This window comes from Oncorhynchus mykiss, unplaced genomic scaffold (genome assembly GCF_013265735.2).
Source record: "Oncorhynchus mykiss isolate Arlee unplaced genomic scaffold, USDA_OmykA_1.1 un_scaffold_227, whole genome shotgun sequence".
In the NCBI taxonomy this organism is placed as follows: Eukaryota; Metazoa; Chordata; class Actinopteri; order Salmoniformes; family Salmonidae; genus Oncorhynchus; species Oncorhynchus mykiss.
Window position 1 is genome coordinate 1 of NW_023493695.1, and position 71,115 is coordinate 71,115.

General features: G+C 45.8%; 1 protein-coding gene across 1 annotated transcript; it reads left to right on the plus strand.

Moving 5' to 3' along the window:
- Positions 1-27,134: 27,134 nt before the first annotated feature.
- On the plus strand, positions 27,135-53,221 carry LOC118948229 (heparan sulfate glucosamine 3-O-sulfotransferase 3B1-like). The gene is made up of 2 exons (XM_036973279.1): positions 27,135-28,187; positions 50,004-53,221. Exons 1-2 carry the CDS (start codon positions 27,601-27,603, stop codon positions 50,629-50,631), a joined length of 1,215 nt encoding a protein of 404 aa, XP_036829174.1. The 5' UTR covers positions 27,135-27,600; the 3' UTR covers positions 50,632-53,221.
- Positions 53,222-71,115: the final 17,894 nt, after the last annotated feature.

Consider the following 71,115-nt stretch of genomic DNA (forward strand, 5'->3'; position numbering starts at 1 on the left):
AGAGAGAGAGAGAGAACAGGTATTTTCTACATGTCAGAGAGAGCAGAACAGGTATTTTTACATGTCAGAGAGAGAGAGAGAGAACAGGTATTTTCTACATGTCAGAGAGAGAGAGAGAGAGAACAGGTATTTCTACATGTCAGAGAGAGAGAAGAGAACAGGTATTTTCTACATGTCAGAGAGAGAGAGAGAGAACAGGTATTTTCTACATGTCAGACGAGAGAGAGATGTGAGAGAGAACAGGTATTTTTACATACAGGGTAGAGAGAGAGAGAGAACAGGTATTTTCTACATGTCAGAGAGAGAGAGAGAGAACAGGTATTTTCTACAGGTTAGAGAGAGAGAGAACAGGTATTTTCTACATGTTAGAGAGAGAGAACAGGTATTTTCTACATGTCATGAGAGAGAGAGAGAACAGGTATTTTCTACATGTTAGAGAGAGAGAGAGAGAACAGGTATTTTCTACATTCAGCGAGAGAGAGAGAGAGAACAGGTATTTTCTACATGTAGAGAGAGAGAGAGAGAACAGGTATTTTCTACATGTTTAGAGAGAGAGAGAGAGAGAGAACAGGTATTTTCTACATGTCAGAGAGAGAGAGAGAGAGAAGAGAGAGAGAACAGGTATTTTCTACATTGTTAGAGAGAGAGAGAGAACAGGTATTTTCTACATGTTAGAGAGAGAACAGGTATTTTCTACACAGTTAGAGAGAGAACAGGTCATCTATTTTTTTTCTACATGTTAGAGAGAGAGAACAGGTATTTTCTACATGTCAGAGAGAGAGAGAACAGGTATTTTCTACATGTCAGAGAGAGAGAGAGAACAGGTATTTTCTACATGTCAGAGAGAGAGTAACAGAGAACAGGTATTTTCTACATGTTAGAGAGAGAGAACAGGTATTTTCTACATGTCAGAGAGAGAGAGAACAGGTTTAAATTTATACAGGTCAGAGAGAGAGAGAGAACAGGAGAGGTCTGTCTAGCCTCCTCACAGTCTATGAGAGAGGGTCCTATGTCACAAGCATAGGAGACATCAGTACCGCGTTAGTCTCGTAGTCTAACGGGTGGTCTGTAGTGTTCTTAACTTGGTGTAGACTGTCTGTATACAGCCTCCATCCTTCATCCATTACTTTTCCTGAACACAAGGCATTAAAGTACTGAGGAGGCAGACGTAGTGGTGCTGCTCTAGTCATGGAAGGCAGTAGCTTTCTTAACCTTGGTGTTGACTGTCTGTATCCAGCCCTCCTGCCTCCAGACAGGTCAACGTGTCCCCAGGTCCCAGGCCTCTACATTACCAGGTCCATTAAGACCTAATGGGCCAACAGGTGGTCTGGGGCAGAAACAGGGCAGCACACCACTAGCTGATAGCCAGACCTGGGTTCAAATACTATTCTAAATCATTTGAAATACTTCCTCTGTGCCTGATGGAGCTAGCCTGTTGCAATGGACCCTATAGAAAAGTCCCAACTTCTGTAAATCCCTCCCTCCTGACCCACCAGGCTGGCAAAGGTGAACGCAGCAAACAGTCATGGTATATGAAAGGTTTTGAATAGTATTTGAACCCAGGTTTGCTCCTAGTGGCTAGGTTAGCTGTCCTCAGGGTTCAGAGGCCTCTGTTGGTAAGTGATACTGAGAAATGGCTTCTCTCTGGGCCTGTATCACTGAGGATTCATCAATCTTACAATGGGTGGGGGGGTCAGTGTGTGTGTGTGTGTGTGTGTGTGTGTGTGTGTGTGAGGTGGGGGATCCTTGAGCCTTGATCTCAACCCCCCTGACCCTTGACCTCGTTCGCTCATTTGTTTTCGTTAGTCCCCCCCACTAGACAACCGGCCCCAGTGACCCCCCTAACACCCCTCGCCTCCTTACCCTTTTAGTGCGAGCATTTCTGAAAGTATCTCTGAAGGACCTGTTCCTAACTCAAATAATTTGAGGTATTTCTCAACTCTCTATGCCCCCCTCCCTTCCTCCTCCTCCCCTCTTCTCCCCCTCTTCTAGAATCTGCAGCAGCACTAAAGCAGTGAAGAGTCTCTGGACACTTCTAAATCAGCCTGGATGCATCCTCACATCCGCAGTCTTCTCTCTCTTAATCCCTCCACAGTGAAAGGTATGCCCTCTCACAGAGAAGCAGGAAGGCCACGTCAGTTCAAGTGTATCTAGCTGACTAGCACGTGAAACATGTACCAGGAGGATAGTGAATCAGACATATACCAGGAGGATAGTGACTCAGACATGTACCAGGAGGATAGTGACTCAGACATGTACCAGGAGGATAGTGAATCAGACATATACCAGGAGGATAGTGAATCAGACATGTACCAGAAGGATAGTGACTCAGACATGTACCAGGAGGATAGTGACTCAGACATGTACCAGGAGGATAGTGACTCAGACATGTACCAGGATGATAGTGAATCAGACATGTACCAGGAGGATAGTGACTCAGACATGTACCAGGAGGATAGTGAATCAGACATGTACCAGGAGGATAGTGAATCAGACATGTACCAGGAGGATAGTGACTCAGACATGTACCAGAAGGATAGTGAATCAGACATGTACCAGGAGGATAGTGACTCAGACATGTACCAGGAGGATAGTGAATCAGACATGTACCAGGATGATAGTGAATCAGACATGTACCAGGAGGATAGTGACTCAGACATGTACCAGGAGGATAGTGAATCAGACATGTACCAGGAGGATAGTGACTCAGACATGTACCAGGAGGATAGTGAATCAGACAAGTACCAGGAGGACAGTGAATCAGACAAGTACCAGGAGGATAGTGAATCAGACAAGTACCAGGAGGACAGTGAATCAGACAAGTACCAGGAGGATAGTGAATCAGAGTTGAATACTTAACTTCTTCTTCGCTGAGTTGACTCAAGGTGACGTCTGTATGTACTGTGTGTTTTATAATGAAGGCGACGTGTTGTTTCGTGTGGGTGTAACTGGTCGGATCCTAGCAACCCCACCATTTACATGTCACAGCAGCTGTTATCAAATCAAATCAAATGTATTTATATAGCCCTTCGTACATCAGCTGATATCTCAAAGTGCTGTACAGAAACCCAGCCTAAAACCCCAAACAGCAAGCAATGCAGGTGTAGAAGCACAGTGGCTAGGAAAAACTCCCTAGAAAGGCCAAAACCTAGGAAGAAACCGAGAGAGGAACCAGGCTATGTGGGGTGGCCAGTTCCCTCTTCTGGCTGTGCGGGGTGGAGATTATAACAGAACATGGCCAAGATGTTCAAATGTTCATAAATGACCAGCATGGTCGAATAATAATAAGGCAGAACAGTTGAAACTGGAGCAGCAGCACGGTCAGGTGGACTGGGGACAGCAAGGAGTCATCATGTCAGGTAGTCCTGAGGCATGGTCCTAGGGCTCAGGTCCTCCGAGAGAGAGAAAGAAAGAGAGAGAGAGAGAGAATTAGAGAGAGCACATTGAAATTCACACAGGACACCGAATAGGACAGGAGAAGTACTCCAGATATAACAAACTGACCCTAGCCCCCCGACACATAAACTACTGCAGCATAAATACTGGAGGCTGAGACAGGAGGGGTCAGGAGACACTGTGGCCCCATCCGAGGACACCCCCGGACAGGGCCAAACAGGAAGGATATAACCCCACCCACTTTGCCAAAGCACAGCCCCCACACCACTAGAGGGATATCTTATGTTATGTTGTGGTGGGATCCTAGCAACCCCACCATTTACATGTCACAGCAGCTGTTATGTTGTGTGCTTAATGAAAACAACAACAACATTATAGGAGGACATTGTCCTGCTGTTTGATGTCCCAAAGTAGTGACAGTGGTGGTAACTCCTTCCTCTCTCTCTCCCTATTGGTCCTGACAGTGGTGGTAACTCCTTCCTCTCTCTCCCTATTGGTCCTGACAGTGGTGGTAACTCCTTCCTCTCTCTCCCTATTGGTCCTGACAGTGGTGGTAACTCCTACCTCCCTCTCCCTATTGGTCCTGACAGTGGTGGTAACTCCTTCCTCTCTCTCTCCCTATTGGTCCTGACAGTGGTGGTAACTCCTTCCTCTCTCCCTATTGGTCCTGACAGTGGTGGTAACTCCTTCCTCTCTCTCTCCCTATTGGTCCTGACAGTGGTGGTAACTCCTTCCTCTCTCTCCCTATTGGTCCTGACAGTGGTGGTAACTCCTTCCTCTCTCTCTCCCTATTGGTCCTGACAGTGGTGGTAACTCCTTCCTCTCTCTCCCTATTGGTCCTGACAGTGGTGGTAACTCCTTCCTCTCTCTCTCCCTATTGGTCCTGACAGTGGTGGTAACTCCTTCCTCTCTCTCCCTATTGGTCCTGACAGTGGTGGTAACTCCTTCCTCTCTCTCCCTATTGGTCCTGACAGTGGTGTTAACTCCTTCCTCTCTCTCCCTATTGGTCCTCCTACAGATTAGTGACAGTGGTGTTTCCGCCAACCTCTCTCTGTGGAGCTGTGTAGTAATTGTGTAGTAATTGTCTCATTGCAGACCTGCAGGGAGGCTAACAAATACATTTTTACCCAAGGCTGTGACCTCTGAAGCCTAATGACCCTTAACGACCCCTCATGACCTCTAATGACACTGATATGAGGTGATACATCAACGGGTAATTTACCTACAGAGACTTTGGATGGTAGTTGTGGCTCTCAGACCATGGCATGGTTAGACATAGACCACTATATAACTTTATCTGACCATGGTTAGACATAGACCACTATATAACTTTATCTGACCATGGTTAGACATAGACCACTGTATCACTTTATCTGACCATGGTTAGACATAGACCACTATATACCTTTATCTGACCATGGTTAGACATAGACCACTATATAACTTTATCTGACCATGGTTAGACACTACCACTATATAACTTTATCTGCCCATGGTTAGACATAGACCACTATATAACTCTATCTGACCATGGTTAGACACTACCACTATATAACTTTATCTGACCATGGTTAGACATAGACCACTATATACCTTTATCTGGCCATGGTTAGACATAGACCACTATATAACTTTATCTGACCATGGTTAGACACTACCACTATATAACTTTATCTGACCATGGTTAGACACTACCACTATATAACTTTATCTGACCATGGTTAGACATAGACCACTATATAACTTTATCTGACCATGGTTAGACACTACCACTATATAACTTTATCTGACCATGGTTAGACATAGACCACTATATAACTTTATCTGACCATGGTTAGACACTACCACTATATAACTTTATCAGACCATGTTAGACATAGACCACTATATAACTTTATCTGACCATGGTTAGACACTACCACTATATAACTTTATCTGACCATGGTTAGACACTACCACTATATAACTTTATCTGACCATGGTTAGACATAGACCACTATATAACTTTATCTGACCATGGTTAGACATAGACCACTATATCACTTTATCTGACCATGGTTAGACATAGACCACTATATAACTTTATCTGACCATGGTTAGACATAGACCACTATATAACTTTATCTGACCATGGTTAGACATAGACCACTATATAACTTTATCTGACCATGGTTAGACATAGACCACTATATAACTTTATCTGACCATGGTTAGACACTACCACTATATACCTTTATCTGACCATGGTTAGACATAGACCACTATATAACTTTATCTGACCATGGTTAGACATAGACCACTATATAACTTTATCTGACCATGGTTAGACATAGACCACTATATAACTTTATCTGACCATGGTTAGACATAGACCACTATATAACTGTATCTGACTATGGTTAGACATAGACCACTATATAACTTTATCTGACCATGGTTAGACACTACCACTATATTTGTTTTGTTTGTTAATTGGTTAATTTGACCTTTTACTAAACAGAGCCATGGTGTCGAGAGAATCAACCTTAGTACAGAACCAATCAGGACAGAGAATCAACCTTAGTACAGAACCAATCAGGAAAGAGAATCAACCTTAGTACAGAGCCAATCAGGACAGAGAATCAACCTTAGTACAGAACCAATCAGGACAGAGAATCAACCTTAGTACAGAACCAATCAGGACAGAGAATCAACCTTAGTACAGAACCAATCAGGACAGAGAATCAACCTTAGTACAGAGCCAATCAGGACAGAGAATCAACCTTAGTACAGAACCAATCAGGACAGAGAATCAACCTTAGTACAGAACCAAGCAGGACAGAGAATCAACCTTAGTACAGAGCCAATCAGGACAGAGAGTCAGCCTTAGTACAGAACCAAGCAGGACAGAGAATCAACCTCAGTACAGAGCCAATCAGGACAGAGAATCAACCTTAGTACAGAACCAATCAGGACAGAGAATCAACCTTAGTACAGAACCAAGCAGGACAGAGTATCAACCTTAGTACAGAACCAATCAGGACAGAGAATCAACCTTCGTACAGAACCAATCAGGACAGAGAATCAACCTTAGTGCAGAACCAATCAGGACAGAGAATCAACCTTAGTACAGAACCATAGAGAATCATGGTTGTGCCGTGGCGGAGGTCTTTGTGGGCTATACTCAGCCTTGTCTCAGGATGGTAAGTTGGTGGTTGAAGATATCCCTCTAGTGGTGTGGGGGCTGTGCTTTGGCAAAGTGGGTGGGGTTATATCCTTCCTGTTTGGCCCTGTCCGGGGGTGTCCTCGGAGTGGGCCACAGTGTCTCCTGACCCCTCCTGTCTCAGCCTCCAGTATTTATGCTGCAGTAGTTTATGTGTCGGGGGGCTAGGGTCAGTTTGTTATATCTGGAGTACTTCTCCTGTCCTATTCGGTGTCCTGTGTGAATCTAAGTGTGCGTTCTCTAATTCTCTCCTTCTCTCTTTCTCTCTCTCGGAGGACCTGAGCCCTAGGACCATGCCCCAGGACTACCTGACATGATGACTCCTTGCTGTCCCCAGTCCACCTGGCTGTGCTGCTGCTCCAGTTTCAACTGTTCTGCCTTATTATTATTCGACCATGCTGGTCATTTATGAACATTTGAACATCTTGGCCATGTTCTGTTATAATCTCCACCCGGCACAGCCAGAAGAGGACTGGCCATCCCACATATGCTCTCTCTAATTCTCTCTTTCTTTCTCTCTCTCGGAGGACCTGAGCCCTAGGACCATGCCCCAGGAATACCTGACATGATGACTCCTTGCTGTCCCCAGTCCACCTGACTGTGCTGCTGCTCCAGTTACAACTATTCTGCCTTATTATTATTCGACCATGCTGGTCATCTATGAACATTTGAACATCTTGACCATGTTTTGTTATAATCTCCACCGGCACAGCCAGAAGAGGACTGGCCACCCCACATAGCCTGGTTCCTCTCTAGGTTTCTTCCTAGGTTTTGGCCTTTCTAGGGAGTTTTTCCTAGCCACTGTGCTTCTACACCTGCATTGCTTGCTGTTTGGGGTTTTAGGCTGGGTTTCTGTACAGCACTTTGAGATATCAGCTGATGTACGAAGGGCTATATAAATACATTTGATTTGATTTGATTTGATTTGGTTAAGGTTAGGGGAAGGTTAGGGGAAGGTTTGTCACTACAGAGTGAAGTTAGTATAGAGAATCATGGTAACAACAGAGGGTTAAGGTTAGGGGAAGGTTAGGGGAAGGTTAGGGGAAGGTCTGTCACTACAGAGTGAAGTTAGTATAGAGAATCATGGTAACAACAGAGGGTTAAGGTTAATGTTTGGGGTAGGTTCAGTCCCTCCAGAGTGTTGAGACGGTTGGGACAAGCCGTTTGGCCTGTCATTAAGAAACATCAACATCTTCATTATGGTCCTGAGTGCAGGGCAGACGTCAGACAGCTAAGAGCTCTTTCTGTTTCAGCAGAAATACATTCTACAGGTTGATGTACAGGGCAGAAATACATTCTACAGGTTGATGTACAGGGCTGTCTGAACAATCCAACAATGTTAAAATCAAATCACACTGTATTTGTCACAGGCGCCGAATACAACAGGTGTAGACCTAACAGTGACATGCTGACTATGAGCCCTTTAACCAACATTGCAGTTAAGAAACGTAACAATATGTGTTGGATGGTGTTACATGTATATGCTCCAACACTCAGACATAGACCAGCCATGACACTGATGTGGCCTGTGATGACATCTCCTCAACATCTACCTTAAGAGAGACACTATAGATGCTCATAACAGCTCACTAGTTCATGGTCAAATACAGTCCATTACCATCAAACTGGGTGTGGAGAGGATTACTGGCTTTAACTCCTTTAAGGCAGGTCTTTAAGGCAGGTCTTGAGGAGGCAGGTATTTAAGGAAGAGTCTTTAAGCCAGGTATTTTAGGCAGGTCTTTGAGGCAGGTCTTTAAGGCAGGTCTTTGAGGCAGGTCTTTGAGGCAGGTCTTTGAGGCAGGTCTTTAAGGCAGGTCTTTAAGGCAGGTCTTTGAGGCAGGTCTTTGAGGCAGGTCTTTAAGCCATGTATTTAAGGCAGGTCTTTGAGGCAGGTCTTTTAGGCAGGTCTTTTAGGCAGGTCTTTGAGGCAGGTCTTTTAGGCAGGTCTTTGAGGCAGGTCTTTGAGGCAGGTCTTTTAGGCAGGTCTTTGAGGCAGGTCTTTGAGACAGGTCTTTTAGGCAGTTTTTTAACGCAGGTCTTTAAGGCAGGTCTTTAAGGCAGCTATTAAATAAGGCAGGTCCGGCCTCCGGGTGGCGCAGTGGTTAAGGGCGCTGTACTGCAGCGCCAACTGTGCCATCAGAGTCCCTGGGTTCGCTCTGTCGTAACCGGCCGCGACCGGGAGGTCCGTGGGGCGACGCACAATTGGCCTAGCGTCGCCCGGGTTAGGGAGGGCTTGGTCGGTAGGGGTGTCCTTGTCTCATCGCGCACCAGCGACTCCTGTGGCGGGCTGGGCGCAGTGTACGCTAACCAAGGTGGCCAGGTGCACGGTGTTTCCTCCGGCGCATTGGTGCGGCTGGCTTCCGGGTTGGATGTGCGCTGTGTTAAAGAAGCAGCGGCTTGGTTGGTTGTGTATCGGAGGACGCATGACTTTCAACCTTCGTCTCTCCCGAGCCCGTACGGGAGTTGTAGCGATGAGACAAGATAGTAGCTACTACAACAATTGGATACCACGAAATTGGGGAGAAAAAGGGGTAAAAATTCAAAAAATATTTAAAAAAAAAAAATAAAAAAAATAAGGCAGGTCTTTAAGGCAGGTCTTTTAGGCAGGTATCTAAGGCAGGTATTTAATAAGGCAGGACTTTTAGGTAGGCCCTGAGCTATAGAAGTGTACGGCGTCCAGACTAATGTTGTTGTGTCTTTGAAGGGCTAGCTGAGACCATAATGATCCCTACAGCGCCAGTCCTTACAGACATAATGAAAACGTTGACCTGACATCTGAAGCAGGCAGACATTGCGCCCCAAATGGCACCCTATTCCCTATTTAGTGCACTACTTTTGACCAGGACTCACAGGGCTCTGGTCTAAAGTAGTGCACTACGTAGGGAATAGGGTGCCATTTGGGGCGCATGCAGAGTGAGGCATATTACAGGTCTAAGCTAAACTAGAGGGGTTGTTTCAACAGGGATACGGTGGCAGCAAATGATGGTTATCACAACACCTGACTACACCGCCCAGACACTAAATGCAGGGCAGGAAGATGGACTTGACTTGATACGAACTCTTTTAGTTGAGAGGAGTAGCTAACAAATTTTATCCAAGTCGCCCTTCCATGACACATCTTTTACCTGAAACAGTAACTTTCTGAAAGTCATTTGATCGGGATGGCTGCTCCGTCTGAGGAGAATCCATCTTGACAGCCAGACCCCCCCCCCCCCCCCACCCCGACACACAACCAACCCCCCCTACACACACACACACACACACACACACACACACACACACACACACACACACACACAGTCTCTCTCTCTCTGTCTCTCTCTCTCTCTCTCTGTCTCTCTGTCTCTCTCTCTGTCTCTGTCTCTCCCTCCCTTCCTCTGTCTGTCTGTCTGTCTGTCTGTCTGTCTGTCTGTCTGTCTGTCTGTCTGTCTGTCTGTCTGTCTGTCTGTCTGTCTGTCTGTCTGTCTGTCTGTCTCTCTCTGTCTGTCTGTCTCTCTCTCTCTCTCTGTCAGATTAAATGGTGGTTGAAGAGAACAAGCTGAGATACTGCCTTTACACTGAGAGGGGGTTGTATAACATGTTCAGTGGGTATTTATCTGGAAGACTGGAAGACGGCACGGTTCACTGCTAAGAGGGGAATTATAATGTTACGTGACTATATTCTTCCTAGAGGCTGCGGAGGCCTTGAGATATCCCTGTACTCTGAAAAACACAATTTACAACATGGCAGTGTGGTTGAGTAACAAGCCAACTCCTCATCGTGCCAAGATCCACACACACACACACACACACACACACACACACACCACACACACACACACACACACACACACCACACACCACACACACACACACACACACACACACACACACACACACACACACACAGTGCTGAAAGTGGGATTTACCATCCAGGAAAGCACAGTAGATTGCATCCTGACCATGGGTAACATGGTATGTAGGAAGATCAGGAGAAATCATATAGAAGGAGAAGTCCTACTGTATTGTAGGGCACATTCTCCTTTACCCTATGGGACTGAATGGGTCCCCTAACTCTAGTTCCACCCTCTAATGCATTTCGACTCTGACTCCATGTATGTTTTGGCGACATTGAACAAGCTAAAGGTATATGAATCATAATGTTTGGACAGTGCTTGGAATACCTGGGTAGAGAACAAATATTAGTGTGTATTTGTACAATGTAACAAACTGTCGTAACCCATGGTAACTATACATAGCCTGCTGTCGTAACCCATGGTAACTATAACATAGCCTGCTGTCGTAACCCATGGTAACTATACATAGCCTGCTGTCGTAAACCCATGGTAACTATACATAGCCTGCTGTCGCAACCCATGGTAACTATACATAGCCTGCTGTCGTAACCCATGGTAACTATACATAGCCTGCTGTCGTAACTCATGGTAACTATGCATAGCCTGCTGTCGTAACCCATGGTAACTATACATAGCCTGTTGTAACAACCCATGGTAACTATACATAGCCTGCTGTCGCAAACCATGGTAACTATACATAGCCTGCTGTCGTAACCCATGGTAAACTATACATAGCCTGCTGTCGTAACTCATGGTAACTATACATAGCCTGCTGTCGCAACCCATGGTAACTATACATAGCCTGCTGTCGTAACCCATGGTAACTATACATAGCCTGTTGTCACAACCCATGGTAACTATACTTAGCCTGTTGTAAAAACCCATGGTAACTATACATAGCCTGCTGTCGTAACCCATGGTAACTATACATAGCCTGCTGTCGTAACCCATGGTAACTATACATAGCCTGCTGTCACAACCCATGGTAACTATACATAGCCTGTTGTCACAACCCATGGTAACTAAACATAGCCTGCTATCGTAACACATGGTAATTATGCATAGCCTGCTGTCGTAACCCATGGTAATTATGCATAGCCTGCTATCGTAACCCATGGTAACTATACATAGCCTGCTGTCGTAACACATGGTAAACTGTACTTAGCCTGTTGTCACAACCCATGGTAACTATACATAGCCTGTTGTCACAACCCATGGTAACATACATAGCCTGTTGTAACAACCCATGGTAACTATACATAGCCTGCTGTCGTAATCCATGGTAACTATGCATAGCCTTCTGTCACAACTCATGGTAACTATGTCAAGGGTTGACGGGACTGTGTACAGTGGTGTGGTCTGACTGGTGTGTTGGTCTAGGGTTGATGGTAGACTGTGTACAGTGGTGTGGTCTGACTGGTGTGTTGGTCTAGGGTTGATGGTAGACTGTGTACAGTGGTGTGGTCTGACTGGTGTGTTGGTCTAGGGTTGATGGTAGACTGTGTACAGTGGTGTGGTCTGGCTGGTGTGTTGGTCTAGGGTTGATGGTAGACTGTGTACAGTGGTGTGGTTCTGACTGGTGTGTTGGTCTAAGGTTGATGGTAGACTGTACAGTGGTTGTGGTCTGACTGGTGTGTTGGTCTAGGGTTGATGGTAGACTGTGTACAGTGGTGTGGTCTGACTGGTGTGTTGGTCTAGGGTTGATGGTAGACTGTGTACAGTTGGTGTGGTCTGGCTGGTGTGTTGGTCTAGGGTTGATGGTAGACTGTACAGTGGTGTGGTCTGACTGGTGTGTTGGTCTAGGGTTGATGCTAGACTGTGTACAGTGGTGTGGTCTGACTGGTGTGTTGGTCTAGGGTTGATGCTAGACTGTGCTGGTTGTCCTCTCAAAGGCTTGTCTGTATATGGTAATCAACCTCTCTTCCTGTTGACATTGACAGTGGAGAATGCAGGCCTCAGCTCTGACAGAATCTAGTGGGTGACCTAACCTTACTTCCTTCTCTGTGCCCTGGCTGGAACCCCATTAGGCTGTGTCTGCAGTCTGTCATTTCCACAGAGCCTCTCTCTCTCTCTTATTTTTCCTCAGTCTGGCCTGCCTCCATTCATCCATCCATTCATCATCCATCCATCCCTCTCTCTCGCTCTATCTCTCTCGCTCTCTCTCTCGCTGTCTCTCTCTCTCGCTCTCTCTCTCTCGCTGTCTCTCTCTCTATAGATCTCTCTCTAGCTCTCTTTCTAGCTCTCTCTAGCTCTCTCTCTCTCTCTAGCTCTCCTTCTAGCTCTCTCTAGCTATCTCTCTCTCCCTCTTTCCATTCAATTTAAATTTAAGGGGCTTTATTGGCATGGGAAACACATGTTTACATTGCCAAAGCAAGTGAAATAGATAATAAACAAATGTGAAATAAACAATAGACAACTGAACAGTAAACACTCCACTTGCAAAGCTCAAAAAGAATAAAGATGTTTCAAATGTCATATTATGTCTATATACGGTGTTGTAATAATGTGCAAATAGTTCAAGTTTCAAAAAGGAAAATAAATAAACATAAATATGTGTTGTATTTACAATGGTGTTTGTTCTTCACTGGTTGCCCTTTTCTTGTGGCAACAGGTCACACATCTTGCTGCTGTGATGGCACACTGTGGTATTTCATCCTCTCTCTCTTTCTCTCTCTCTCTCTCTCTCTCTCTCTCTCCTCTCTCTCTCTCTCTCTCTCTCTCAGACATATGCCTCACCTCGTAATGACCAACATGTCCTCTCCTGTTGAAACCTGACACCAGGAGTCTGTTCAAGGGGTGCAACGTTACAGAACTATTCATATAGATCATCATCCTCCTCTGTCTGGTGCTCAGGGCCTCAACTTACCTCACCTAGTGACCAAGTGTAGCTCAGCTTAGTTCAGCAGACTGGCCCCTCCACCTTAACTATCCTCACCTAGTGACCAAGTGTAGCTCAGCTTAGTTCAGCAGACTGGCCCCTCCACCTTAACTATCCTCACCTAGTGACCAAGTGTAGCTCAGCTTAGTTTACCAGGCTGGGCCCTCCACCTCAACTATCCTCACCTAGTGACCAAGTTGTAGCTCAGTTTAGTTCAGCAGGCTGGCCCCTCCCACTTGGCTGCAACCTGATACTGGGGTCTGTTCAGACAGGGGCCAGCGTTATGTTCCAGAACGTTCTGAAAGAACAGTATTGTGTAATGCATACATGATTGTCTGTCATGTGAAAACATCTCTTTGTTAGGCTTGCTTGTGTTCTATTAAACAGGTTTTTAACCAATCAGCATCCAGGATTAGACCCACCCATTGTGTAACAAACAGATTCAAGCAAACGTTCCAGTTTCATTAGTCTCATGTCTCATAGCAGTTGTTCTTGTGCCTTGAAAGTGACTTGGACAAGGTGATGTTATAACCACAGTATATAGTTGCTGGTCTGAGGCATGTCCTGCAGGTTGTCCCTTCCTGACTGAATGTTCCCAGAGCCCGAAGTGCAGTGGTGCTGGAGATGATATGTCCCTTCTACCTCCCTTCCCCAGGACATTACCTTGTCACGAGGGGACTGTTGTGGCTGAGGAGACTGGAGGGGCCTGGGGCAGCCAGGCAGACCACACAGCCTTGTCATCTCAGCCCAGATCAAAGCAGTGCAGCCCAGGCCTGTCAGGAGAGGAGCCTGGTGGAGGTAGAGGTGAGGTTGAAGGAGAGGAGAAGAGACAAGGAAAGGAGATGGGGAGAGAGAGCCATCCTAGACTATTGTAAAGGACGATCAGCATGAGACCTGGAGAGCATGGCAATATTCTAAAGAGGCTTCCTCTCCTTGTCTCCTTTCCTTCACGTGTGCAGATCTGCATCCTGTGTTATCGGGTCATCGTGGATGAAGCAGAGCACAGTAGAAGAGGTGTGACTTAAATAGATATACACAGAACATCAGTTTGATAATATAAAGTTTCGAATTCTTCAGATTTCTGCATCGCTAGTTGTTATCCTAGATCTGTCTAATGTAGACTGGCCAGCGAGACAAAAGAGGTATGAGAGGTAAAACATCTCAGGAATGTCTGAAATTAAAGCACAAAGGACCACAAAAAATGTGGACTGTATAATGTATCTTTGAGGACCTCCGCCCAGACTGAGACTTTGGCTATTTACTATGGACCAGGGTCCCTGTATAGGGCATTACTATGGACCAGGGTCCCTGTATAGGGCATTACTATGGACCAGGATCCCTGTATAGGGCATTACTATGGACCCATGGTCCCTGTATAGGGCATTACTATGGACCAGGGTCCCTATATGGGGCATTACTATGGACTAGGGTCCCTGTATAAGGCATTACTATGGACCAGGGTCCCTGTATAGGGCATTACTATGGACCAGGGTCCCTGGATGTCTAGGGTGGCATTACTATGGACCAGGGTCCCTGGGTGTCTAGGGTGGCATTACTATGGACCAGGGTCCCTGGGTGTCTAGGGTGGCATTACTATGGATCAGGGTCCCTGGGTGTCTTATCTAGGCCTCAGCCCTTTAAACCTGTAAACACTTCATACAAGCATTGTATCACTCTCTCCAACCATACATACCTAGAACCACTTCTGACATGGTATCACTCTCTCTAACAATACATACCTAGAACCACTTCTGACATGGTATCACTCTCTCTAACAATACATACCTAGAACCACTTCTGACAAGGTATCACTCTCCAACCATACATACCTAGAACCACTTCTGACATGGTATCACTCTCTATCAATAAATACCTAGAACCACTTCTGACATGGTATCACTCTCCAACCATACATACCTAGAACCACTTCTGACATAGTATCACTCTCCAACCATACATACCTAGAACCACTTCTGACATAGTATCACTCTCTCCAACAATACATACCTAGAGCCACTTCTGACATTGTATCACTCTCCAACCATACATACCTAGAACCACTTCTGACATGGTATCACTCTCGAACCATACATACCTAGAACCACTTCTGACATGGTATCACTCTCTCCAACAATACATACCTAGAACCACTTCTGACATGGTATCCCTCTCCAACCATACATACCTAGAACCACTTCTGACATGGTATCGCTCTCTCTAACAATACATACCTAGAACCACTTCTGACATGGTATCACTCTCCAACCATACATACCTAGAACCACTTCTGACATAGTATCGCTCTCTCTAACAATACATATACCTAGAACCACTTCTGACATGGTATCACTCTCCAACAATACATACCTAGAACCACTTCTGACATGGTATCACTCTCTCTAACAATACATACCTAGAACCACTTCTGACATGGTATCACTCTCTAACCATACATAAATAGAACCACTTCTGACATGGTATCACTCTCTCTAACAATACATACCTAGAACCACTTCTGACAAGGTATCACTCTCTATCAATAAATAAATACCTAGAACCACTTCTGACATAGTATCACTCTCCAACCATACATACCTAGAACCACTTCTGACATGGTATCACTCTCTAACAATACATACCTAGAACCACTTCTGACATTGGTATCACTCTCTAACAATACATACCTAGAACCACTTCTGACAAGGTATCACTCTCCAACCATACATACCTAGAACCACTTCTGACATGGTATCACTCTCCAACCATACATACCTAAAACCACTTCTGACATGGTATCACTCTCCAACCATACATACCTAGAACCACTTCTGACAAGGTATCACTCTCCAACCATACATACCTAAAACCACTTCTGACATGGTATCACTCTCCAACCATACATACCTAGAACCACTTCTGACATGGTATCACTCTCTAACAATACATACCTAGAACCACTTCTGACAAGGTATCACTCTCCAACCATACATACCTAGAACCACTTCTGACATGGTATCACTCTCTATCAATAAATACCTAGAACCACTTCTGACATGGTATCACTCTCCAACCATACATACCTAGAACCACTTCTGACATAGTATCACTCTCCAACCATACAAACCTAGAACCACTTCTGACATAGTATCACTCTCTCTAACAATACATACCTAGAACCACTTCTGACATGGTATCACTCTCCAACCATACATACCTAGAACCACTTCTGACATGGTATCACTCTCTCTAACAATACATACCTAGAACCACTTCTGACATGGTATCACTCTCCAACCATACATACCTAGAACCACTTCTGACAAGGTATCACTCTCTATCAATAAATACCTAGAACCACTTGCGACATGGTATGACTCACCAACCATACATACCTAGAACCACTTCTGACATGGTATCACTCTCCAACAATACATACCTAGAACCACTTCTGACATGGTATCACTCTCTCTAACAATACATACCTAGAACCACTTCTGACATAGTATCACTCTCTCTAACAATACATACCTAGAACCACTTCTGACATAGTATCACTCTCTCTAACAATACATACCTAGAACCACTTCTGACATGGTATCACTCTCCAACCATACATACCTAGAACCACTTCTGACATGGTATCACTCTCTCTAACAATACATACCTAGAACCACTTCTGACATGGTATCACTGTATCAATAAATACCTAGAACCACTTCTGACATGGTATCACTCTCCAACAAAAGGAATGGTTAGTTAGTCAGTAGTACTATAAAGGTATGGTTAGTAAGTCAGTAGTACTATAAAGGTATGGATAGTTAGTCAGTAGTACTATAAAGGTATGGTTAGTTAATCAGTAGTACTATAAAGGTATGGATAGTTAGTCAGTAGTATTGAGTAATGAAGGTGTGGTTAGTTAGTCAGTAGTATTGAGTAATGAAGGCATGGTTAGTTAGTCAGTAGTACTATAAAGGTATGGATAGTTAGTCAGTAGTACTATAAAGGTATGTTTAGTTAGTCAGTAGTACTATAAAGGTATGGATAGTTAGTCAGTAGTACTATAAAGGTATGGCTAGTAAGTCAGTAGTACTATAAAGGTATGGTTAGTTAGTCAGTAGTACTATAAAGGTATGGTTAGTTAGTCAGTAGTATTGTGTAATGAAGGCATGGTTAGTTAGTCAGTAGTACTATAAAGGTATGGTTAGTTAGTCAGTAGTACTATAAAGGTGTGGTTAGTTAGTCAGTAGTACTATAAAGGTATGGTTAGTTAGTCAGTAGTACTATAAAGGTATGGTTAGTTAGTCAGTAGTACTATACATGTATGGTTAGTTAGTCAGTAGTACTATAAAGGTATGGTTAGTTAGTCAGTAGTACTATACATGTATGGTTAGTTAGTCAGTAGTACTATAAAGGTATGGTTAGTTAGTTAGTAGTACTATAAAGGTATGGTTAGGTAGTCAGTAGTACTATAAAGGTATGGTTAGTTAGTCAGTAGTACTATAAAGGTATGGTTAGGTAGTCAGTAGTACTATAAAGGTATGGATAGTTAGTCAGTAGTACTATAAAGGTATGGTTAGTTAGTCAGTAGTACTATAAAGGTATGGTTAGGTAGTCAGTAGTACTATAAATGTATGGAGAGTTAGTCAGTAGTATTGAGTAATAAAGGTATGGTTAGTTAGTCAGTAGTATTGAGCAATGTTAGTCAGTAGTTTTGAGTAATGTTAGTCAATCGTATTGAGTAATGTTAGTCAGTAGTTTTGAGTAATGTTAGTCAATCGTATTGAGTAATGTTATTCAGTTGTATTGAGTAATGTCGGTCAGTGATATTGAGTAATGTTAGTCAGTCATATTGTGTGATGTTAGTCAGTAGTATTGGGTAATGCTCTTCGGTAGTATTGAGTAATGTTAATCAGTAGTTTGGAGTAATGGTAGTCAATCGTATTGAGTTGAGTGTTAGTCAGTAGTACTATAAAGGTATGGTTAGTTAGTCAGTAGTACTATAAAGGTATGGTTAGTTAGTCAGTAGTACTATAAAGGTGTGGTTAGTTAATCAGTAGTACTATAAAGGTATGGTTAGTTAGTCAGTAGTACTATAAAGGTGTGGTTAGTTAGTCAGTAGTACTATAAATGTATGGTTAGTTAGTCAGTAGTACTATAAAGGTATGGTTAGTTAGTCAGTAGTACTATAAAGGTATGGTTAGTTAGTCAGTAGTACTATAAAGGTATGGATAGTTAGTCAGTAGTACTATTAATGTACGGTTAGTTAGTCAGTAGTACTATAAAGGTATGGTTAGTTAGTCAGTAGTATTGAGTAATGAAGGCATGGTTAGTTAGTCAGTAGTACTATAAAGGTATGGATAGTTAGTCAGTAGTACTATAAAGGTATGGATAGTTAGTCAGTAGTACTATAAAGGTATGGTTAGGTAGTCAGTAGTACTATAAAGGTATGGATAGTTAGTCAGTAGTATTGAGTAATGAAGGTGTGGTTAGTTAGTCAGTAGTACTATAAAGGTATGGTTAGTAAGTCAGTAGTACTATACAGGTATGATTACTAGTCAGCAGTACTATAAAGGTATGGATAGTTAGTCAGTAGTTTTGAGTAATGTTAGTCAGTAGTATTGAGTAATGCTATTCAGTAGTATTTAGTAATGTTAGTCAGTAGTATTGAGTAATGTTAGTCAGTAGTATTGAGTAATGTTAGTCAGTAGTATTGAGTGATGTTAGTCAGCAGTATTGAGTAATGTTAATCAGTAGTATTGAGTAATGGTAGTCAGCAGTATTGAGTAATGCTATTCAGTAGTATTTAGTAATGTTAGTCAGTAGTATTGAGTAATGTTAGTCAGTAGTATTGAGTAATGTTAGTCAGTAGTATTGAGTGATGTTAGTCAGCAGTATTGAGTAATGTTTGTCAGTAGTATTGAGTGATGTTAGTCAGTAGTATTGAGTAATATTTGTCTGTAGTATTGCGTAATGTTAGTCAGAAGTATTGAGCAATGTTAGTCAGCAGTATTGAGTAATGTTAGTCAGCAGTATTGAGTAATGTTAGTCAGCCGTATTGAGTAATGTTAGTCAGTAGTATTGAGTAATGTTAGTCAGCAGTATTGAGTAATGTTATTCAGCAGTGTTGAGTAATGTTAGTCAGCAGTATTGAGTATGTTAGTCAGCAGTGTTGAGTGATGTTAGTCAGAAGTATTGAGTAATGTTTGTCAGTAGTATTGAGTAATGTTAATCAGTAGTATTGAGTCATGTAATTCAGTAGTATTGAGTCATGTTAATCAGTAGTATTGAGTCATGTTAATCAGCAGTATTGAGTAATGTTAGTCAGTAGTGTTGAGTAATGCTAGTCAGTAGTATTGAGTAATGTTAGTCAGCAGAATTGAGTAATAAAGGGAGAGAGAGAGAGGGAGAGAGAGAGAGAGAGGGAAAGAGAGAGAGAGGGAATGAGAGAGAGAGGGAATGAGAGAGAGAGGGAAGGAGAGAGAGAGAGAGAGAGAAAGAGAGAAGGAGAGAGGGAGAGAGAGAGAGAGGGGGGGAGAGAGGGAGAGAGGAGAAGGAGAGAGGGAGAGAGAGGAGAAGTAGAGAGAGGGAGAGAGAGAGAGAGAGAGAGAGAGAGAGAGAGAGAGAGAGAGATATTAAGTGGAGAGAGAGAGGAAAAGAGAGAGAGAGATAAGTGGAGAGAGAGAGAGATAGAAAGCTAGAGAGAGGTAGAGAGTAGGAGAGAGAGAGAGATAGACTTAGGAGGACTTAAAACATGCCGAGCAGTGTCTTGATCTGCTGTTTTGGCATGTCTTATAGCCCTGTCATTACTGTGAGGGCTTAGCCTTTACACACTTTGTTTCTAGTGCGTGTCTGTGAGTATGTATTTGTGTGTGTGTGTGTGTGTGTGTGTGTGTGTGTGTGTGTGTGTGTGTGTGTGTGTGTGTGTGTGTGTGTGTGTGTGTGTGTGTGTGTGTGTGTGTGTGTGTGTGTGTGTGTGTGTGTGTGTGTGTGTCGGTCCTCACTGCAGGTCTTAGCGTGTCTATGTCCTGATGGTGTAATGTGTGTATTTCTCATTGAGTTGTTTTGGTTTATAGGAAGTGTTTTGGATGTGAAAGATGAGGTCATTAACCAGTCCTCTTGAACTGTCTCATCGTCTGAGATCTCCTATGTCCTCAGTGTGTGTGTGTTTGTACGTGTGTGCGTATGTGTGTGTGTGTGTTCTTGTGTGTGCGTTTGTCTTCTTGTATGTGTGCGTGTGTGTTTTGAGTGTGTGTGTGTGTGTGTGTGTGTGTGTGTGTGTGTGTGTGTGTGTGTGTGTGTGTGTGTGTGTGTGTGTGTGTGTGTGTGTGTGTGTGTGTGTGTCTGTGTGTGTCTGTGTCTGTGTGTGTCTGTGTGTCTGTGTGTGTATTTAAAATGAGAAAAGGTATGATGTTAATGGAGAATGACTGAATGAAGCACCTCAATAGGAATTAACCTGTTTACCCTGCCATTAATACATCTGTAACCCTGTGATAAACCTCTGTCATTAATACATCTGTAACCCTGTGATAAACCTCTGTCATTAATACATCTGTAACCCTGTGGTAGCACTCTGTCATTAATACATCTGGAACCCTGTGGTAAACCTCTGTCATTAATACATCTGTAACCCTGTGGTAGCACTCTGTCATTAATACATCTGTAACCCTGTGGTAGCACTCTGTCATTAATACATCTGTAACCCTGTGGTAGCACTCTGTCATTAATACATCTGTAACCCTGTGATAAACCTCTGTCATTAATACATCTGTAACCCTGTGGTAAACCTCTGTCATTAATACATCTGTAACCCTGTGGTAAACCTCTGTCATTAATACATCTGTAACCCTGTGATAAACCTGTCATTTGGACACTGTGGGAAAGCCTGTCAACACCCTGTGAGGTGCTGCTATCTGCACTCTGCCACAGTAATGTGTTTCCAGGATGAGGTGACAAGAAATCCCAGATGGTTAGGCAGTCGCAGCGTCGCTATATTTAGAGGAGGACCAACAGCACTTTGTGGTTGTCTGCTTTCCCCCTTAACACTTTCCCCCCTTAACACTTTCCCCCTTAACACTTTCCCCCTTAACACTTTCCCCCTTTCCACTTTCCCCCTTATTAACACTTTCCCCCTTAACACTTTCCCCCTTAACACTTTCCCCCTTAACACTTTCCCCCTTATTAACACTTCCCCCCTTAACACTTTCCCCCTTAACACTTTCCCCCTTAACACTTTCCCCCTTAACACTTTCCCCCTTATTAACACTTTCCCCCTTAACACTTTCCCCCTTAACACTTTCCCCCTTAACACTTTCCCCCTTAATACTTTCCCCCTTAACACTTTCCCCCTTATTAACACTTTCCCCCTTATTAACACTTTCCCCCTTAACACTTTCCCCCTTAACACTTTCCCCCTTAACACTTTCCCCCTTAATACTTTCCCCCTTAACACTTTCCCCCTTAACACTTTCCCCCTTATTAACACTTTCCCCCTTATTAACACTTCCCCCCTTAACACTTTCCCCCTTATTAACACTTTCCCCCCTTAACACTTTCCCCCTTAACACTTTCCCCCTTAATACTTTCCCCCTTAACACTTTCCCCCTTAACACTTTCCCCCTTAACACTTTCCCCCTTAACACTTTCCCTCTTAGCACTTTCCCCCTTAACACTTTCCCCCTTAACACTTTCCCCCTTATTAACACTTTCCCCCTTATTAACACTTTCCCCCTTATTAACACTTTCCCCCTTATTAACACTTTCCCTCTTAACACTTTCCCCCAACTTTTAACACACATGTTCTGAAATTACATCTTGGGTACTCAAAACACAAAACTGTTAGCAAATTTCCCCAAACACCACAGACATCTTGCAAAATGAAACATAGTAATCAACATCATGTACTCCCTACTCAAATTGAAACACAGTAATCAACATCATGTACTCCCTACTCAAAATGAAATACAGTAATCAGATGAATGTACTCCCTACTCAAAATTAAACACAGTCATCAACATCACGTACTCCCTACTCAAATTGAAACACAGTAATCAACATCATGTACTCCCTACTCAAAATGAAATACAGTAATCAGATGAATGTACTCCCTGCTCAAAATGAAACACAGTCATCAACATCATGTACTCCCTACTCAAAATGAAACACAGTAATCAACATCATGTACTCCCTACTCAAAATGAAACACAGTAATCAACATCATGTACTCCCTACTCAAAATGAAACACAGTCATCAACATCATGTACTCCCTACTCAAAATGAAACACAGTAATCAACATCATGTACTCCCTACTCAAAATGAAACACAGTCATCAACATCATGTACTCCCTACTCAAAATGAAACACAGTCATCAACATCATGTACTCCCTACTCAAAATGAAACACAGTCATCAGAATCATGTACTCCCTACTCAAAATGAAACACAGTAATCAGAATCATGTACTCCCTACTCAAAATGAAACACAGTAATCAGAATAATGTACTCCCTACTCAAAATGAAACACAGTAATCAGAATCATGTACTCCCTACTCAAAATAAAACACAGTAATCAGAATCATGTACTCCCTACTCAAAATGAAACTCTGCTTACTAATGACACACACACGTCAAATGAATCTGACTTAACCCAGATCCCACTGATGTGACGTACTCAAAACACTACTATTAGAACCTATTTCAGTGTAAAGACTTCTGTTGGTATACTGTATATTGTTTGTGTGTACTCAAACAAGAAAGGAACACAGCTGTAAAAATGTCTGTTTTATATTTCAACATAAGCACACACACAGTAAAAATGCAATCATACAGGAAATATATTATGCAGATGCAAAGGAAGAAAAATAGTCCTATTTGTACTACTGTACTGTATGTTCGATCAATTGTGTGGAAGAGATAAAGACACTGTCAAATATAAATCATAAGTCAAGAAACAAATAGTCCATTGAGAAAACTAAATCAGTCATGTCTGTTGTTTTGGTCTGGCCACAGATTTATCATCAACAACACAGGGCAGTATTCTCCTTGGCCAGACAGCAGGGGAATATCTTCTGGCATGACACATTCACCCCTGACAGGACTCTGCTAGAATGTCAACACAGGCCTCCTCCATTGCCTGGAGAAGGGCCATACGTTCATGGGGTTTGCGATCATACACCTTCCACCGCCAGGCTGAAAACAACTCCTCAATGGGGTTGAGAAATGGGGAATGTGGTGGGAGATAGAGAATTGTAAAGCTGGGATGGTCATGGAACCAGTTGCAGACCTGAGCAACCCGATGGAAACTCACGTTGTTCAAAATTAGAACATATATTTAATGCTCAGGATCACGTGATCTGCTCAGGCTGTCCCTCTCTGCTCAGGATCACCTGTCCCTCTCTGCTCAGGATCACCTGGCCCTCTCTGCTCAGGATCACCTGGCCCCCTCTGCTCAGGATCACCTGGCCCTCTCTGCTCAGGATCACCTGGCCCTCTCTGCTCAGGATCACCTGGCCCCCTCTGCTCAGGATCACCTGGCCCTCTCTGCTCAGGATCACCTGGCCCTCTCTGCTCAGGATCACCTGGCCCCCTCTGCTCAGGATCACCTGGCCCTCTCTGCTCAGGATCACCTGGCCCCCTCTGCTCAGGATCACCTGGCCCTCTCTGCTCAGGATCACCTGGCCCCCTCTGCTCAGGATCACCTGGCCCTCTCTGCTCAGGATCACCTGGCCCCCTCTGCTCAGGATCACCTGGCCTTCTCTGCTCAGGATCACCTGGCCCCCTCTGCTCTGGCTGAAAAAGATTGTAATGTAAGTTGTTCAGGAAATGAAGATGGGCAGTGTTGTATGGTCCAAGGGTAGCATGGCGGTAGAGGACTCCATTGTGACTCATAGCTGCACATATGATGATATTTCCCCACGCTGGCCGGGTACCTCAATGATGGCCCGTTGACCAATGATGTTCCTTCCCCTCCTCCTCGTCTTCGCTAAATTGAATATTTTACATATTCCCACAGTTTTATGGTATTATTTTCATCTACCATTTGCACAATGGCAGCTTCCTGTCGGTCTGTAAACAGACGTGTTCTACCACCACGTAGTGGTCGTCTTTCAGTTCTACAAACACAAAATAGCATCCAGTACAGTAAACACTACAGTAATACAGTATACAAGATAAACATGTTGCAAAGTAGTATAGCTCCCTTATTTCATTACATACAGTAATACATGAAACATTGACTTTGTTTCCCCTTACAGTATGTATTGGAATCTACAGTCTTTACTGTGCTTTATGTTGCACTACTGTCAAGTAGTAAAAGTAGTAGAGAGGTCCAATGTCTGCTGTACATATCTATTCTCATTTGGGAACGTTCAGCTGATGGATGGCCAGATGAAGTGGCTCAGATTGGGCTGCACTCTCTGCCCAGCCTCTCTCAAAGTCAAACCATGGTTGACCACATGGTCCACCACAGTCGCCCGAATTTCATCAGAGATTACTCTCCTTGTTCTTGGTCTTCGTCCACCTCCACCGGTACCCCCACCCCCACCTCCACCTCCACCGGTACCCCCACCCCCACCTCCACCTCCACCGGTACCCCCACCCCCACCTCCAACTCCACCGGTACCCCACCCCCACCTCTACCTCCAACGGTACCCCACCCCACCTCTACCTCCACCGGTACCCCACCTCCACCGGTACCCCACCCCCACCTCCACCGGTACCCCACCTCTACCTCCACCGATACCCCACCCCCACCTCCACCTCTACCTCCACCGGTATCCCACCTCTACCTCCACCGGTACCCCACCCCCACCTCCACCGGTACCCCACCTCTACCTCCACCGGTACCCCACCTCCACCTCTACCTCAACCGGTACCCCACCTCCACCGGTACCCCACCCCCACCTCCACCGGTACCCCACCCCCATCTCCACCTCTACCTCAACCGGTACCCCACCTCAACCGGTAACCTGTAATCTGATGGAAGATGTAAAGGACCAGGACTCCTTTAATGTGTCCATTTACTGTAATCTGATGGAAGATGTAAAGGACCAGGACTCCTTCAATGTGTCCATTTACTGTAATCTGAAGATGTAACGGACCATGACTCCTTAAATGTGTCCAGTTACTGTAATCTGAAAATGTGAAGGACCAGGACTCCTTTAATGTGTCCATTTACTGTAATCTGATGGAAGATGTGAAGGACCAGGACTCCTTTAATGTGTCCATTTACTGTAATCTGATGGAAGATGTAAATGACTACAACTCTGTTAACCCATTTTTTTGGGGCCATTATCAAACATATACCATATAACTGTCTGACTCCTGCTTTATAACAGTCAAAGTCATCTCCAGTAATCCTGCTGAGAAAACTGTTTCCAACTTCCTGAAGAAAATGGGTTTTCTGTTGGAACATGCCTGGGTGTATGGATTCAGATAAACACAGAGCACACACACGCATGCACACAAGGACACACAGACCCTCCCCCTATCTAGCCTTGTGTGTGAGTGTGTGTGATGAGATAAGGGGATTACAGTGTCACTGTGGTGGTTCTGGTGAGACTGACTGACATGGCAAGCTCTTCAGTAATCTTCATAATCCATCTGAACACAATGGCTGCCCCCTGACCTTCCCTGCCCACACACACAAGAAGAGGTACACACACAAGAAGAGGTACACACACACATACACACACAAGAAGAGGTACACACACAAGAAGAGGTACACACACACACACACACACAAGAAGAGGTACACACACAAGAAGAGGTACACACACACACACACACATACACACACAAGAAGAGGTACACACACACACACACAAGAAGAGGTACACACACACACACACACAAGAAGAGGTACACACACAAGAAGAGGTACACACACACACACAAGAAGAGGTACACACACACACAAGAAGAGGTACACACACACACACAAGAAGAGGTACACACACACACACACACACACACAAGAAGAGGTACACACACACCACACACACACACAGACACACGCATGGACACAAGCACACACACCACACACACACACATGGACGCAAACACACACACACACACACATCAACGCAAGCACACACACACACACACACACACACTCACAGACACAGACAGACTCACTGGCGCAGGCACGTGGGCTTGCACACACACCACTTGTAGCCTATACTTGTTATACTGTACAATACACGCGCATCTTGACTACCGGCTGGCAGGAGGGTACAGAAACCGCCTTAAGTCGAGTAGTTACAACCCGTGACACCCTATCGCTGTTGCGCAGTGAAAGAATGCAACTTTACAAACTAGCCATTCAGCCTGGAACCGCAGGAGATTCAGGACATCTGCCCGCGTCGTGCCACGTCCTTTCAGAACGTCGTGTGCTCGTGCTGATCTCTCCGCATAAGACTATTGTCTCGTCTGGTCATGCAGAAAAGCACTTGTTCTAGCGGTAGATATTCTGATGCTAAATTCCAACGGCAGTAAACAGATGTTGTGTTCGATGCTGCCATGTTATCCATATGTTTGGGGTGTATAAAAGGACGTTTAAAACGCTATCATAATATTTGCTTTTGCATTTCAGCGGGTTGGATAGAGGATGCGGCTACTTCGCCAGTGACATAAGTTGATTTCCTTCAACAATTCCAGCCTGTTAAAGTAAAGTAAATAAATAACAATTGAAATGTAGATTTTTAAAATTATTTCATGTAAAAAAAAAGTCTATCATATTTTCAAGTTTTAAATATTAAACACGAAACACTTATAACACAGTTATAATCAGCCTACATTATAAGGTGACTATTACGCACGTAGCCATGATGTGTGAAGGGTTTATTGGCCTATAACTCCTCATTGGAAATAAAGCAACAGATAATTATCTCTCACTACAGTCTTCTAGGATTGGTCGGCTCTACTGTCAATCATACGCCCCAAGCCTAAACGGGATGAATGGGATGTAGCCTACTCATCTATTCGCCGTAGTGCGCTCCCTCTCGCTCACACGCCTGTTGGCCAAGTGATGGGAGACAACCACCGATACTTTGTTTTTACGCACAGGGCGCGGACACACCTGACCGGAGTATCTTTTCGTTTCGTTTGGAATTGCGTATCAATGGAGCTGGAAATTAGATTAATTCATCACTAAATAATAAGAAGTCCGTTATAAACAGCGTATAGGCAAGTTGTGGAATTATGTCACCAGGATTTTTGCAGTGGAAGAGGAGCGAATAACTTTAGCCAATATGCGTTTTTGGATTATGACTCGTCTCGCCCGACTGTCCTATGGAATATAGCCCAATATATCAGAACCTGCATTTTGTCTCATCATCCCACGTGAGGAATAAACTCTTTGTTTTCTGCATCATGTTGTCCCTGTGGGTGTATATGATATATTGCTGCGTCGGATACTGTTCAACCATGCCAAGTCTGATGGTCGGTACAGCCAGCAGTAAACATTCACAACATCTCGAAACAGTTGACCCTAACAGAACTCAACCCCGACTCCAAAACGAAGGGGACTTGGAATCCGAACACCAAGAAGATCCGTTAGATTCTTTAGATCCGTTATTCGGCGCATCATCCAGGGACGTGTTAAATAATGAGAGTGATTTGGACAGCAGAGGAGGGGAGGACTGGGATGAGATTCGAAGCGAGCAGAGGACGTTGGATAATAATGTCGTGTCAAGTCTCTTCAACGAGTCAGGGCCGGTGGAGAGTAAGAAGTTGCCCCAGGCGATTATCATCGGGGTGAAGAAGGGAGGCACACGGGCGCTGCTGGAGTTCCTCCGCGTGCATCCCGACATTAGAGCTGTTGGGGCCGAGCCGCACTTCTTTGATCGGAACTATGACAAGGGGCTAGAGTGGTACAGGTACATTTCATACACTTAATAACGTTAACTGATCAGAACATAAACGAATTATGTATATACTACTAAAATAATTCATAATTTGCCCTTTAATTGAGCCCATCTATTTAATTTAATTTATTTTGTATCCCATCTTCATTTCTAGGCTACTATTCAGTCTATAACACATACACATGTCATAGGTTGTCTGGTCGATTAATGGGTTTCTGAGAAACACCGTTATTTTTAGAGACTCACAGAGAACATCAAACAAAACCTCAAGGCTGTCAGGGAAGAACATCTCCGTTTAGAATATTATGTTTGCTGGCCTCTACGTCTCTTCACAGAGCTACTGGAGGACTAATGCACGCAGTGTCTTTAAACACACCTCTAAGATAACACGCAACACTACGATTAGATGGACATATGGCCATTGTGCTGAGTGGAAAAAAATAACCAGGTTGATTAGCATGGATTTAAACACACACACACACACACACACACACACACACACACACACACACACACACACACACACACACTCACACTCACACTCACACACTCACACTCACACTCACACACACACACATACACACATAGAATATAAATAGGCCTACGCCACACAATGGTAACAATTAGTTAAAGTAACCAGTGCCTGTAGTTAAGTTAATTAAAGTAGTGACCATTCACTGTGGCTCATGTGGTTGGTGAATATAGACCTACAGTAGTTCTGAAAAACTGTACCATGAATGTGCAGACACTATGGGTATCCAATGGAATGTGTTTATGAATGTATATCCTGTTCAAGGTGAAAATAAAACACATTTTTCATTGGGCCAATAAAGCTATAATAAAGTTATAATGAAGCTAGAAGTCTCTCCTCACAGTGTGATGAGTGTGAACTGAGGAATGTATCACTCTAACAGCTGACTACCAACCCAATACAATCTAAACACCACCTTGGTGTAATCAAACACTCCATATAAAGTATAGTCCTGAGTCATAGGGAGAGTCCCAAATGGCACACATAGGCTGTGGTCAAAAGAAGTGGGAATAGGGTGCCATTTGGGACTAGGGCTGATATGGGCCTAATAAAAGGGCCCATATTCAATTACGCACCTTAAATGACACATAGAAACTGACTTGTTTGACAGTTCCTTCTAGAGCTCAGACAAACATTCTACAGCTTCCATTCAGTTTGACAGTTCCTTCTAGAGCTCAGACAAACATTCTACAGCTTCCATTCAGTTTGACAGTTCCTTCTAGAGCTCAGACAAACATTCTACAGCTTCCATTCAGTTTGACAGTTCCTTCTAGAGCTCAGACAAACATTCTACAGCTTCCATTCAGTTTGACAGTTCCTTCTAGAGGTCAGACAAACATTCTACAGCTTCCATTCAGTTTGACAGTTCCTTCTAGAGGTCAGACAAACATTCTACAGCTTCCATTCATTTTGATAGTTCCTTCTAGAGCTCAGACAAACATTCTACAGCTTCCATTCAGTTTGACAGTTCCTTCTAGAGCTCAGACAAACATTCTACAGCTTCCATTCAGTTTGACAGTTCCTTCTGGAGCTCAGACAAACATTCTACAGCTTCCATTCAGTTTGACAGTTCCTTCTGGAGCTCAGACAAACATTCTACTGCTTCCATTCAGTTTGACAGTTCCTTCTGGAGCTCAGACAAACATTCTACAGCTTCCATTCAGTTTGACAGTTCCTTCTAGAGGTCAGACAAACATTCTACAGCTTCCATTCAGTTTGACAGTTCCTTCTGGAGCTCAGACAAACATTCTACTGCTTCCATTCAGTTTGACAGTTCCTTCTGGAGCTCAGACAAACATTCTACAGCTTCCATTCAGTTTGACAGTTCCTTCAAGAGGTCAGACAAACATTCTGCAGCTTCCATTCAGTTTGACAGTTCCTTCTAGAGGTCAGACAAACATTCTACAGCTTCCATTCAGTTTGACAGTTCCTTCTGGAGCTCAGACAAACACTACAGCTTCCATTCAGTTTGACAGTTCCTTCTAGAGGTCAGACAAACATTCTACAGCTTCCATTCAGTTTGACAGTTCCTTCTAGAGGTCAGACAAACATTCTACAGCTTCCATTCAGTTTGACAGTTCCTTCTGGAGCTCAGACAAACATTCTACAGCTTCCATTCAGTTTGACAGTTCCTTCTAGAGGTCAGACAAACATTCTACAGCTTCCATTCAGTTTGACAGTTCCTTCTGGAGCTCAGACAAACACTCTACAGCTTCCATTCAGTTTGACAGTTCCTTCTGGAGCTCAGACAAACACTCTACAGCTTCCATTCAGTTTGACAGTTCCTTCTAGAGGTCAGACAAACATTCTACAGCTTCCATTCAGTTTGACAGTTCCTTCTGGAGCTCAGACAAACACTACAGCTTCCATTCAGTTTGACAGTTCCTTCTAGAGGTCAGACAAACATTCTACAGCTTCCATTTAGTTTGACAGTTCCTTCTAGAGGTCAGACAAACATTCTACAGCTTCCATTCAGTTTGACAGTTCCTTCTGGAGCTCAGACAAACATTCTACAGCTTCCATTCAGTTTGACAGTTCCTTCTAGAGGTCAGACAAACATTCTACAGCTTCCATTCAGTTTGACAGTTCCTTCTGGAGCTCAGACAAACATTCTACAGCTTCCATTCAGTTTGACAGTTCCTTCTAGAGGGCAGACAAACATTCTACAGCTTCCATTCAGTTTGACAGTTCCTTCTGGAGCTCAGACAAACATTCTACAGCTTCCATTCAGTTTGACAGTTCCTTCTAGAGGTCAGACAAACATTCTACAGCTTCCATTCAGTTTGACAGTTCCTTCTGGAGCTCAGACAAACACTCTACAGCTTCCATTCAGTTTGACAGTTCCTTCTGGAGCTCAGACAAACACTCTACAGCTTCCATTCAGTTTGACAGTTCCTTCTAGAGGTCAGACAAACATTCTACAGCTTCCATTCAGTTTGACAGTTCCTTCTGGAGCTCAGACAAACACTACAGCTTCCATTCAGTTTGACAGTTCCTTCTAGAGGTCAGACAAACATTCTACAGCTTCCATTCAGTTTGACAGTTCCTTCTAGAGGTCAGACAAACATTCTACAGCTTCCATTCAGTTTGACAGTTCCTTCTGGAGCTCAGACAAACATTCTACAGCTTCCATTCAGTTTGACAGTTCCTTCTAGAGGTCAGACAAACATTCTACAGCTTCCATTCAGTTTGACAGTTCCTTCTGGAGCTCAGACAAACATTCTACAGCTTCCATTCAGTTTGACAGTTCCTTCTAGAGGGCAGACAAACATTCTACAGCTTCCATTCAGTTTGACAGTTCCTTCTGGAGCTCAGACAAACATTCTACAGCTTCCATTCAGTTTGACAGTTCCTTCTAGAGGTCAGACAAACATTCTACAGCTTCCATTCAGTTTGACAGTTCCTTCTGGAGCTCAGACAAACATTCTACAGCTTCCATTCAGTTTGACAGTTCCTTCTAGAGGTCAGACAAACATTCTACAGCTTCCATTCAGTTTGACAGTTCCTTCTGGAGCTCAGACAAACACTCAACAGCTTCCATTCAGTTTGACAGTTCCTTCTAGAGGTCAGACAAACATTCTACCACTTCCAATTAATTTTGACAGTTCCTTCTAGAGGTCAGACAAACATTCTACAGCTTCCATTCAGTTTGACAGTTCCTTCTGGAGCTCAGGCAAACATTCTACAGCTTCCATTCAGTTTGACAGTTCCTTCTAGAGCTCAGACAAACATTCTACAGCTTCCATTCAGTTTGACAGTTCCTTCTAGAGGTCAGACAAACATTCTACAGCTTCCATTCAGTTTGACAGTTCCTTCTAGAGGTCAGACAAACATTCTACAGCTTCCATTCAGTTTGACAGTTCCTTCTAGAGGTCAGACAAACATTCTACAGCTTCCATTCAGTTTGACAGTTCCTTCTAGAGCTCAGACAAACATTCTACAGCTTCCATTCAGTTTGACAGTTCCTTCTGGAGCTCAGACAAACATTCTACAGCTTCCATTCAGTTTGACAGTTCCTTCTAGAGGTCAGACAAACGTTCTACAGCTTCCATTCAGTTTGACAGTTAATTCTGGAGCTCAGACAAACATTATACAGCTTCCATTCAGTTTGACAGTTCCTTCTGGAGCTCAGACAAACATTCTACAGCTTCCATTCAGTTTGACAGTTCCTTCTAGAGGTCATACAAACATTCTACAGCTTCCATTCAGTTTGACAGTTCCTTCTAGAGGTCAGACAAACATTCTACAGCTTCCATTCAGTTTGACAGTTCCTTTTAGAGCTCAGACAAACACTCTATAGCTTCCATTCAGCTTGACAGTTCCTTCTCGAGCTCAGAGAAACATTATAGAGCTTCTATTCAGTTTTTCTTCTGGAGTTTAGACCCAAACAGCACATGGTTTACTGCCAGGAGTAAACAGACTAAATAATGACATCATCCCCTAGCAGCCAGAAGCATCGTAATTCAATTGAGTGCTCCCGGTTCCAGGGATTGATTCTTAGGCTGTGATTCCCTTTACGACAACACAGCTTTAACCATGCTTGGTTCCCAAATGACACCCTATTCCCTATATAGAGCACTACTTCCGACCGGAGCTCATAGAGCTCATATCACACTATGTAGGGCATAGGGTGCCACTTGGGACACAGACAATGAGTTAATTTCAACTTCCAGGGATCCAAAGCTATAGGAACAGTGAACAGTTTGCCCAGTGTTCAACAATGTGTGGTTGTAATGATCAACCTCTCAGTGCATCTCAGTGAGTTCCCAGTGTTAGCTAGACCTGTTGTAACCCACAGCATCACAACAGGCCTCTCTCTGTTCTAAACAACTATAATCTGTTCCTGATTCAGTCGTTGACAGGACCTCCGTAGAGTATCAGAGTGATATGTAAAGTTACATCATTTCAGGAATTCTGAGGTTTTTAATTGAAGACTGAAAAACAGCAGATGAGACACTTTGTCAACGTTGAAACGTGTACCTTTGTTGGTTTCTTTGAGGAGCCATCTAAATGGACTTGAGCCATCTAAATGGACTTGAGCCATCTAAATCGAGCCATCTAAATCGAGCCATCTAAATGGACTTGAGCCATCTAAATTGAGCCATCTAAATAGACTCGAGCCATCTAAATGGACTTGAGCCATCTAAATTGAGCCATCTAAATGGACTTGAGCCATCTAAATTGAGCCATCTAAATTGAGCCATCTAAATTGAGCCATCTAAATGGACTTGGGCCATGGAGATTAGCAGTCAATGTCAACGGCTCCTTAATGCTACTAGTTCAACGCTGTCTTCATCAACCTCTATTCATAACTCTACAATGGAGGAAGTCAGGGGAGCTACGTTCAAAAGGCCTTCTGGGTTCAGCTGCTCCAAGAGTTTCCAGACAGTGTTAGGACACTTGTGTTGAGGTTGACCAACGCACTGTGACGGGGACAGGGGGGGGGGGGGGTCTTTAGTGCCTCTTCACTGACTGAGAAGAGAAGAGATGACATTCAACAAGGAACAGACAGTTTCTTCCTCTGGTGGTTTCTGGAGTCTTTAAGCATCATATTTCATGACTCGATCAGAACGGCAAACTGATGTAGTAGGATCTGTGTTGATCATAGAAACTGGAGGCTATTGGCGGAGATAAAGAGCTGGAAGACAGTAAACGTCTGAGTGACATCTGACCTATTTATGTTAGCTAAAGGTGAACATGCAAAAGCTCATCCTCTGGCTCAGAACTGGTATTTCTAAACACATTAGAGCTGCAGGTTCATGAATGTGTAGGCCTACGGTAAGTATCCACAGTGGGGAAACACAGTGCATTTGTATATGTAGGATGTAATGAAAGAACCCTGTATCTGATTGCCTGGAGTGGTTGTTAGGTTAATTAAAACCCCTCAGCTTGAGTAACGCCCAGCCAGACCATTCAGACCCCAGTCAGACCCCAGAGGTCTCTGTACTAATGACCATCACTAGTGACCGTCACCACCCTGGATCAACAGAGTCATCTCCCTCTACTCTGTTTTTTAGTGAAGTCACAGTGGAGGGAGGGAGGGCCGAGGTCACATGGTCATCCACATACCAACCAGTAAACTTACTGTTAAAACATTCTAGATGATCAGAAAGGGTGCCAGTTATTCAGGGTTACTAGAGCAGGCCCAACTCGTTCACCATGGAGGATAGTCCTCTTACCATGAGGTCAGTTATTTCAGTGTTGGTCCTAACTTTATCCTTAGGAGGGGATGGACAGGGAGAGGGTATGGTGTGGCTTGACTAACTCTCGTAAAGCCTCCACCACTGTGCTTGGGGAGAGGAGGTGCAGGGGAGGGGAGAGAGGGGGCTGAGGAGCAGCTCTGCTGGGTGGCCTGGTTCAGGCCCGTCCCCCGTGGAGGCATTGATCTCTGCTGCCCACATCTCCACACTGTTGGTCCAACAGTGCTGTAGAAGCCCCCCACCCTGCAGTCTAGAGCCACACAGAGAGGAGAGGCCATACACATAGAATAACTACAACACACAATATGGTCGCCTTGAAAGGGGATTCTCATCTAGTCCTTCTATTTCTATGGCCTAGGCCTGGCGCAGCGGGGACTCCGGCCACAGATATAGCCAGTTGGCCACGCTTTCACAGAATATAGACCTGCTTACACCAAGAGGCAGAAAGACAGGAGCTGCCAGACAAATTGTAGGCTGCACGCTCACACATACAGGAGGGTGGGAGCGCGGGAGGAGGGAGCGCGGGAGGAGGGAACTCCCAAAGGCCGTGGGAATGTTCTTTTCCATTCCAACCTTCCTCCTCCTTTCTCTATAAGTCACTGTTTTAATTCCCAGTTAGACTTCTTGACTTATTCTCTTCTTGATACTATGAATTTAGAGAGTAGAACATCTGGGCACCACATGCTGCTGGAATCAAAAGGCATGAAGTGATCCTGGAAAACGAACCCATTCTGTTGAAATATGATAGTGTGGGGTTTTTCTGTTCTCGTCAGCTTGCTATCTCACTGACTGTCAGAGGAAGGGAAACAGTTATTCTAACCCCAAACAGAGCTGCTTGGGAGCTGGGTCGGAGCTGGGTCAGAGCTGGGTCGGAGCTGGGTGGGAGCTTGGTGAGAGCTGGGTCGGAGCTCTGTGGGATCTGGTTCGGAGCTGGGTGGGAGCTTGGTGAGAGCTGGGTCGGAGCTTGGTGAGAGCTTGGTCGGAGCTTGGTGAGAGCTGGGTCGAAGCTTGGTGAGAGCTTGGTCGGAGCTTGGTGAGAGCTGGGTCGGAGCTTGGTGAGAGCTTGGTCGGAGCTTGGTGAGGAGCTGGGTCGGAGCTTGGTGGGAGCTGGGTCGGAGCTTGGTGAGAGCTTGGTCGGAGCTTGGTGAGAGCTGGGTCGGAGCTTGGTGAGAGCTGGGTCGGAGCTTGGTGAGAGCTGGGTCGGAGCTTGGTGAGAGCTTGGTCGGAGCTGGGTGGGAACTTGGTGGGACCTGGGTCGGAGCTGGGTGGGAACTTGGTGGGACCTGGGTCGGAGCTGGGTGGGAACTTGGTGGGACCTGGGTCGGAGCTGGGTGGGAACTTGGTGGGACCTGGGTTTGGGATAGGTATGCAGAGAATATTTTTATTTGACCTTTATTTAACCAGGCAAGTCAGTTAAGAACAAATTCTTATTTTCAATGACGGTCTAGGAACAGTGGGTTAACTGCCTTGTTCAGGGGCAGAACGACAGATTTTCACCTTGTCAGCTCGGGGGTTTGAACTTGCAACCTTTCGGTTACTAGTCCAACACTCTAACCACTAGGCTACCCTGCCGCCCCAATGATGGAGTTGAGTCCCAATTAGCACCCTATCCCCTATATAATGCACTACATTTGACCAGAGCATTATAGGCCCTGGTCAAAAGTAGTGCCTTTTCTAGGAAATAGAGTGCCGTTGGGGACGCAGCCAGAGAGAGGGCAGTAAATTGAAAGTGAGTCTTTAGAATCTGCAGTGGCGGTGGGGGTGTACAGCTGTCTGAAAGAGGAGCAGAGGAACCCCTGGGGTTTATATTAACCCTAGTGATAATAGAACAGGGCCATTAGAGTGAAACGTAGTTTCTCTTCACTTTACGTTGTATGCAAATGTCCCTCAGGAGCGGGAAAGTGCTTTTTCAACTTGAATCCTTCAGAATGTTGCCTGCAAATGGAACTCTGGGTTCTGGAACTCTGGGTTCTGGAACTCTGGGTTCTGGAACTCTGAGGCCAGCAGGATGGACAGATTGTTAACACTGAGCCTCAGTGTTCTCTATTCTGTTCTGAAAGTTGACTCTCCTCCTGAGGTCTTTCAGAGGGAGAAGTTACATTTCCCTTCAGCTAGTTCATACAAGTACATTTGGTTTTCTTTTTGCTGACTACAAACCCTTAGTAGTTTTTATGGACACAGGGGAATAATAATGGTTTAAGAAGCAGGAAAGCCATCCATGTAGATCCTTCCCAGCTAAATTCAATGCATCAGCATATTGATAGGCAGGAGAAGAACAGAACATCTGTTGAGAATGAGGAACGGGCCCAACGGGGGGTGTGTAGGGCTACAGTAGGTATTGAAATATGCTGACATTTGTTTCTGAACATTCCCGAAATAGTTGACTTTTAGCTGACGCAGCTGTGTGAACGGTATTGGTTAAGACCTACTTTTACTTCTTGGAGCTCAATAGCTGGAAAACTAAAGTTAATCTCTCATCAAACTATTATCAATCAGGGATGGAAACTGTCATTTCAGGTGGTAAAACCCGGGGGTTTTATAGGAGGTCATCAGACCACAGCACTTTGTCAGACACTTAGAAGAACATGGACACATTGTGGTTCAGTTCAGTTGTGTAGTTCTCTCCTTCTCTGTCCTCCTGGAGTTGTTTAGTTCTCTCCTTCTCTGTCCTCCTGGAGTTGTTTAGTTCTCTCCTTCTCTGTCCTCCTGGAGTTGTTGTTTAGTTCTCTGTCCTCCTGGAGTTGTTTAGTTCTCTCCTTCTCTGTCCTCCTGGAGTTGTTTAGTTCTCTCCTTATCTGTCCTCCTGGACTTGTTGTTTAGTTCTCTCCTTCTCTATCCTCCTGGAGTTGCTTAGTTCTCTCCTTCTCTGTCCTCCTGGAGTTGTTTAGTTCTCTCCTTCTCTGTCCTCCTGGAGTTGTTGTTTAGTTCTCTGTCCTCCTGGAGTTGTTTAGTTCTCTCCTTCTCTGTCCTCCTGGAGTTGTTGTTTAGTTCTCTGTCCTCCTGGAGTTGTTGTTTAGTTCTCTCCTTCTCTATCCTCCTGTAGTTGATGTTTAGTTCTCTCCTTCTCTGTCCTCCTGGAGTTGTTGTTTAGTTCTCTCCTTCTCTGTCCTCCTGGAGTTGTTTAGGTCTCTCCTTCTCTATCCTCCTGGAGTTGTTGTTTAGTTCTCTCCTTCTCTGTCCTCCTGGAGTTGTTGTTTAGTTCTCTGTCCTCCTGGAGTTGTTGTTTAGTTCTCTCCTTCTCTATCCTCCTGTAGTTGATGTTTAGTTCTCTCCTTCTCTGTCCTCCTGGAGTTGTTGTTTAGTTCTCTCCTTCTCTGTCCTCCTGGAGTTGTTTAGGTCTCTCCTTCTCTATCCTCCTGGAGTTGTTGTTTAGTTCTCTCCTTCTCTATCCTCCTGGAGTTGTTGTTTAGGTCTCTCCTTCTCTGTCCTCCTGGAGTTGTTTAGTTCTCTCCTTCTCTGTCCTCCTGGAGTTGTTGTTTAGTTCTCTCCTTCTCTATCCTCCTGGAGTTGTTATTTAGTTCTCTATTGTCCTGGAGGTGTTGTTTAGTTCTCTGTCCTCCTGGAGTTGTTGCTTAGTTCTCTCATTCTCTATCCTCCTGGAGTTGTTGTTTAGTTCTCTCCTTCTCTGTCCTCCTGGAGTTGTTTAGTTCTCTCCTTCTCTATCCTCCTGGAGTTGTTGTTTAGTTCTCTCCTTCTCTGTCCTCCTGGAGTTGTTGTTTAGTTCTCTCCTTCTCTGTCCTCCTGGAGTTGTTTAGTTTTCTCCTTCTCTGTCCTCCTGGACTTGTTTAGTTCTCTCTTTCTCTGTCCTCCTGGAGTTGTTGTTTATTTCTCTCCTTCTCTGTCCTCCTGGAGTTGTTTAGTTCTCTCCTTCTCTGTCCTCCTGGAGTTGTTGTTTAGTTCTCTCCTTCTCTGTCCTCCTGGAGTTGTTTAGTTCTCTCCTTCTCTATCCTCCTGGAGTTGTTGTTTAGTTCTCTCCTTCTCTATCCTCCTGGAGTTGTTGTTTAGTTCTCTCCTTCTCTGTCCTCCTGGAGTTGTTTAGTGCTCTCCTTCTCTGTCCTCCTGGAGTTGTTTAGTTCTCTCCTTCTCTGTCCTCCTGGAGTTGTTTAGTTCTCTCCTTTTCTGTCCTCCTGGAGTTCTCTTCTTCTCTGTCCTCCTGGAGTTGTTTAGTTCTCTCCTTCTCTATCCTCCTGGAGTTGTTGTTTAGTTCTCTCCTTCTCTGTCCTCCTGGAGTTGTTTAGTTCTCTCCTTCTCTATCCTCCTGGAGTTGTTGTTTAGTTCTCTCCTTCTCTATCCTCCTGGAGTTGTTGTTTAGTTCTCTCCTTCTCTGTCCTCTTGGAGTTGTTTAGTTCTCTCCTTCTCTATCCTCCTGGAGTTGTTGTTTAGTTCTCTCCTTCTCTGTCCTCCTGGAGTTGTTTAGTTCTCTCCTTCTCTGTCCTCCTGGAGTTGTTTAGTTCTCTCCTTCTCTGTCCTCCTGGAGTTGTTTAGTTCTCTCCTCTGTCCTCCTGGGGTTGTTTAGTTCTCTCCTTCTCTGTCCTCCTGGAGTTGTTTAGTTCTCTCCTTCTCTGTCCTCCTGGAGTTGTTGTTTAGTTCTCTCCTTCTCTATCCTCCTGGAGTTGTTGTTTAGTTCTCTAGACCTGTACATCTCTGATGTTATTAATGATTAGGTCCTGTCAGACTATTGTCCATCTCTAATGTTATTACTGATCAGATCCTGTCAGACTGTAGACCTGCACATCCCTGCAGCAGCTAGGATAGAGCCATGAGTTGAATTACCAAAGTAATTTATCAAACAAATCACCTAGCAGGAACATATAGTTTTGGGCAGGAAGAAGTTTATTTCGCAGAATATTTTGTCACATTTTGCTGAATATTTATTTTGCTGACTGTAAGTCGCTCTGGATAAGACAGTCTGCTAAATGGTCAAAATGTATAACTGTAATTGATCCATCCTTGCCACCCTGACAGAGGTGTTGGTTCTGTTGTTCTGTTAACAGCAGGAAGACAGAGAGTGATAAAACTGCTATGCGGTAGCGCAAGGCTGAAAGTGACAGATCTATGGGTGGCAAGTAGCTAACCCGAAAGGTTGCTGGTTCGAATCCCCAGCCAACTAGGTAAAACATCTGTTCATGTGCCCTTGAGCAAGGCACTTAACCCTAATTGACCCTGTAAGTCTCTCTGGATGAGAGTGCCTGTTAAATGACTAAAATGAAAAACCAGAGGAGGGCATACACATTACGCCTCTTCTCTGCCCTTCTCCACTCACCTTCTCTCTAGACCTGGGCCTCTTCTCCACCCTTCTCCTCTCATGTTCTCTCTAGACCTGGGCCTCTTCTCCGCCCTTCTCCTCTCATCTTCTCTCTAGACCTGGGCCTCTTCTCCGCCCTTCTCCACTCACCTTCTCTCTAGACCTGGGCCTCTTCTCCACCCTTCTCCTCTCATGTTCTCTCTAGACCTGGGCCTCTTCTCCGCCCTTCTCCTCTCATCTTCTCTCTAGACCTGGGCCTCTTCTCCGCCCTTCTCCTCTCATCTTCTCTCTAGACCTGGGCCTCTTCTCCGCCCTTCTCCTCTCATCTTCTCTCTAGACCTGGGCCTCTTCTCCGCCCTTCTCCTCTCATCTTCTCTCTAGACATGGGCCTCTTCTCCGCCCTTCTCCTCTCATCTTCTCTCTAGACCTGGGCCTCTTCTCCGCCCTTCTCCTCTCATCTTCTCTCTAGACCTGGGCCTCTTCTCCGCCCTTCTCCTCTCATCTTCTCTCTAGACCTGGGCCTCTTCTCCGCCCTTCTCCTCTCATCTTCTCTCTAGACCTGGGCCTCTTCTCCGCCCTTCTCCTCTCATCTTCTCTCTAGACATGGGCCTCTTCTCCGCCCTTCTCCTCTCATCTTCTCTCTAGACCTGGGCCTCTTCTCCGCCCTTCTCCTCTCATCTTCTCTCTAGACCTGGGCCTCTTCTCCGCCCTTCTCCTCTCATCTTCTCTCTAGACCTGGGCCTCTTCTCCGCCCTTCTCCTCTCATCTTCTCTCTAGACCTGGGCCTCTTCTCCGCCCTTCTCCTCTCATCTTCTCTCTAGACATGGGCCTCTTCTCCGCCCTTCTCCTCTCATCTTCTCTCTAGACCTGGGCCTCTTCTCCGCCCTTCTCCTCTCATCTTCTCTCTAGACCTGGGCCATCTTCCAACTGTTAATAAGGTGGCCTTGATTCCTGCTGCTGCATATTGCTGGTATGAGAAGAGTCGAGGAGTGGATAGAAAAGGAGGGGAGGAGAGCATGGGAAAACCTTTCTCTGCATTATCTGTGTTGACAGGAATGCTCTAGAGATATTGAGACATCAGAGCACAGTGAAGAAGGCACTGAGTGCAGAGAGAGAGAGACAGAGAGAGAGAGAGAGAGAGAGAGAGAGAGAGAGAGAGAGTGATGAGAACGTCTTTTACACAGTTGATAAGAGAACGTCCCACCGGTATCTACGACCAAAGAACGGCCTCATCGTTCCTTCTAAGAAGCTGTTCTCTTTGATTCATGTCTGGAACTTGTCTAACAGAAATGTTGCCAGATTGTTCTGAGTGTCTGCATACCATCACCTCTTATCCCGTGTCTGGTGGTCTGAGGAGAGGAGTGGTTCCCACAGTAGTAGACCCTATGGTCCTGGTGAATCCTCCCTCTGAGCTGGTAGATAGTAGTATACCCTATAGTCCTGGTGAATCCTCCCTCTGAGCTGGTAGATAGTAGTAGACCCTATAGTCCTGGTGAATCCTCCCCTCTGAGCTGGTAGACAGTAATGGACACTATAGTCCTGGTGAATCCTCCTCTCTGAGCTGGTAGATAGTAGTAGACCCTATAGTCCTGGTGAATCCTCCCCTCTGAGCTGGTAAATAGTAGTGGACACAATAGTCCTGGTGAATCCTCCCCTCTGAGCTGATAGATAGTAGTGGACACAATAGTCCTGGTGAATCCTCCCCTCTGAGCTGGTAGATAGTAGTAGACACTATAGTCCTGGTGAATCCTCCCCTCTGAGCTGATAGATAGTAGTAGACACTATAGTCCTGGTGAATCCTCCCCTCTGAGCTGGTAGATAGTAGTAGACCCTATAGTCCTGGTGAATCCTCCCCTCTGAGCTGGTAGATAGGAGTAGACCCTATAGTCCTGGTGAATCCTCCCCTCTGAGCTGGTAGATAGTAGTAGACCCTATAGTCCTGGTGAATCCTCCCCTCTGAGCTGGTAGACAGTAATGGACTCTATAGTCCTGGTGAATCCTCCCCTCTGGTAGATAGTAGTAGACCCTATAGTCCTGGTGAATCGTGTCTGTTTAAATTCTAATCATGATTGTTGTTAATAAGTTATTGAAAGCCTGTGCTCACCTCATTCAGATTACAATGGACCAGTTATGTAAGTAAAGTTTTATTTGGATATAAATGTAGAGATAAAAGTACATGACTATACACCACACCCCAAGTCAGCCGACAGCAACAGCCAAGCCCAACAAGCTCCATACAGCCAGTCAGTCAGGGAAGTAAATTCCTACCTTTGAACCTGTTCCCTGATAGCAACAGATATCAACATTGACCAGCAGATTCAAACAGCCTCTGTCTAGAAGGAGATTGGTTAATGAAGTCACCTGACAGACCAGCAGCTTCAAACAGCCTCTGTCTAGAAGGAGATTGGTTAATGAAGTCACCTGACAGACCAGCAGCTTCAAACAGCCTCTGTCTAGAAGGAGATTGGTTAATGAAGTCACCTGACAGACCAGCAGCTTCAAACAGCCTCTGTCTAGAAGGAGATTGGTTAATGAAGTCACCTGACAGACCAGCAGCTTCAAACAGCCTAAGTCTAGAAGGAGATTGGTTAATGAAGTCACCTGACAGACCAGCAGCTTCAAACAGCCTCTGTCTAGAAGGAGATTGGTTAATGAAGTCACCTGACAGACCAGCAGCTTCAAACAGCCTCTGTCTAGAAGGAGATTGGTTAATGAAGTCACCTGACAGACCAGCAGCTTCAAACAGCCTCTGTCTAGAAGGAGATTGGTTAATGAAGTCACCTGACAGACCAGCAGCTTCAAACAGCCTCTGTCTAGAAGGAGATTGGTTAATGAAGTCACCTGACAGACCAGCAGCTTCAAACAGCCTAAGTCTAGAAGGAGATTGGTTAATGAAGTCACCTGACAGACCAGCAGCTTCAAACAGCCTCTGTCTAGAAGGAGATTGGTTAATGAAGTCACCTGACAGACCAGCAGCTTCAAACAGCCTCTGTCTAGAAGGAGATTGGTTAATGAAGTCACCTGACAGACCAGCAGCTTCAAACAGCTTCTGTCTAGAAGGAGATTGGTTAATGAAGTCACCTGACAGACCAGCAGACACAACACAGCAGTTTCACAGCTCACACAGACACACAGTGATTAGGGGCTGGAGCTAGGAGTTATCTAGTGGTTCGGGAGGAGGAAGAGGAGGAGGAGGAGGAAGAGCAGGAGGAGGAGGACAGGAAGTGTATGTTACATCTCTATTGGCTGATAGAGGAAGATGCTTTGCAACCTATTGGTTCCTCCAGGCAATCTAGTTTATTATCACAGAAACAATTGTGAAAGATTGTTAATCTGCCCCCAAGGGCACTCTTCTTCACTCCTCTAGCCTGAGACGGTGTTCCCTCTCTGTCTCTCTGTTCTTCTCTTTCGCTTTGTCTTTGTCTCTCTTTCTCATCTCTATTATTTCTCTCTCTCGTTCTCATTCTCTCTCTTTCTCTCCTCTCTATCTTACTCTCTCTTCTCTCCCTCTCAATTAAATTAAATTCAAAGGGCTTTTTAAAATTTATTTGGGTGTCTGTGTAAACTGAGGGAAATATGTGTCTCTAATATGATCATATATTTGTCAGGAGGTTAGGAAGTGCAGCTCAGTTTCCACCTTGTGGGCAGTGTGCACATAGCCTGTCTTCTCTTGAGAGCCAGGGCTGCCTTCAGGAGCCTCTCTCAATAGTAAAGCTATGCTTACTGAGTCTGTACATAGTCAAAGCCTTCATTTTGGGTCAGTCTCAGTGGTCAGTATTCTGCCACTATGTACTCTCTGTTTAGGGCCAAATATAATTCTAGTTTGCTCAGTTTTTTTGTTAATTCTTTCCAGTGTGTCAAGTAATTATATTTTTGTTTTCTCGTGATTTGGTTGGTTTTAATTGTGCTGCTGTCCTGGTGCTCTGTGGGGTGTGTTTGTGTTTGTGAACAGAGCCCCAGGACCAGCTTGCTTAGGCGACTCTTCTCCAGGTTCATCTCTCTGTAGGTGATAGCTTTGTTATGGAAGTTTTGAGAATCACTTCATTTTAGGTGGTTGTATAATTTAATTACTCTTTTCTGGATTTTGATAATTAGCGGGTATTGGCCTAATTCTGCTCTGCATGCATGATTTGGTGCTCTACGTTGTACACGGAGGATGTTTTTGCAGAATTCTGCATGCAGAGTCTCCATTTGGTGTTTGTCACATTTGGTAAATGATTGGTCAGTGAGCGGACCCCAGACCTCACAAACAGAAAGGGCAATGGGTTCTGTAACTGTTTTTAGACATCCTATTTAGTGTGTAAAATGTTCTGTTCCTTTTTATGTATAGTTTTTTGTGTGCTCTAGGGCAATGGTGTCGAGATGGAATTTATATTTGTCGTCCTGGCAACTGGACCTTTTTTGGAACACCATTATTTTTGGTCTTACTGAGATTTACTGTCAGGGCCCAGGTCTGACAGAATCTGTGCAGAATATCTAAGTGCTGCTGTAGGCCCTCCTTGTTTGGGGACAGAAGCACCAGATCATCAGCAAATAGTAGAATTTTATTTAGTAGGTTGAGCTGCATACCTGTCTCACCCCACAGCCTTGTGGAAAGAAATGTGTGTGTTTTTTGCCAATTTTAACAACACTTGTTGTGTGTGTACATGGATTTTATAATGTCGTATGATTTAACCCCAACACCGCTTTCAAACAATTTGTATAGAAAACCCTAATTTCTCTCTCTCTCTCTCTCTCTCTCTCTCTCTCTCTCTCTCTCTCTCTCTCTCTCTCTCTCTCTCTCTCTCTCTCTCGCTGTCTCTCTCTCTCTCTCTCGCTCTCTCTCTCTCTCTCTCTCTCTCTCTCTCTCTCTCTCTCGCTGTCTCTCTCTCTCTCTCTCTCTGTCGCTGTCTCTCTCTCTCTCCCTCTCTCTCTCTCTCTCTCTCTCTCTCTCTCTCTCTCCCTCTCTCTCTCTCTCTCTCTCTCTCTCTCTCTCTCTCTCTCTCTCTCTATCTCTCTCTCTCATATCTATCTAATGCATTATTCATCCATCTTCCATCCAGGTTTGTTTTGCTCTGGGACTAAGTGTGCATTTTGATTGGTAGTAAGTTTCTCTGTGACTCCCCCAGGGCCTTGACAAAATGCACTCCGCTTGTGTATCCAAGAGATACGGCATATAATTGCAGAAGTGTTGCAGTGATGCTGAAAGCGAGCTGTAGTGGTTGGTGTTTTGTTCACACCTCACATAGTAATAGGGAGAGAGGGAGATGGAAACGTATGAGTGTAGTGGAGAGAGATGTATCGAGAGACTAATGGGGAAGAGGGTTTTGTTGATTTCTGTGATTGCGACAGAAGGAAAGAGCAACCCCCTGTGTGTTTGCCTTGGAGTAATGAGGTCTTTCCAAAAGGAGCGATCCCCATAGGTCAAGGACCCACCCCAAGGCTCCAGTCAGCAGTGCTCAGCTAGGGCTTTACCATGCCTGTTTCTGCAGTAGTTGGTTACACACATTCAGAAGGAGATCAGCAAATACCTTACTTTTGACAAAGTAGTAGTTTAGTAGTATTTATAACTGTGTTCGTCATTGTTAAAAAATAGTGATAACTCTACTTACGAGACATATACTATCAACCAACCATCTCCTAATGTTAGTGACTGTACTATAGTAGTATTAGATATATACTACCAACCATCTCCTAATGTTAGTGACTGTACTATACTAGTATTAGATATATACTACCAACCATCTCCTAATGTTAGTGACTGTACTATAGTAGTATTAGATATATACTACCAACCATCTCCTAATGTTAGTGACTGTACTAAAGTAGTATTAGATATATACTACCAACCATCTCCTAATGTTAGTCACTGTACTAAAGTAGTATTAGATACAGTATATACTATCAACCATCTCCTAATGTTAGTGACTGTACTATAGTAGTATTAGATATATACTACCAACTATCTCCTAATGTTAGTGACTCTACTAATGTAATGTTATCTATCTGTCTTCCTCTTTTCTCCACTACCCTGCCTCCTCCCCTCCCTTCCCTCCTCCCCTCCTTCCTCCCCTCCCCTCCCATCCCTCCTCCACTTCCTCCTACCCTCTCTCCTACACTCCCTCCTCCCCTCCCTCCAACCCTCCCTCCTCCCTTACCCCTCTAAGTCACTAAGCACTAGTCTACTACCCCTCACTAGTCTACTACCCCTATCTCCCTCCCTCCTTTCTATCCTTCTAATGCACTACAAGGACTAATACCCCTAATGCCTATGTGTTTAGGCTCAGATTAAATCTCTGGTGGCCCACTTTAGCCATTACCCTGAGCCCTGGTCATTACCCTGGTCTGGGGCTGCAGTTAACTGGCTAATTTATTATCTAAAAGAGTCAGGTCAGCTCAGTAAGAGGGACTGGACAGACAGACAGACAGACAGACAGACAGACAGACAGACAGACAGACAGACAGACAGACAGACAGACAGACAGACAGACAGACAGACAGACAGACAGACAGACATACATACATACATACATACATACATACATACATACATACATACATACATACATACATACATACATACATACATACATACATACATACATACATACATACATACATTGACCGTAATCAGTTTTGACCTTTATATCATAATGAATAAGATTACATAGACAGGGGGATCTGATCCTAGATCAGCATTCCTGTTCCACAACGCTTGATCCTTTATGTCTCCGTAAGTTATCTGACCTGAATGCACAGTCTGACTACTCCTGAACTGTAGCCTGGATGCTGCATGGTCCCAGGGTGTAACTCCTAAACTATAGCCTGGCTGCTGTATGGTCCCAGGATGTAACTCCTAAACTATAGCCTGGATGCTGCATGGTCCCAGGGTGTAACTCCTAAACTATAGCCTGGCTGCTGCATGGTCCCAGGGTGTAACTCCTAAACTATAGCCTGGCTGCTGCATGGTCCCAGGCTGTAACTCCTAAACTATAGCCTGGCTGCTGCATGGTCCCAGGCTATAACTCCTAAACTATAGCCTGGCTGCTGCATGGTCCCAGGCTGTAACTCCTAAACTATAGCCTGGCTGCTGCATGGTCCCAGGCTATAACTCCTGAACTGTAGCCTGGATGCTGCATGGTCCCAGGCTATAACTCCTAAACTATAGCCTGGATGCTGCATGGTCCCAGGCTGTAACTCCTGAACCACACAGTGCTATATGTGCCTTAGCCCAATACTAACCTCTCCATCTTTCCATGTCTCCATCTCTCCACCTCTCCATCTCTCCACCTCTACGCCTCTCTACTTCTCCAACTCTACATCTCTCCATCTCTCCACCTCTCCATCTCTCCATCTCTCTACTTCTCCAACTCTACATCTCTCCATCTCTCCACCTCTCCATCTCTCCATCTCTCCACCTCTCTACTTCTCCAACTCTCCATCTCTCCACCTCTCCATCTCTCCACCTTTCCACCTCTCCACCTCTCCATCTCTCCACCTCTCCATCTCTCCACCTCTACGCCTCTCTACTTCTCCAACTCTCCATCTCTCCATCTCTCCACCTCTCCATCTCTCCATCTCTCCACCTCTCCATCTCTCCATCTCTCTACTTCTCCAACTCTACATCTCTCCATCTCTCCACCTCTCCATCTCTCCATCTCTCCACCTCTCTACTTCTCCAACTCTCCATCTCTCCACCTCTCCATCTCTCCACCTCTCCACCTCTCCACCTCTACATCTCTCCATCTCTCCAGCTCTCCATCTCTCCATCTCTCCACCTCTCTACTTCTCCAACTCTCCATCTCTCCACCTCTCCATCTCTCCACCTCTCCATCTCTCCATCTCTCCACCTTTCCATCTCTCCACCTCTACGCCTCTCTACTTCTCCAACTCTCCATCTCTCCATCTCTCCACCTCTCCATCTCTCCATCTCTCCACCTCTCCATCTCTCCATCTCTCTACTTCTCCAACTCTACATCTCTCCATCTCTCCACCTCTCCATCTCTCCATCTCTCCACCTCTCTACTTCTCCAACTCTCCATCTCTCCACCTCTCCATCTCTCCACCTCTCCACCACTCCATCTCTCCATCTCTCCACCTCTCCATCTCTCCACCTCTACGCCTCTCTACTTCTCCAACTCTACATCTCTCCACCTCTCCATCTCTCCACCTCTCCATCTCTCCACCTCTCCATCTCTCCATCTCTCCACCTCTCCACCTCTCCACCTCTCCATCTCTCCACCTCTCCATCTCTCCATCTCTCCATCTCTCCATCTCTCCACCTCTCCATCTCTCCATCTCTCTACTTCTCCATCTCTCCATCTCTCCACCTCTCCGCCTCTCTACTTCTCCAACTCTACATCTCTCCATCTCTCCACCTCTCCATCTCTCCATCTCTCCACCTCTCTACTTCTCCAACTCTCCATCTCTCCACCTCTCCATGTCTCCACCTCTCTACTTCTCCAACTCTCCATCTCTCCACCTCTCCATCTCTCCACCTCTCTACTTCTCCAACTCTCCATCTCTCCACCTCTCCATCTCTCCATGTCTCCACCTCTCCATCTCTCCACCTCTCCATGTCTCCACCTCTCCACCTCTCCATCTCTCCACCTCTCCATGTCTCCATCTCTCCACCTCTCCATGTCTCCACCTCTCCACCTCTCCACCTCTCCATCTCTCCACCTCTCCACCTCTCCATCTCTCCACCTCTCCATCTCTCCATCTCTCCATGTCTCCACCTCTCCACCTCTCCATCTCTCCATCTCCCCACCTCTCCATCTCTCCATCTCTCCACCTCTCCATCTCTCCACCTCTCCATCTCTCCACCTCTCCATCTCTCCACCTCTCCACCTCTCCATGTCTCCACCTCTCCACCTCTACATCTCTCCATCTCTCCATCTCTCCATGTCTCCATCTCTCCATCTCTCCACCTCTCCACCTCTCCATCTCTCCACCTCTCCATCTCTCTACTTCTCCAACTCTACATCTCTCCATCTCTCCATCTCTCCACCTCTCTACTTCTCCAACTCTCCATCTCTCCACCTCTCCATCTCTCCACCTCTCCACCTCTCCATCTCTCCATCTCTCCACCTCTCCATCTCTCCACCTCTACGCCTCTCTACTTCTCCAACTCTACATCTCTCCATCTCTCCATCTCTCCACCTCTCCATCTCTCCATCTCTCCACCTCTCCATCTCTCCATCTCTCTACTTCTCCAACTCTACATCTCTCCATCTCTCCACCTCTCCATGTCTCCATCTCTCCACCTCTCTACTTCTCCAACTCTCCATCTCTCCACCTCTCCATCTCTCCACCTCTCCACCTCTCCACCTCTCCATCTCTCCATCTCTCCACCTCTCCATCTCTCCACCTCTACGCCTCTCTACTTCTCCAACTCTACATCTCTCCACCTCTCCATCTCTCCACCTCTCCACCTCTCCATCTCTCCACCTCTCCATCTCTCCATCTCTCCACCTCTCCACCTCTCCAGCTCTCCATCTCTCCACCTCTCCATCTCTCCATCTCTCCACCTCTCCATCTCTCCATCTCTCTACTTCTCCATCTCTCCATCTCTCCACCTCTCCGCCTCTCTACTTCTCCAACTCTACATCTCTCCATCTCTCCACCTCTCCATCTCTCCATCTCTCCACCTCTCTACTTCTCCAACTCTCCATCTCTCCACCTCTCCATGTCTCCACCTCTCTACTTCTCCAACTCTCCATCTCTCCACCTCTCTACTTCTCCAACTCTCCATCTCTCCACCTCTCCATGTCTCCATCTCTCCACCTCTCCATCTCTCCATCTCTCCACCTCTCCACCTCTCCATCTCTCCACCTCTCCATGTCTCCACCTCTCCACCTCTCCATCTCTCCATCTCTCCACCTCTCCATCTCTCCACCTCTCCATGTCTCCATCTCTCCACCTCTCCATGTCTCCACCTCTCCACCTCTCCACCTCTCCATCTCTCCACCTCTCCACCTCTCCACCTCTCCATCTCTCCACCTCTCCATCTCTCCATCTCTCCATGTCTCCATCTCTCCACCTCTCCACCTCTCCATCTCTCCATCTCTCCATCTCTCCATGTCTCCATCTCTCCACCTCTCCACCTCTCCATCTCTCCACCTCTCCATCTATCCACCTCTCCACCTCTCCATGTCTCCACCTCTCCACCTCTCCATCTCTCCATCTCTCCATCTCTCCATGTCTCCATCTCTCCACCTCTCAATCTCTCCACCTCTCCACCTCTCCACCTCTCCATCTCTCCATCTCTCCACCTCTCCACCTCTCCATCTCTCCATCTCATGGAGTGCTTCACAGTCCTGTCTTTATCCTGTGTATATAATAACAAACCTCTCCATCTCTCCTCTCCTCAGAGACCGTATGCCTGAGACTCAGGAGGGTCAGATCACCATGGAGAAGACCCCCAGCTACTACGTCACTAAAGACGTCCCCGCCCGTATCCACACCATGTCCCCAGACACCAGGCTGATTGTGGTGGTCCGAGACCCCGTCACCAGGGCCATCTCAGACTACACTCAGACCCGCTCCAAGAAACCTGACATCCCCTCCTTTGAGAGCCTCGCCTTCAAGAACAGAACTACGGGTCTCATCGACACGTCCTGGAGCGCCGTCCAGATCGGGATGTATGCCAAGCACCTAGAACGCTGGCTGCAGTACTTCCCCAAGGACCAGCTCCTCTTCATCAGCGGGGAGAGGTTGATCTCCGACCCAGCCGGGGAGATGACACGCGTACAGGACTTCCTGGGGCTCAGGAGGGTGGTCGGTCACAAACACTTTCACTTCAACCCAGCCAAGGGCTTCCCCTGTCTGAAGAGGCCGGAGGGGAATAGTAAACCTCACTGTCTGGGTAAAACCAAAGGAAGGATTCATCCTAATATTGACCCTGAGGTGGTACAGAAGCTGAGGAACTTTTATCAACCTTTCAACAGGAGGTTTTATCAGATGACGGGTCATGACTTTGGATGGGGTTCATGGAGCTGAGCGACGGAGACATTGAGTGAATCCGAAATGGAACCCTATTCCCTATGTAGCGCACTACCCTGGTCAATAGTAGTGCACTATAACATTGGACAAAATGGCACCCTCTTCCCTATGTAGCGCACTACCCTGGTCAATAGTAGTGCACTATAATATCGGACAAAATGGCACCCTCTTCCCTATGTAGCGCACTACCCTGGTCAATAGTAGTGCATTATTGAGGTTGTTGTACACTATTCTGTTCAAATGCAGTGCACTACTGAGGTGTTATGGTGCCCTTTCAGACAGAGATGTTGTATTTTTCTTTGCGGGGTTTTAGGTTGTAATTGTAACAATTTGGAGATATTGTTAGACTGTGTATATAAGGCAGCGTGTGTAAAAAGTACAGAAGTCTATTTTATGATAATTTATTTCTAGGATATTATGAACTCACTGAGCTGCCTATCCATGTTTGTTGAGGATCATCACACATCTTTACATTCCTGTTTTTTAAATCTTCGTTTGAAGGGCATTTTGTAATCTTGAAATTACCTCAGAAAAAATACATGTGCAGGAATTGTGGAAATGAAAATATAACAGCACAATTCTGTTACGGGTAGCAGCACTCGACCAGCAGGGTTAGGCTAGAGCTATTGTTTCCCTTCATATACATGCAATGACTTTATAATGCTGCATTAGCTCATTCTCCCTCCCTTTACCACATTGCTTTTTAACATGACTGAACGAATACCACACCATCTCAGCAAAAACGGTTCAATCACAAAGGTTGGTAGAATGAGGACGTACAAATACTGTAACGACCAGAGAATTAGTGTTGGGTCATTGAACACGGAGGCATCTCTGTAGCCTCTTTGTTTTTAAAATATGTTTAAAAACCACTCATGGAGTCCAAATCAACCTCCTTAAGATCAGCCTGACCTCCAGAGGCCTGTGGGCCCACTTCATCCACCAGATCAATATATAGAACCCCAGCTGATCCCGTCAGACTGCGTCCCAAATGGCTCCATGCTCACTTAATCGTTCACTACTTATGACCAGGACCCATGGGGCATTTAGGGAAACAGGGAACCATTTGGGATGCCCTTCCAGTGTCACTATGACAGCTATATCAATACAGTAATAACTCATCATCACATCAATTACACGTGAGTGATGCCACATTACAGCTGAGTGATGTCACAGTGCAGCTGAGTGATGTCACATTACAGCTGAGTGATGTCACAGTGTAGCTGAGTGATGTCACATTACAGCTGAGTGATGTCACAGTGCAGCTGAGTGATGTCACATTACAGCTGAGTGATGTCACAGTGCAGCTGAGTGATATCACATTACAGCTGAGTGATGTCACAGTGCAGCTGAGTGATGTCACATTACAGCTGAGTGATGTCACATTGTCTTTTTGATGAGATGACACCGCATTTTCATGTTTGTAATCCGTTCTTTGCTAACAGTGAGGTTGGCTTGTGTAATGACTCTATACAGGGATGATGAGCTGACCATGATACAGTATAATGTTATCATCACAGCCCTCTGTAGTCCTGTTAGGTAAAGTTAACAGGACTGCTGTTGGATCAGCTGTTATCATCACAGCCCTCTGTAGTCCTGTTGGGTAAAGTTAACAGGACTGCTGTTGGATCAGCTGTTATCATCACAGCCCTCTGTAGTCCTGTTAGGTAAAGTTAACAGGACTGCTGTTGGATCAGATGTTATCACCACAGCCCTCTGTAGTCCTGTTGGGTAAAGTTAACAGGACTGCTGTTGGATCAGCTGTTATCATCACAGCCCTCTGTAGTCCTGTTAGGTAAAGTTAACAGGACTGCTGTTGGATCAGATGTTATCATCACAGCCCTCTGTAGTCCTGTTAGGTAAAGTTAACAGGACTGCTGTTGGATCAGATGTTATCATCACAGCCCTCTGTAGTCCTGTTAGGTAAAGTTAACAGGACAGCTGTTGGATCAGACCACATTTATTGGGAACTCAATGGTGCATTGTTGTGTTATTGTTGTTGAAATGGAAAGGCTGCGATTCAATCTGATCGCACATTGCAGTGCTCTTGACATCAGAAAGTAATTTCCAGCTGAGCCAACGTTAACAGAGGTTTACCTTGAAGGTCACCTCTGTGAAAGTGGGAACATTACCTCTGTGATAGTGTGCAGCATTTACCTTGAAGGTCACCTCTGTGAAAGTGGGAACATTACCTCTGTGATAGTGTGCAGCGTTTACCTTGAAGGTCACCTCTGTGAAAGTGGGAACATTACCTCTGTGATAGTGTGCAGCATTTACCTTGAAGGTCACCTCTGTGAAAGTGGGAACATTACCTCTGTGACAGTGTGCAGCGCTGTAGCGAGCCTTGAATTGAATCGTGACCAACGTCTTGCTATTCAGGGCTCACAATTCCTTTCTCCTAAGTCTGTGTATGGGTGAGTTTTATTCATCCCTATACAGAGAGATACGCCAATGACAATGTTTCTACCCATCAAATATGATGATAATGTATTGATAAAAAATCTGTATACATACATGAACAAATCCAACTATTTTGCTGTATAGTTTCCATTTTACAAAGATGTAAATGAGGCCGTTGTGAGTAAAATAGCGTCATTGTGGTTATTTCTTTGAAGTAAGGAATATATCTATTTTACCAAAACCAAATGATCCTCTGAATGTCACATTGTCATAAAACTACACTACACCTTTGACATGTGTTATAACTACATTATAAACAAATTATACAGTCTTATAACCAGCTTATGACCAACTTATAAAGCCCCTGTCATTTATCCTCATTGTCTTCGGTGACTACGTCATTGGAGCCCTTAGCACTGAGCACAGTGGCACCAGAGGGGTTGTCTGACGCTTCCTTGAACCTCATTAGCCAGACAGGTTAATGAGCGCAGTTAGCATCAGTGTTAGCGTTAGCGCCTCAATGGAACACTACCACGCTTGTCGCCATGGTCACAGCATCATGTGTCAGGTCCCTCTCTAAGCAGGAGAAGAGACAGATGATCAAAACACTGCCATTCCTCTGAGAGCCTGATAGTTGATAACCCCTGACACTGTAAAGAAGGAGAGCCTGATATCTGATAACCCCTGACACTGTAAATGAGGAGAACCTGATAGTTGATAACCCCTGACACTGTAAAGAAGGAGAGCCTGATATTTGATAACCCCTGACACTGTAAATGAGGAGAACCTGATATTTGATAACACCGGATACTGTAAAGAAGGAGAGCCTGATATCTGATAACCCCTGACACTGTAAATGAGGAGAACCTGATAGTTGATAACCCCTGACACTGTAAATGAGGAGAACCTGATATTTGATAACACCGGATACTGTAAAGAAGGAGAGCCTGATATTTGATAACCCCTGATACTGTAAAGAAGGAGAGCCTGATATCTGATAACCCCTGATACTGTAAATGAGGAGAACCTGATATTTGATAACCCCTGATACTGTAAAGAAGGAGAGCCTGATATCTGATAACCCCTGATACTGTAAATGAGGAGAACCTGATATTTGATAACCCCTGATACTGTAAAGAAGGAGAGCCTGATATTTGATAACACCTGACACTGTAAATGAGGAGAGCCTATTAGTTGATAACACCTGATACTGTAAAGAAGTAATGTCAGGTCAACACGATTGTTCAGTTTTTCGATCTGTCATTTCTTCGAATTCCCTGTGAATGGGTTTGTGTTGGAGGGAATTGATCATCTGTATCTGTATGTAAGTGTACTAAAATCAAATCAAATCAAATGTATTTATAAAGCCCTTCGTACATCAGCTGATATCTCAAAGTGCTGTACAGAAACCCAGCCTAAAACCCCAAACAGCAAGCAATGCAGGTGTTGAAGCACGTTGGCTATGAAAAACTCCCTAGAAAGGCCAAAACCTAGGAAGAAACCTAGAGAGGAACCAGGCTATGAGAAGTGGCCGGAGATTATAACAGAACACGGCCAAGATGTTCAAATGTTCATAAATGACCAGCATGGTCAAATAATAGGTCTGGGACAGGTAGCACGTCCGGTGAACATTCCATAGCCGCAGGCAGAACAGTTTAAACTGGAGCAGCAGCACGGCCAGGTGGACTGGGGACAGCAAGGAGTCATCATGCCAGGTAGTCCTGAGGCATGGTCCTAGGGCTTAGGTCCTCCAAGAGAGAGAAAGAAAGAGAGAATTAGAGAGAGTATGCTTAAATTCACACAGGACACCGGATAAGACAGAAGAAGTACTCCAGATATAACAAACTGACCCTAGCCCCCCGACACATAAACTACTGCAGCATAAATACTGGAGGCATGTATACTAGTACCTGTATGGATGAGTTCATTATATATATTTATAAAATACCTGTAAGGACAAGTACAGTATATATATAATACCTGTATGGATGAGTACAGTATATATATAATATCTGTATGGATGAGTACAGTATATATATAATATCTGTATGGATGAGTTCATTATATATATTTATAAAATACCTGTAAGGACAAGTACCATATATATACAGTATATATACAGTATATACACAGTATATATACACTAAAACATTAAAATAACACATCCTAGATCTGAATGAATGAAATATTCATATTAAATACTTTTTTTCTTTACATAGTTGAATGTGCTGACAACAAAATCACACAAAAATGATACATGGAAATCAAATGTATCAACCCATGGAGGTCTGGATTTGGAGTCACCACACTACAGGCTGATCCAACTTTGATGTAATGTCCTTAAAACAAGTCAAAATGAGGCTCAGTAGTGTGTGTGGCCTCCACGTGCCTGTATGACCTCCCTACAATGCCTGGGCATGCTCCTGATGAGGTGGTGGATGGTCTCCTGGGGGATCTCCTCCCAGACCTGGACTAAAGCATCTGCCAACTCCTGGATAGTCTGTGGTGCAACGTGGCGTTGGTGGATGGAGCAAGACATGATGTCCCAGATGTGCTCAATTGGATTCAGGTCTGGGGAACAGGCGGGCCAGTCCATAGCATCAATGCCTTCCTCTTGCAGGAACTGCTGACACACCCCAGCCACATGAGGTCTAGCATTGTCTTGCATTAGGAGGAACCCAGGGCTAACCGCACCAGCATATGGTCTCACAAGGGGTCTGAGGATCTCATCTCGGTACCTAATGGCAGTCAGGCTACCTCTGGCGAGCACATGGAGGGCTGTGCGGCCCCCCAAAGAAATGCCACCCCACACCATGACTGACCCACCGCCAAACCGGTCATGCTGGAGGATGTTGCAGGCAGCAGAATGTTCTCCACGGCGTCTGTCACGTCTGTCACATGTGCTCAGTGTGAACCTGCTTTCATCTGTGAAGAGCACAGGGCGCCAGTGGAGAATTTGCCAATCTTGGTGTTCTCTGGCAATAGCCAAACGTCCTGCACGGTGTTGGGCTGTAAGTCCCCCACTTGTGGACGTCGGGCCCTCATACCACCCTCATTTGAGCAGACACATGCACATTTGTGGCCTGCTGGAGGTCATTTTGCAGGGCTCTGGCAGTGCTCCTCCTGCTCCTCCTTGCACAAAGGCGGAGGTAGCGGCCATGCTGCTGGGTTGTTGCACTCATACGGCCTCCTCCACGTCTCCTGATGTACTGGCCTGTCTCCTGGTAGCGCCTCCATGCTCTGGAAACTACGCTGACAGACACAGCAAACCTTCTTGCCACAGCTCGCATTGATGTGCCATCCTGGATGAGCTGCACTACCTGAGCCACTTGTGTGGGTTGTAGACTCCATCTCATGCTACCACTAGAGTGAAAGCACCGCCAGCATTCAAAAGTGACCAAAACATCAGCCAGGAAGCATAGGAACTGAGAAGTGGTCTGTGGTCACCACCTGCAGAACCACTCCTTTATTGGGAGTGTCTTCCTAATTGCCTATAATTTCCACCTGCTGTCTATTCCATTTGCACAACAGCATGTGAAATTTATTGTCAATCGGTGTTGCTTCCTAAGTGGACAGTTTGATTTCACAGAAGTGTGATTGACTTGGAGTTACATTGTGTTGTTTAAGTGTTTCCTTTACTTTTTTGAGCAGTGTATATATAGGTAGATATATAGATATATAGATATTAACTTTATATATTATCTACCTCACTTGCTTTGGCAATGTTAACACGTTTCCCATGCCAATAAAGCCCTTGAATTGAATTGAATTGATATACTGTCTATATAGTACCTGCATGGATGAGTACAGTATATATGTATTGTACCTGTATGGATTTGGACAGTATATATATAGTACCTGTATGGATGAGTACAGTATGTATGCTATATCATTGTCTCTGAACCCAGAGGCAGGCTTTGGAGGCCTGTAGGAACTGAATGAGAATGTTAGTTGAGGTAAACGCCAGTTCAGTTCCTCTCACACAACCCTGTGTTTGTGTGTGTGTGTGTGTGTTTGGTGTGCTGCACACACCTGCAGCAAGGGAATAACAGCAAGTCTGTCAGGTTACTAGGCTAGCAGCCAGCTCCTTAAGGAGGCAGCCCCCCTCTGCAATTCTGAAAGTGCAGTGTGTGTGTGTGTGTGTGTGTGTGTGTGTGTGTGTGTGTGTGTGTGAGAGAGACTGATTGGAGGGGTTATCTGTGTGTATAATTGCTGTACTCCCAGTTGAGAGACTGTTGTTAACACACATCCCTTCAGGCTGTTGTTTGGATCGAAACCACAGGATCTGGCAACACACACACACACACACACACACACACACACACACACACACACACACACACACACACACACACACACACACACACATTGACACACACTCTACAGAACAGACACCTGGCAGATTGGCAGTATGAAAGACAACCACTTGGCCTGACTTCCTACCAGGGGGTACTGATGTAGCTTCGGAGCAGCCCAGTAGAACAGAACATGCTGTTGATTTTATGGGATACTGTAATACTTTAACACTTTAATAAACAACTCCCTGTTGTTAAAATGGAAGGCTGAGATCTGAAGACTGGTGTTAGCTTTACGAGCTATCGCCTTGGCTTTAGCTCAGAGGACAAACACAATCCTACGGCACACAGAAAACCTGTGGTTTAAATAGATTTAAAGCCTTCAATCCCAGGTTGTATGGCCTGCAGGAGACCAGGGTTTGAATCTAGGTTGATGGCACTCCTTGCCTCCAGACAACTTGTGTAGGTTCTCCATCCCTCCTCTGTTGAAGTCACATGGGCTCTGAGCCAAAGGAAGTTGGCCAATCCAGTGGTAGTGTATAATGGAGTTAGTAACTTAACGAATGCTCAAGGTCCCTTAATACACTTGGCCTTATTAGAGTTGACTTAGCTAAAGTGGCTTTAAGATGTAGAGATTACAGGCCTACAGGGCAGAGGCCATCTGGTTAGGTCGTAGAGCAGAGCAGGTGTTCTAGCACGGTAACGACCAGGGAAGGTAGTGTTGGTGTAATGACCAGGTAAGGACCAGGGAAGGTAGTGTTTGCATCATGACACGGAAAGGACCAGGGAAGGTAGTGTTTGTATCATGACACGGTAAGGACCAGGGAAGGTTGTGTTGGTGTCATGACACGGTAAGGACCAGGGAAGGTAGTGTTTGTATCATGACACGGTAAGGACCAGGGAAGGTAGTGTTGGTGTCATGACACGGTAAGGACCAGGGAAGGTAGTGTTTGTATCATGACACAGTAAGGATCAGGGAAGGTAGTGTTTGTATCATGGCACGGTAAGGACCAGGGAAGGTAGTGTTTGTATCATGGCACGGTAAGGACCAGGGAAGGTAGTGTTTGTATCATGACACGGTAAGGACCAGGGAAGGTAGTGTTTGTATCATGACACGGTAAGGACCAGGTAAGGTAGTGTTGGTATCATGACATGGTAAGGACCAGGGAAGGTAGTGTTGTATCATGACACAGTAAGGACTATGGAAGGTAGTGTTTGTATCATGGCACGGTAAGGACCAGGGAAGGTAGTGTTTGTGTCATGACACGGTAAGGACCAGGTAAGGTAGTGTTGGTATCATGACATGGTAAGGCCCAGGTAAGGTAGTGTTTGTATCATGGCACGGTAATGACCAGGGAAGGTAGTGTTTGTGTCATGACACGGTAAGGACCAGGGAAGGTAGTGCTTGTATCATGGCACGGTAATGACCAGGGAAGGTAGTGTTTGTGTCATGACACGGTAAGGACCAGGGAAGGTAGTGCTTGTATCATGACACGGTAAGGACCAGGTAAGGTAGTGTTGGTATCATGACATGGTAAGGACCAGGGAAGGTAGTGTTGTGTCATGACATGGTAAGGACCAGGGAAGGTAGTGTTGGTATCATGACACGGTAAGGACCAGGGAAGGTAGTGCTTTTATCATGACCAGGTAAGGACCAGGGAATGTAGTGTTTGTATCATGACACGGTAAGGACCAGGGAAGGTAGTGTTTGTATCATGACACGGTAAGGACCAGGGAAGGTAGTGTTTGTATCATGACACGGTAAGGACCAGGTAAGGTTGTGTTTGTATCATGACACGGTAAGGACCAGGGAAGGTAGTGTTTGTATAATGACACGGTAAGGACCAGGTAAGGTTGTGTTTGTATCATGACACGGTAAGGACCAGGTAAGGTTGTGTTTGTATCATGACACGGTAAGGACCAGGGAAGGTAGTGTTTGTATCATGACACGGTAAGGACCAGGGAAGGTAGTGTTTGTATCATGACACGGTAAGGACCAGGGAAGGTAGTGTTTGTATCATGACCAGGTAAGGACCAGGGAAGGTAGTGTTTGTATCATGACACGGTAAGGACCAGGTAAGGTTGTGTTTGTATCATGACACGGTAAGGACCAGGTAAGGTTGTGTTTGTATCATGACACGGTAAGGACCAGGGAAGGTAGTGTTTGTATCATGACACGGTAAGGACCAGGGAAGGTAGTGTTTGTATCATGACACGGTAAGGACCAGGGAAGGTAGTGTTTGTATCATGACACAGTAAGGACCAGGGAAGGTAGTGTTTAGAGTGAGGGAAGCAGATTTAGAGTAAGTAAGTAGTAAAGAAGACAGAGGAAATGAGATGAGATTCAGGAATATGTCATTGTAGTCTCAGTGCTTTAGGACTTGACAAGGTTTGTAGTGTGTAGCTGACTAACACCATTCAGAGACAGACCAATATACTGGGGACCTCTGATATAGTTCAGAGTTTCTATTTTGAGTGGAACATCCCTGGACATTGTCAACGTGACAACAAAAAAAAAAAACATCCTCATACAACCATTATACAACATGACCATGATGTCACCAAATACCTCAGAATAACGTCATCGCAACCTGTTTTTGCTCGCTGGGTCAATGTACAGTATTCTGCAATGGGAACACTTGAGTGCTTTGCTAGATGCTCATGGACACATTCAAGTACTTGTCATTGTTGACCTCTTGAGGACTGCTCTAGTGCGGTTTTCATCCCTTTAAGAGCCACTTTCCAGCTTTACACAGATGTAGTATCATAATTTGATAACTTTTTTGTTGCTGAAAACTTGTAGTGTATTCAAAGGTTTAAAGTGGCTTCTAAAGTTTGCAATTTTCACTTTAAAGTGTCAGACTTGATTTAACCTAACGTAAAAATGTATCACCCCCTACCAAAAATGTCCATTCATTATAATTCCACATAATAATTCACATTTCGTGTTGCTGCAGGATTATTTTCACGCTGTAGCAAACTGGCTCAAATGAAGATCCTACATCTGTAGATATTGATTCAATGGGTTCAATAGGTTAGGTAAGGTTAAGGGTTGGTGAAGATGTTTCATGTACACGTTTTCTGCAGACCTTGAACAGAGTTAAGTATTGACAACTGTTTTATAAACGCTCCTTGTCCCTTTGAGAACGACTCTATTGCTCTATAAACATATCAATTCAACAGGTTAGGAAAGGCTTGCAGATGACCTTCAATGTGCACTTCTCCTACAGAACCTGAAACGTGAACAAAATAGCTGAGAGCAGGATGACACGGTTCAGTCTGGAGGTCTTGAGTCCTTGGCCCAGGGAACACTGGTTTTCTACTGACATGAACGTGTTGAAACCCCTCTCAAACCATCACTTTCAGAATGTACTGTAAAGGACTGTTCTCTTTCCAGACCTCCTCATCTGACTCATCAGCCAGACACTATAAAGGACTGTTGTCTTTCCAGACCTCCTCATCTGACTGATCAGCCAGACAGTGTAAAGGACTGTTCTCTTTCCAGACCTCCTCATCTTACTGATCAGCCAGACAGTGTAAAGGACTGTTCTCTTTCCAGACCCCCTCGTCTGACTCATCAGCCAGACAGTGTAAAGGACTGTTCTCTTTCCAGACCTCCTCATCTGACTCATCAGCCAGACACTATAAAGGACTGTTCTCTTTCTAGACCTCCTCATCTGACTCATCAGCCAGACACTATAAAGGACTGTTCTCTTTCCAGACCTCCTCATCTGACTCATCAGCCAGACACTATAAAGGACTGTTCTCTTTCCAGACCTCCTCATCTGACTCATCAGCCAGACACTATAAAGGACTGTTCTCTTTCCAGACCTCCTCATCTGACTCATCAGCCAGACACTATAAAGGACTGTTCTCTTTCCAGACCTCCTCATCTGACTGATCAGCCAGACAGTGTAAAGGACTGTTCTCTTTCCAGACCTCCTCATCTGACTCATCAGCCAGACATTATAAAGGACTGTTCTCTTTCCAGACCTCCTCATCTGACTGATCAGCCAGACACTATAAAGGACTGTTCTCTTTCCAGACCTCCTCATCTGACTCATCAGCCAGACACTATAAAGGACTGTTCTCTTTCCAGACCTCCTCATCTGACTCATCAGCCAGACACTATAAAGGACTGTTCTCTTTCCAGACCTCCTCATCTGACTCATCAGCCAGACACTATAAAGGACTGTTCTCTTTCCAGACCTCCTCATCTGACTGATCAGCCAGACAGTGTAAAGGACTGTTCTCTTTCCAGACCTCCTCATCTGACTCATCAGCCAGACATTATAAAGGACTGTTCTCTTTCCAGACCTCCTCATCTGACTGATCAGCCAGACAGTGTAAAGGACTGTTCTCTTTCCAGACCTCCTCATCTTACTGATCAGCCAGACAGTGTAAAGGACTGTTCTCTTTCCAGATCTCCTCATCTTACTGATCAGCCAGACAGTGTAAAGGACTGTTCTCTTTCCAGACCTCCTCATCTTACTGATCAGCCAGACACTGTAAAGGACTGTTCACTTTCCAGACCTCCTCATCTGACTCATCAGCTGGTAAATCTTAAGTAAATGGAAAAATAACTCAGGTGAATGACCCACTTTTAATGTTTATACCCCCCCCCCTCCCCATTTTCTATAATGAAAAACACATATTTCTTTAAGGAGAGGCTGATATGATCACACACTCTCTCACACAGAGAGATTCATCCCCCTCTAGTAAAGGAATCCACAGTTTCAAGTGTTACAGTAATACGACATTGTCTCCCAGTGCTGTGGGCTTTGTCTTCCACCTCTTTTGTCCTTGCCATTGTTTAAATGGCCTAATCCTAATCTGGAAGGAAAGGCCATGCCGAGTTAATCTGAGTGGGGGTTGTGCGCTGGGGGTGTCAGTAACATATGTGCTGACAAGGCTAATCCCAATCCTAATCCTTGTTCATTCATCAGGCCCATTGGCATTAAATGGCAACCTCTTCCCTATGTAGTTTGAAAAGGCCCATAGTGCCATAGTGCACTATGTAGGGAATAGGGTGTCATTTGGGAAGCAAATATTGTCTAGGACTAGCACTAAATGGGATTGGGGTGTTACTGTAACTCCCTCAGAAGACAAGGCACATGGGTTTAAAATGTACAATCTTCTGGGTTTTAAATGAATTACGTGACTGAAGATTGATGGCTGAACCAATGAGACTAGCCACGCCCTAATCCCTGTTAATACCAGCCAGACCATTGACATTGTCTAGGACCAGCACACTTTGGGATTGGGATGATGTCTAGGACCAGCAGGCCCATTGTCTAGGACCAGCAGGCCCATTGTCTAGGACCAGCAGGGTTTGGGATTGGAATTTTCACTTCCCGAGAGGGTTTTAACATTTAAATGTACAATCCCTGGGTTATACACTGGAGGAATGATAAGTGATTGGCTGGTGAATTAGCCTATCAGGGAGAACACCACACCCACCATATTATCATTGTTTTTGTCATGGTGGATGGTTGAACCAAGTCCCTCCACCTCACCTTTCTATTGGTCACGTTTGAGTATTTTATCCTTGTAGATCCTGGGTGTGCAGACAGCACTTCAGCCTGCCAGAAAAGTTATTACAGCTGTATGGCTGCACTCCTTAAACAGGAAGGAATCTCAGTTATTACAGCTGTATGGCTGCACTCCTTAAACAGGAACCCAAACTTGGTACCTATACTTGATGTGTACCTAGGTCCACACTTGATGGGTACCTAGGCCCACACTTGATGGGTACCTATGCCCACACTTGATGTGTACCTAGGCCCACACTTGATGGGTACCATGGCCCACACTTGATGGGTACCTAGGCCCAGACTTGATGTGTAGCTAGGCCCACACTTGATGGGTACCTAGGTCCACATGATACCACATTCATAACCCAGGCATACCACATTGATAAGTAGCACATAACCATTTTCATAAACTGATGTCAACGTCTGACATAAACGCCTATTGCATATCTTGATGGAGATTATAGTGCACAGTGTATCTATGTACAGCACATATCATTCATCTGGGATGTACATCATCATCATCATCATCATGAGTTCAGGAAATCCAACAGGATCCATACATGTGTCATGGCCACGCCTACTGGAACACATTTTCCATGAGACAACTCTCCTCTTCTGTTCTTTGTCTTTTAACTGTTCAGTCCAAAATGCATACCGCATGTCTTTAATGGAAGCCATGCCAGGGTTGGGCTGAGGGCTGGGGGCTGAGGGAGGGCTGAGGGCTGAGGGCTGAGGGCTAAGGGCTAAGGGCTGAGGTCTGAGGGTTGAGGTCTGAGGGCTGAGGGCTGAGGGTTGAAGGCTGAAGGCTGAGGGCTGAGGGCTGAGGGCTGAGGGCTGAGGGCTGAAGGCTGAGGGCTGAAGGCTGAGGGCTGAGGGCTGAAGGATGAGGGCTGAGGGCTGAGGGCTGAGGGCTGAAGGCTGAGGGCTGAAGGCTGAGGGTTGAGGGCTGGGGGCTGGGGGTTGAGGGCTGAGGGCTGAGGGCTGGGGGTTGAGGGCTGGGGGCTGAGGGCTGGGGGCTGGGGGTTGAGGGCTGAGGGCTGAGGGCTGAGGTCTGGGGGCTGAGGGTTGAGGGCTGAGGGTTGAGGTCTGGGGGCTGAGGTCTGGGGCTGAGGGCAGAGGTCTGGGGCTGAGGGTTGAGATCTGGGGCTGAGGGGTGGGGGCTGAGGGCTGAGGTCTGGGGGCTGAGGGCTGAGGGCTGGGGGTTGAGGGCTGGGGGTTGAGGTCTGAGGGTTGAGGTCTGAGGGTTGAGGCCTGGGGGTTGAGGGCTGGGGGTTGAGGTCTGAGGGTTGAGGTCTGAGGGTTGAGGGCTGAGGGATGAGGGCTGAGGGTTGAGGTCTGAGAGTTGAGGTCTGAGGGTTGAGGTCTGAGGGTTGAGGGCTGAGGGTTGAGGGCTGAGGGTTGAGGTCTGAGGGTTGAGGGCTGGGGGTTGGGGGCTGGGGGCTTTGCCAAATGAGCTTAGAGGACTTCACATATGGTACTCAACATGGTCCTTAAGTTGGAAAATGTTCCGATTTGTTCTACTTCTTTCCAACGTGTTGCCATCTCCATCGCTGATTAAACTCAGCTTCCCACATACGGAACACACATTATATCAACAGATTTGTATTCATTTCAACACAAATAGAGTGTTACAGGAAAGCAACAGGAAAGCTGTAAATAGAGGAAGTGTTTTGAAATCATCTGATCATTGAAAATACTGCACAAACACACAAAAACATCCAGGCTGTATCTCATCCTCATCACTGTCCACTGTAAATAGTCCACTGTAAATAAGACTGACTTGCCTAGTTCATAAATAAAATAAAACAAATAAACACACACACACACACACACACACACACACACACACACACACACACACACACACACACACACACACACACACACACACACACACACACACACACACACACACACCGCATGTGAAAACAGAGGAGACAGAGTGTGTCCACCAGTCAAGGCAGTTCCATTACTAATATTATTCTGTGTTCTCAGTCCCACAACCACCATGACTGTTTGCTGGCGTGACCCGCCTGCCTTGTACCTCTGTTGAATTACAGTATGTCACCATTATCTGGGGCTGTAGTCCTCTTCAGAGCCCTATGACATGCCTCTATAATGACATTATTACTCTGGGGCTGTAGTCCTCTTCAGAGCCCTGTGACATGCCTCTATAATGACATTATTACTCTGGGGCTGAAGTCCTCTTCAGAGCCCTGTGACATGCCTCTATAATGACATTATTACTCTGGGGCTGTAGTCCTCTTCAGAGCCCTGTGACATGCCTCTATGATGTCACCATTATCTGGGGCTGTAGTGCTCTTCAGAGCCCTGTGACATGCCTCTATGATGTCACCATTATCTGGGGCTGTAGTCCTCTTCAGAGCCCTGTGACATGCCTCTATAATGACATTATTACTCTGGGGCTGTAGTCCTCTTCAGAGCCCTGTGACATGCCTCTATAATGACATTATTACTCTGGGGCTGTAGTCCTCTTCAGAGCCCTGTGACATGCCTCTATAATGACATTATTACTCTGGGGATGTAGTCCTCTTCAGAGCCCTGCGACATGCCTCTGTCATGTACTGTCATGTTGTGTCTTGTTTCTGTCCTTTCCCTTCACCCTGTCTCCCTCTGCTGGTCGTTGTTAGGTTACCTTTTCTCCCCCTCTTTCCCCCAGCTGTGCCTTGTCTCCTCCTAACTACCTCGTCACCCCTTTTCCCACCTGTTCCCTTTTTCCCTCTGATTAGTCCTCTATATCTCTCTCTGTTTCTGCTCCTGTCTTTGTCGGATTCTTGTTTGTGTTGTTCATGCCTGAACCAGACTATCGTCATGTTTGCTGCAACCTTGTCCTGTCCTGTCGGAACCTGCCGGTCCATCTGAGCCTACGTTTTGTTTTGTTATTAAAGAAGCTCTGTTTACGTTAATTCGCTTTTGGGTCCTCATTCACGCACCGTAACAGAAGAATCCGACCAAGAATGGACCCAGCGACTTCGGATCCTCTCCACTCAGCCGTCGAGATCCAGGGAGCGATGCTAGGCAGACACAAGCAGGAATTGTCTGCTGCTCGACATGCCGTTGAGACCCTGGCCACCCAAGTCTCCAACCTCACAGAACAGGTTCACCATCTCCGCCTCGATCCACCGGCCACTTCCAGGGCTTTCGAATCTCCGGAGCCCAGAATCAATAACCCGCCGTGTTACTCTGGGGAGCCCACTGAATGCCGCTCGTTCCTCACCCAGTGTGATATTGTGTTTTCTCTCCAGCCCAACACTTACTCCAGGAGCACTGCTCGTGTCGCCTACGTCATATCTCTCCTTACTGGACGGGTTCGTGAGTGGGGCACGGCAATCTGGGAGGCAAGGGCTGAGTGTACTAACCAGTGTCAGGACTTTAAGGAGGAGATGATACGGGTTTTTGATCGATCTGTTTTTGGGGAGGAGGCTTCCAGGGCCCTGTCTTCCCTATGTCAGGGTAATCGATCCATAACAGACTACTCTATTGAGTTTCGCACTCTTGCTGCCTCCAGTGGCTGGAACGAGCCGGCTTTGCTCGCTCGTTTTCTGGAGGGTCTCCGCGCAGAGGTAAAGGATGAGATTCTCTCCCGGGAGGTTCCTTCCAGCGTGGATTCCTTGATTGAACTCGCTATTCGCATTGAGCGACGGGTTGATCTTCGTCACCGAGCTTGTGGAAAGGAGCTCGCGTTCTCCGTTGCCCCCCTCTCCGCATCACTACCATCTTCCTCTGCCGGCTCGGGTGCTGAGCCTATGCAGCTGGGAGGTATCCGCATCTCGACTAAGGAGAGGGAACGGAGAATCACCAACCGCCTCTGTCTCTATTGCGGTTCTGCTGGTCATTTTGTCACTTCATGTCCAGTAAAAGCCAGAGCTCATCAGTAAGCGGAGGGCTACTGGTGAGCGCTACTACTCCTGTCTCTCCTTCAAGATCCTGCACTACCTTGTCGGTCCATCTACGCTGGACCGGTTCGTCAGCTTCCTGCAGTGCCTTAATAGACTCTGGGGCGGAGGGCTGTTTTATGGACGAGACCTGGGCTCGGGAACATGACATTCCTCTCAGACAGTTAAGGGAGTCCACGGCCTTGTTCGCCCTGGATGGTAGTCCTCTCCCCAGGATTCAGCGTGAGACGCTACCTTTAACCCTCACTGTTTCTGGTAATCATAGCGAAACCATTTCTTTTTTAATTTTTCGTTCACCTTTTACACCTGTTGTTTTGGGCCATCCCTGGCTAGTTTGTCATAATCCTTCCATTAATTGGTCTAGTAATTCTATCCTCTCCTGGAACGTCTCTTGTCATGTGAAATGTTTAATGTCTGCTATCCCTCCTGTTTCCTCTGTCTCTTCTTCACAGGAGGAGCCTGGTGATTTGACAGGGGTGCCGGAGGAATATCACGATCTGCGCACGGTGTTCAGTCGGTCCAGGGCCACCTCTCTTCCTCCACACCGGTCGTATGATTGTAGTATTGATCTCCTTCTGGGAACCACTCCCCCCCGGGGTAGACTATACTCTCTGTCGGCTCCCGAACGTAAGGCTCTCGAAGATTATTTGTCTGTAGCTCTTGCCGCCGGTACCATAGTCCCCTCCTCCTCTCCCGCCGGAGCGGGGTTTTTTTTTGTTAAGAAGAAGGACGGGTCCCTGCGCCCCTGCATAGATTATCGAGGGCTGAATGACATAACAGTGAAGAATCGTTATCCGCTTCCTCTTATGTCTTCAGCCTTCGAGATCCTGCAGGGAGCCAGGTTTTTCACTAAGTTGGACCTTCGTAACGCTTACCATCTCGTGCGCATCAGGGAGGGGGACGAGTGGAAGACGGCATTTAACACTCCGTTAGGGCACTTTGAATACCGGGTTCTTCCTTTCGGCCTCGCTAACGCTCCAGCTGTCTTTCAGGCATTAGTCAATGATGTCCTGAGAGACATGCTGAACATCTTTGTTTTCGTTTACCTTGACGATATCCTGATTTTTTCACCGTCACTCCAGATTCATGTTCAGCACGTTCGACGTGTCCTCCAGCGCCTTTTAGAGAATTGTCTTTTTGTGAAGGCTGAGAAGTGCTCTTTTCATGCCTCCTCCGTCACATTTCTCGGTTCTGTTATTTCCGCTGAAGGCATTAAGATGGATCCCGCTAAGGTCCAAGCTGTCATTGATTGGCCCGTCCCTAAGTCACGCGTCGAGTTGCAGCGCTTTCTCGGCTTCGCGAACTTCTATCGTCGTTTCATCCGTAATTTCGGTCAGGTGGCAGCCCCTCTCACAGCCCTTACTTCTGTCAAGACGTGCTTTAAGTGGTCCGTTTCCGCCCAGGGAGCTTTTGATCTCCTCAAGAATCGTTTTACATCCGCACCTATCCTTGTTACACCTGACGTCTCTAGACAGTTCATTGTCGAGGTTGACGCGTCAGAGGTGGGCGTGGGAGCCATTCTTTCTCAGCGCTCCTTCTCTGACGACAAGGTCCACCCTTGCGCGTATTTCTCTCATCGCCTGTCGCCGTCGGAACGTAACTATGATGTGGGAAACCGCGAACTGCTCGCCATCCGCTTAGCCCTAGGCGAATGGCGACAGTGGTTGGAGGGGGCGACCGTTCCTTTTGTCGTTTGGACTGACCATAGGAACCTTGAGTACATCCGTTCTGCCAAACGACTTAATGCGCGTCAGGCGCGCTGGGCGCTGTTTTTCGCTCGTTTCGAGTTCGTGATTTCTTATCGTCCGGGCTCTAAGAACACCAAGCCTGATGCTTTATCTCGTCTCTTCAGTTCTTCAGTAGCCTCCACTGACCCCGAGGGGATTCTCCCTGAGGGGCGTGTTGTCGGGTTGACTGTCTGGGGAATTGAGAGGCAGGTAAAGCAAGCACTCACTCAAACTCCGTCGCCGCGCGCTTGTCCCAGGAACCTTCTTTTCGTTCCCGTTCCTACTCGTCTGGCCGTTCTTCAGTGGGCTCACTCTGCCAAGTTAGCCGGCCACCCTGGCGTTCGGGGTACGCTTGCTTCCATTCGCCAGCGCTTTTGGTGGCCCACCCGGGAGCATGACACGCGTCGCTTCGTGGCTGCTTGTTCGGTCTGCGCGCAGACTAAGTCCGGTAACTCTCCTCCTGCCGGCCGTCTCAGGCCGCTTCCCATTCCCTCTCGACCGTGGTCTCACATCGCCTTAGATTTTGTCACCGGACTGCCTTCGTCAGCGGGGAAGACTGTTATTCTTACGGTTGTCGACAGGTTCTCTAAGGCGGCTCATTTTATTCCCCTTGCTAAGCTTCCTTCTGCTAAAGAGACGGCACAAATCATCATCGAGAATGTTTTCAGAATTCATGGCCTTCCGTCAGACGTCGTTTCGGACAGAGGTCCGCAATTCACGTCTCAATTTTGGAGGGAGTTTTGCCGTTTGATTGGGGCTTCCGTCAGTCTCTCTTCCGGCTTTCACCCCCAGTCTAACGGTCAAGCAGAACGGGCCAATCAGACTATTGGTCGCATCTTACGCAGTCTTTCTTTTCGCAACCCTGCGTCTTGGTCAGAACAGCTCCCCTGGGCAGAATACGCCCACAACTCGCTTCCTTCGTCTGCGACCGGGCTATCTCCTTTTCAGAGTAGCCTCGGGTACCAGCCTCCGCTGTTCTCATCTCAGTTCGCCGAGTCCAGCGTCCCCTCCGCTCAGGCTTTTGTCCAACGTTGCGAGCGCACCTGGAAGAGGGTCAGGTCTGCACTTTGCCGTTATAGGGCGCAGACTGTGAGGGCTGCTAATAAGCGTAGAACTAAGAGTCCTAGATATTGTCGCGGTCAGAGAGTTTGGCTCTCCACTCAGAACCTTCCCCTTAAGACCACTTCTCGCAAGTTGACCCCGCGGTTCATTGGTCCGTTCCGTATTTCTCGGATCATTAATCCTGTCGCAGTTCGACTTCTTCTTCCGCGATATCTTCGTCGCGTCCACCCGGTCTTCCATGTCTCCTGTGTCAAGCCCGTTCTTCGCGCCCCCGCTCGTCTCCCCCCCCCCCCCCCCCCCCCATCCTTGTCGAGGGCGCACCCATCTACAGGGTCCGTAGGATTTTGGACATGCGTCCTCGGGGCCGTGGTCATCAGTACCTAGTAGATTGGGAGGGGTACGGTCCTGAGGAGAGGAGTTGGGTTCCCTCTCGGGACGTGCTGGACCGTGCGCTGATCGATGATTTCCTCCGTTGCCGCCAGGTTTCCTCCTCGAGTGCGCCAGGAGGCGCTCGGTGAGTGGGGGGGTACTGTCATGTACTGTCATGTTGTGTCTTGTTTCTGTCCTTTCCCTTCACCCTGTCTCCCTCTGCTGGTCGTTGTTAGGTTACCTTTTCTCCCCCTCTTTCCCCCAGCTGTGCCTTGTCTCCTCCTAACTACCTCGTCACCCCTTTTCCCACCTGTTCCCTTTTTCCCTCTGATTAGTCCTCTATATCTCTCTCTGTTTCTGCTCCTGTCTTTGTCGGATTCTTGTTTGTGTTGTTCATGCCTGAACCAGACTATCGTCATGTTTGCTGCAACCTTGTCCTGTCCTGTCGGAACCTGCCGGTCCATCTGAGCCTACGTTTTGTTTTGTTATTAAAGAAGCTCTGTTTACGTTAATTCGCTTTTGGGTCCTCATTCACGCACCGTAACAGCCTCTATAATGACATTATTACTCTGGGGCTGCATGCTTTGTTCTACTTTGGTTAGATATCCTACTGTACTCACTAAAAGCTATCTCTTCCACTCTATAGGAATGTACAGTAAGACAGAGCTACACTGTGTGGTTGAAAACACAGCAGAAGTCTTGTGATTCTTCTTCCTCCCCCTCACCTTTGTAATCCAACCCAACCAGGAAGCTCAGACATCTCCAGTCTCCTCCCCCTGGCTTTCCCTGTGACAATGTCATATTTGTGTACCCCCCTTCTCTCTATGGAGCCCATAGTCAGTTTGATAATGACTGGGACCCCGGTTGGATTATAAACTGGTCTGTCTGCTGTCTGTATGGGACCTTCACCTACTTCATCCTTGACCTGTTCAGACCTTGGGAGGCCTTGACCTTTGACCTAGAGAGATGTTCTTTCAGCCATTGGGTTTGAACCCTGGTCTCCTTCATTTGTTGCCTGCAGAAAACCACCCTGCATCCCATTACACCCTTCATCCCATACCACCCTTCATCCCATACCACCCTTCATCCCATACCCCCTTGCATCCCATACCACACTGGTACCATGAAGGCCACCTAATCGTACCAAGCTCATCCATCCTCTCCCTGGTAACTATTC

Bases quoted from the DNA above. Each gene is read 5' to 3' on its own strand.
- LOC118948229 (XM_036973279.1), top strand. From the start codon at position 27,601: ATGGAATATAGCCCAATATATCAGAACCTGCATTTTGTCTCATCATCC. The intron at 28,188-50,003 runs GTACATTTCATA...TCCTCTCCTCAG, and splicing joins AAGGGGCTAGAGTGGTACAG to AGACCGTATGCCTGAGACTC.